Genomic DNA, 60,948 nt, shown 5'->3' with positions numbered 1-60,948 from the left:
GAGATTGGTAATATAATGTATATAAATAATACTATTCCCGCCAAAATAAATAAAAACATTTTTGATTATTATCACGGACTATTATCTTTTTTTATCGCTGAATAGAGTAAAAATAATTAACATTTTTATAAAACATTTTATAAAATGATTAAAAAAATCTTATCCTTTTAAGATTTGACTTCAAACTGATCATCAAAAATGTTATTGAAAAAGAATTTTAATCATTATAATTATATCTTCCTTTATTATGTCAGTACTAATTATAAAAAATGGCAATTTGTTGACTATACATAGAATATCGTGAATTTGTTTACTTACATTTTGGTTAAAAGATAGCAAATATTTTTTTTTTATTCAATTGTTTGATTGCAAAATTTTTCATTATTTTTAGAAAGTTTTAATCTTTCTTTTTCAATTCTTTTTTTCCAAAATGTTTAACACTTTATGGAAAAAGGCTTTGCTACTTGAACTAATGATGAAGTAATTTTAGAAATTTTCGCAGCTTGTCTCATGTTATTTATTGGAATTTTTGGGACGAATGGAAAGCTTGTTTTTATTTATATTGTGTTTTAAAAACTATAATTTTTAGAATTTGTTTTTAGTGGATGTAAAATTTATTGAAGTTAAATATTCTTAATTTCTTTCAGTTTAACCGTAGGGAAATTTGAATTCTTCAATAGAATCGTAGAAGGGGAAGGAGAAAATAAACTTGTTGGACAAAATTAGTTTCCTTCCTTGCTTTTTTAAAATATGACATTCAGTTTAATTCGTTTCGAGAGCGGAAAAGGAAGAACTGATACCTGATTTGCTATTTCATAAATAAATTAACTATACTGAAGCTCGAAATTTATAAAAACCATCGGAACCATCACTTAATGTGTTATTGTTCATCAAACTGGCTGTCAACAACAAATATGCTTCAATAATTCTGACGATGAACATTAATTAGAGCTTCTTTGAAAGAGCCAGCCCTACTTATGTATCGCATAATATTTAGATTGAAATTAAAATGTGTTTAAAAAAGAAACATTCAACCATGCAATAAAGCATTCATTTTAGGGAAACTCAATTTTCCCTTTAAGCAATGGAATCTGGTATTACTGTGTAAGTAGCAGGAGTTGGCTTGCGAGTATCATAGCCCAAAGAATCAGGGATGGCAGTGTATCTTACAGAAGGTGGATCTCTTAATAGCAGGGCCTCTTTAGGAAAATGGACGCATTTGCGAATGCACCAGAATAGACCAAATAGAGCAAATATCGTGATAGATGTGCCGAAGAAGATAACCGATCCGAAAACATTCGTATGTTGATGCCAAGCTGGATCTTTTGCTGTTGAGATGGCAACAATCCCACTTTCTCTTCCACCTGGTCTCCAGTTAACAGCAGATTCATATTTGGTGACCACCGGCTTAGGATATTCAGGAATGCTTCTTTTAGATGTAGTTGATATCTGAGTAGTGGTAGCTGGTGCCGAAATCACTCGAGTTGTCGAAGTGTGATTCATCCCTTGGTTGTCTTTTTCAGGTGTCAAGGTGATATTACCTTCTGGTTTAGGATGTTCAGTTGTTGAAGTAGTGGTCAGTTGAGGTGATGGATCGTGGTTTTCCATTTCATCTTTGGTTGGAAACATTTCAGCTTCAGTCCAGCAGTCAATTTGACTCATGGTGTACTGAGATGTGCAATCAGAGCTCCTCTTTAGAATGCAATATCTTTTACCTTCCTCCCATCCGGTAAGCACGTCACTTAGAGAAGGTAACCTGCTTTCGAATGCACGACTTCCCCTTTGCCATTCACCGCTGCTGAAACCAAACGACCAAAGTTCTTTAATGCCTTTGTCTTCTCTCCACAACCATAAATGATCCGATCCCATTTTCCATGCCAATGATTTGCCTTCACTTGTTTGATCCAAATTTGGCCAAAGATTTGTGGAATTGTTCTGCCCCAAGATCACCCAATCAATAGCAGAGGCATTAGTATACATGACATGATCATAAACACCGAACTTTTCTACCATTATTAATTCATTTTCATACCCAACCCAAGCATTTACAAGACCGTAAGGTGTAGACCAGTTAACATAAGGTACAACTGGCATATCATCCCGGACTGTCCAATGGGCCTCTTCAGGGTCTAGGAGATACAAAGTTTCTCTTAAGGGATCTATAGCAAAGAGAAATCCATACATGCACCAGGTAGCATCTTTGTCCACATAGCCTACATTGACGTCATCTGTATCTCCAAACTGCCAGTGCTGCCATGGCAAGTGAAGGACCAAGGATGCATTTCTTCCGATGACTGCAACATATTTCCGAGGATCAACACAAGCAACTCTCCAAGGGCCAGAAGATGCGCTGTTATTAGGCATTGGTAGAAGTGACCAGGATAGGTTAGTAGCATTGAACCACCACAGGTTGTTGTTTCCAACTCCCCATATGTTCCCTTGGATATCTTTGAAAGCAGATAATGGTCGGAGCTCACATGGTGCCTCCGAATACAAATCATTAGCTGAAGTAGCTGAAAGAAAAAAAAATCGATAAGTCAAAAGAATGGGCATTTTAATTAATAATAGACATTTCGGAAATTTATTTCAGTCAATACTGGAAACTTTAATATCACAGCATTGATAGCAAAACTAGTTGAAGACGCATGGGTACATACAAAAAGTTACGATTGTCAAAAAATATTGATTTTACGAAAAAATAGACTATTATACAAACAATTATTCCCGGTAAGAGCACAATTCCCCCCCCCCCCCAGCAAATTAATATTCGAGGGAAAGGATTTTACAAAACTCAAAAAGCAAGAAATTAACCATTTTGAAAAGGAAGCTTTGTTTTTAAATTTATGTGAATCCATTCTATTAAATACAAATTCATATACAGATTTAACAGACATTTTATTATCGATTTTGAGTTGGAAATTAAGGTTAAACATTAAATATGATCGAGATTTTATTTAAAGGCGGAAAAACGAAAAATTATGAAAAAATGATGTTTTTGAAAATGATTACTATAAAACCAACCGGAAAAGTTTGAGTCATTTATTTCAATCCCTTATATGAAACAATTTTTAAAGCATTTATTTATTTAATACAAAAAATCGTGGGCGTTGTAAGAATATAACTAAAACTTCACTTCTAGAACTAGAACAGCATTTTAGATGTTCATATTAGTTAGTTTACAGAGTAATTTCAAAACACTCGTATCATGTATCAAAATCATGTATAAATTAAATTTCTTTTTATGAATTATTTAAGCTAAATAAGTTGCTGTTATTCTGGATTTTGTGAAATTCTGCTTCTGTAAGGCGTGTGGTTTGCTATTAAAAATTTACTATTACCAAACTCGTAGCACTATAAATTAATACAGCAAAAATAAATTTGTGAAAATGCAGCAGTTGAACTTTTCGATAATGTTTAAAAAATCAATCGAATATCAAGATGTGTGTAAATGTGTTTAATTCTCCTTGGCACAATTGCATCGAATTTAAAAATAATGCAATTCATTGAAGAACAATTTATCTTGCACATACATGCTTGAAATCAAGAAAATGTTAAAATAAAAATGCTTTCAAACACGCCATGTTAAATAAATAAACTTTATATCATGCTTAAAATGTTTTTTAAAGAATTAAATTCTTATCTAGCTTCAAAGATAAATATTCGAAAGAATTGTATTTAATTTAAAATTTTGCTACACATAATCTGGCAGTGCGATAACAGATAATGACTATAATTTACTAAATTTTTGTTATTTGTCTATTGCTCCACAATCTACATCATAATGCGTTTTTCCATTTTCTTTCCTTTGTTCTTTTTGGCTTCATCTTTTTTTATGCTAACGTTAACTCAAAATCCACAGAGGTACTTTTGTACGATTTCCCTAAAACCACTCATTCAAATAGACTGTGTTTTTCCTTTCCTTTTTTGTAAACAGTGAGTCATAAAAAAACTTTAGTAAATTGAAAAAGACGACATATGCACTAATACACATTGCATAAAAAAAAGATTCTCTTTCCCGCCGAAAATAACAAATCATTCTTCCTTCTTCGCTTTTCTTCTTTCTTTTTCCCGTTTTGCTTATTCAGTAAAAATGTAAAGCAGAAATCGGAATTCCAAAAATAAAAAAATAAAGTTAAAAAAAAACTAGATGAACATTCCGGCAACAAATTGTGGTGAAGAAAAAGAAAAAAGAAGGAAAATTGGAACAACCCTATGCCTCAACTGTTTGGAATTTTTTTCGTTTTGTTTTTATGATACTCTGATTTCTTTCGCAGAAAAAGCTCATTTAGAATTTGTCTTTTCACGCTTACGACAAAATGATCTAAGGTAAACAAAATACTTCATGCCAATACATTTTTGTATGCTGCCCAGCATACATAATGCTCATGTCTATTTGGCAAATGCATTTGTAGCGTACAAAACTCATAAGTTTGTTTGATGCAATTTGCTTGAATCGCCTTTTCTTCAGTATTAGATAAATCGCTCGATCTTCCAAAATATTCTTTTTAACATGATAATGCTTATGGTCGGCAATAGAATCTATAGAATATGTATATTGCGGCATGCGTTACGTGACATGCAAAGGAAATATAATCGTTTGAAATTCTCCACAAGGAACACTCGCTGCATATAGAGCAACCACATTTTCTTCGGTTATAAACGTGTATTAAGAAAAGGTTTTTCACAATTCTAATAGATTTTTTAATTAAGATTTAATCAAAGTTTAAATTTTTCTTCTTCTATGATTTAAAAACATATGTACTAAAACCATTTTTAAACTATTTAAAAATTAATTTTAGTGATAACAAACCTCTAACTGATATCTTGCATTATTAGTTTTATTTTCAAGAAATTAATTTCAAGGTTAGGTTGATTTCAATATTAGCTTGATGTTTTATTCGTCGAATTAAAATACTAGTCGGTACATCTTGATTTCCCTGGCGACCGCTATTAAAACGACGCCAAAAATAACGCCAAGCTAGAATTACTTGGATTCAAAATGTGTACGATTGTTCTTAGTTTGGTTTCTTTTGGCAGTTTTTTTTTTTTTACATTATTTGGCAGTCGCCGTGGAAATCAAGTTGCACCCATTAATCTTGAAGCTACGGAAGGTCAAATGAAGTTATGGAATTTGTCAATAATATGTTTGCCATTTTTTGGCAACATTTTGCCATTTTTTTAAATTTTTATTTTTCTACATTCATAACGCTTTCGATATTATTTATTAAATAAATTTAAATAATAAATACATATTTATTTATTAAATAAACTTTTGGTCATTATAAAAATGTAAGTTCTTAGCTGAATTATTCAATAATACTCAAGATAAATTAATTTAGACAGCTGCATTTATTATTCTTAATTACAGTATATTGCATTTTATTCTAATCTGAAAGCTAATTTTCTTCGTTTACATTTCGAGCAAACAGAATTTTGTGCTTAACTTTCGAGACTTTCCAGCCTTAAGGCATATCGCGATTGGAATAGAATTTCAAGTCGATACAATTGTCCTAAAGCTTCATTTGTTCTAAGACAAAGTTAAAGTTTTAACTAGTTAAATATTCACTGAGATAAGTTTTCAGAAGAACAGCCAAAATATAAGGTTCTGCCAGCTAATTAAATAACTAATTTCCCGTTTCATTATCGAGTCTGTTGTTACAACGGGTGTTATTTCAAGTATTTCGTAAAATGTTCATTGAGATTTCTAAAATCGAAGTTGGATTCAACACAATAAAAAAAAATCACCCGAAAAGATACATTACAGCATATACAATAACATTGTTTTAACAACTAAAATTAATTAATAATTATTGTGTAATTATTAGTTCAAGGATAATTAATAATTAGCAACGAAAGAAATTAAGATAGCTTCTTTCACCTCAATCTTTTAGAGAAAAATTTAACAGTTTGTGAAATATTTTTATATATCATTTTATTACTTCTATTTTTTCCTTAAATCAACAGTTGCTCATTGAAATATCATATTTCAAAATTATAGAAATATGAAATTTAAAAGAAGTACCAAAAATACAGCTTGGGAGCATTCTTAAGTTATATATATAAAGATTATTTCACTTCTTATTTTATAGTGTTTTTAATTCTCTTACATTACTAAAGTGTCTTTCAGATTATTAGCTAATAATCGTCTTTGACGACCAGTTGGTTCGTTGGGAATATTGGCTTATATTTAATTTCATTTAAATCATTTAGATATAACGTACTGTATGTCCATGATTCCGTCAAACTGTCAGACATTAAAATCTTAATATTTTAATTGTATTACATATGTTCTATTCATTGTAAAGAGGGACCTTTCTAATGGAAACCTATTTCATTACACCATAGCGTTTTTAAAAACGTTAATGTCCAGTTCATGTATTTTCCAAAGTTTGGGATATTGTAACTTCATTATTTTTATTCGTTTTGTAAAGTAAACAAATGTTAAACACATTTCTTCTTTAATTTTCAGCAATGGATAAAATTCATACGACGAAATATTTGATGAATCAATGAAATGGTTTGAAATTAAGAGCAACAGTTGGAAATTAATTTTAAAACGATGCAAAAATCAGTTTTGTACAGTAATAATTCCGGATTTTATCGCCAGAGAAGCGGACAAATTTTGTCTAATTTTTAATTAATTAAAATCAAAATTTCTAAATTAATTCTAATCAAAATTTCAACAAAATTCTTTGGAGGTACATAGTCTTATCTTTAGAAGTATATATATGCCAATGTAATACCTCTAGGTCAAACAATAGCCTGGCCTATAGAATACCATGACATACACACACACATCTTTATTACAAATAGAGATAGAGATAGTTTTATCAGATAAATTAATAAATCCGCTTGGTGAATATTTTACATTTCTTCTATTTTGTGAATTCCCTTCTTTCTTTCTCGTTCTTAACATATTCATGTAGAGATAAAAACTTTTTTTACAAATTTTATTCAGTGAATTAAGAATTTAATAGAAACATATATGGTTCTTTAAAAAAGATCTCTATCAAGATTCTTGAACGAATTGATATTTTAAGACTGAATTTACCGAAGTTACAGAACAATTATCAGAATCATGTAATTGTTAGGGAACACCAGGTTCAGAATAATGCAATGAACTAAAATGCATAACCCATTATTTCAGAGTACCCTGCTAAGATACGAAACACTTGTTAGTGACCACGATAGCAATGCTCTTCGATATGAGAACTCGTTATCAGAGCAAGAAGACCCGTAAGAACTGAAGCAACCAATTATAATTCTATCATATTTGAGAATCACAGTGCTCGTCAGCTTTGATTAGCTTTTAGGTTTCAGTAGTGATTAATCACTGCATAGCGTTACCGATCATGTGAATTAAAGGCGCGTTGAACATATAATGATGCGCTAATGAGTTAAATTATGAACTGCTTGTTGATCTGTTCATTAACATGCTGCAGTTCATTGCATTTACTTGTCCACAGGGCATTATAAGTGCTATGGTTCACTACAATAATTCGCAGCCAAGCAATGTGATCAGCAGTCGGAAAGTTGTGAATGATGTTTGAACTAGATGATCACCAACCATTCAGCTTTGTTGGAGCATAAATGGTTGCGATGGTAGCTGATTTGAAGCAAGGAAGAATCAATGCAGAAAATTCATAATTTTAATAGCTGATAGCTTCGTCAATTTTTCAGATAACACCATACAACGTTTCCTGTATTTTTATTATGGTATAACGAACAATACCATAATAAATTGAACTTTTGCCCGATTTCCTTTATTTCCTTTTTTGAAACTCTCTTATTTTCCCGTCAGGGGTACTGTAACCTGTCTCAATAAATTCAGCATAATCACTTTACTATATGTTACGTTACTTGCCTACTTGCCTGGTTTTACAAGATGGCTATATATATATATATATATATATATATATATATACTATTGAAATTATAAATATTGAATATACTTCCAATTACAAAGTTCCCTCAAATAAAGTACCAAAATGTATGAAAATACTTTGACTTTTGTAGAAAGGGATAATATAAAAGATGGATTAATTTTTATATGACTCCTATAGGGAAAAAAATGTCAGTTAGTAATATATTTCTTTTTATATCTATCATACCGCTAAAGACTGCTTGTATGGAATAAAAATCGCGAAATCGGTTGTGTGATTGGATCTGGGGAACTTTGTCATATTTTTTGCCGCCTGATTTCCATACAGAAAACATGCAGTAAAATAGAATTTTTGAGATTTTTAACAATATTTTTTGAGACTTTACTCAAAAAGAAAAGAAGGATATCCTGGGAGGGAGGTGATCATTAATGACTTGTTTATAGGTCATGAGCTTTCACAGGAAAAAAAATGGCAAAATTGGATTAATGCGATTTTGATTCTTTAATTTTCCCAATCATTTTAAATATATAGATTACTATAAAGGATGTCCCAAAATTAAGCATGATTTGAATTTGTCATCATTCGTACAGTAAAGTGTTGGCAATCCTATTAAAAACATTTGTCAGCTGGTAGTTTAGAGTTAATAAAAATGGAATATTACACGATAGAAAAACATGTTTTCGTTGTTGAACAATATTTCAAAAATAATGAAAGTCTGACGGTCACAGTTCAAAAATTTAAATTGGTCCCCTAGATCGTGTGATTTAACACCATTGGATTTCTTTTTATGGGGTTATTTGAAATCAAATATCTATGCTCAAAAGCAAGCATGCATTGAAGGAGGAAATTCAACGCTGCATCAACGGAATTCAACTACATTTATGCAAAATGGTAATCGAAAATTTTGACAAAAGAGTGCATATGTGTTAGCAAAGTTAAGGAGGCCATTTGTCCAATGTGTTAATCCATACATAACCCTATCTTGTATACTTTACGTTCAATAAAAATATAACAATTTAAAGGAAAAAAACCGTGTCTTTTTATTTAATTCGAATCTTGCGTTAACACATTGTTCACGTGTAACGCTCCATTTTTATTAACCCTAAACTATCAGCTGACAAATGTTTTTTAAATAGTTTCCAACATTTTACTGCACAAATGGTGGTAAATTCAAATCTTGCGTTCATTTTGGAACACCATATTTGAATAATTCAATGCTATAAATTGAAATTTACAAAGTTTCCAGTTGAATCATTTATGTAATTTATGCACCTTTACTTCAATTGGAAAGCAAGCGGATATTTTCTATTTATGTATGGCTGGATACTGTACAATTGATTCTTTATTTTTAATTATTTCATACATACTATACATATTCTATGAATAAACTATTAATATTTTAATTATTAGCGAAATTAATCATGAAAATATTACCGATATAAACATCACAAAATTATATAATTAAGTCAGCTGTCTCTATGTGACAGACTTTAAAATATATATTGTATAATTATATGCGATCAAAAGTTATTGTTATCTTTAAAAAAATATTTCTCCAATTTAGTTTGAAAAGCAATGCATCCCAAATGATAATCAAAATGTAAATTTTGAAGAAGAGTAATTTTTATATTCGCTGTGGCACAAACATGATTAATTCAGCTTTGAAAGGAAAAACATTCTTAGAGAACACATTCTATTCTTAGAGAACACAAAAGCAGCATAGGAATTCATGAATTTATTATTTATTTTTCTTTAGGTTCTTATTACCAAACATACATTACTGGGTTTAATATATTTTCAATAAGTTACATTACCTAATTTATTATTCGATGAAATTTATCTTGAAAAAAATTTATTTTTCAAAGACAACTTCTTTTGAAAACTTTTGAGATAAGTTTTCTTTAATAAATTTCTTATAAGGATTTTTTCTGTCGCCTTTCTTTTTAATGGCGTTATCAATATTGGTTATCAATATTTCACTTTAAATATAGACGCATTTTTATCCAAAAATTTTTCATCCTTTTTATATTTCTTAGAAACCGCCTTCGTAAAAAAATAATTCTAAGTCAATCATACAAAAAATTTACAAAAGATTTTATGTTAATGATCCTCTCCAAGTATTATATATTAAAAGAATTTAAATTCATCTCGAAATTCAATTTCTTTCCATTTTTTAAACTTTTTATTGGGGAGACTGGTAATAGGGTGCATTGTGTGCGTGTGGGGGGGGGCATTTGTAGAACGTCAAGATATTTTGTTATTCTCTCTTTCAAACCTTCCTCTATTTTCCACTTTAATTCATTCATAAAGTATATCAAAAAGAAACTATGAAAAAAACAAAATTAAAAACTGATAAAGAAAAAAAATTTTAAATAAATTCTGGAAATGAAGTTTTTAAAACTAAAATATGATTTCATGAATTAGATTATTTTCAGCATAAAAACTGAAGGAAAATTTTTGAATTTACATTTGACGAATCTTTTGTGAAAACGTAATTAGCAAGTTCAATCTAAATATGATAAAATTCAAAAATTGAAAATATTTTGAAGTCATCTTTAGATTATTTATTGTAAAATTTCTGAAAATGTGCTCTGTCTTGCCTAGCTTATTTTGCAAGTAAAATTAGATGCATTGTATTCGGGAGATATTTCTTTTAACTTAGACGGAAGCACAGGGCTCAGGAAGAGGTAGTTTAAAGTTTACAGCGAGAAAAAAAGCAATACCTATCCAACGTAGGATTAACCGGTTAAAACCAGACTCCCGCAGCTTATCTTGTTATTTCTTAAATTCGATTATTTCTTAAAATACGAAAGTATTCTTTCCGTGGATTAAAGCCATGAAATACTTCATAAATTTTTTGAAGATAAGATACAAATTTTTCATTTCTTCACTGAAATTATCGATGTATGAAAATCACTATGCCTTAATGATTTAATGTAATTTGATTTAACAATTTATAATAAAATTTAATTTTTAAACTGAGCAAAAATTCAGAAATTTATAATTCATAAAAATTGTTTGGAGCATAAAATGTTGTATCGATCCATTCATATTTCAAGAATGTTAATTAAAGTGACAAAATGAAAAAATAACATAAAGTTAATTTTAATTCTGTTATAAAATTCCTTTAAACTATCGGTAAGAATCACAACTTTACTTTTTTTCAAAACTTTTATGATATATTTCGGATTTTACAAAAAGAAAATAATGCAATCGACAAAAAAATCTTAGACCTTAATCGTCAAATTTTGATTTAAATAAAGAGCATTTTGAAAAAAAAAATGACAAACCTTAGTTTCATGAATATAGTGTGTGAATACGATAACTTAAAACCAGGAAAGGATAGAATGAGGAAATATGATATAAATCAATCCACTTCAGGCAATATTATTTGGCCATTTTTATACCAAAAGTTTGGTCAAAATCGTCAACAGAAAAACCGTCTGTCTACACATTTGTATGTGAATTTATAACTCGAAAACCTAATGAGCGCTTTAAAAGGAAATTCACAGATTATCATTATATCAAAATTGAAGATTTGTATCATATTTTGAATTGATGAATGTCAAATTGATGAACAAGAATTTTGTTAAACTTAACAAGACATTTTTAAGTTTATTCTTCATACTATTCTACATTGCAAAATTAGTAACTCGGCCATTGAGAGATTTTATTCACATAAAATTTTATAATTGATCCACTGTCTATACTTTGTATAATTTTAACTGAAACCTTTGTAAATTTAAACTGAAGCTAAATATATCTTTCGTTTGAATATTAATGTCTGAAACGCATCAATGAAAATAATTCGCTAGAATGCATGTTTTTTAATTACAGAAACTAACTTAAAAAGAAAATTCTAAAGACGTACGGCATAAAAAACACGTAAGAAATACCAAAGAATTATATTAAGTTTCCTAACTTCATAAAAAGTAATTATTGAAACTCACGAATTTAATACCATTTTTAAAAACAATAATGGCAAAAAATGAAAACGATTTTTGATAACGTTAATAAGTTTCAGAACTTTAATTAACACGATATGTTGTCACAGAAGCAAAGTTCTTATTAGCTTGTTCCAAAATCAACTAATTAACAATTCTTTTCGCGATTCGATTGCAATCGGCTGACATTTTTTTCCCCTTAAAGTAACCTACATAAAAATATTTTTAGAAAGAGTTTAATAAAACTCCCTTAAGATTAATTAAAACCAAACCAATAATGATTATTAGGCAGACGATATTTATAGAAATTACCAAAAAAAATTATTCAGTCAGAATTGATTAACGTTTAAGGTCTTTTTTATTTTTTTCCCAAAACTTTTTTCCATTTTGCTAACATTCTTTATTTTTTTTTCTCTGCCATTTCTTTGCATAAGAACATGTTTTTTAAAATTTCTTATATTTTTGTATTCCGTATTTTTGTCATGAAAGTTTGTATGTGGAATTCTTTTCTTGTTATTGTATTTGGAAGAGAATTTTGGGCTTATGAGCACTAAGCAATATATATATATATTTATATAAAAAAAGGGAATAAATAAATAAAGAAGTTAAAGAATCACTGGCAAAGCCTTGTGCCTCCAAGCTGCACCAACCAATAAGGTTCAACTTCAAGTTTAACTTCAATAAAAAAAGCAGAAAAATATGAATTCAAAAATTTATAATGCTTATGACTAAGAATAATCATTTTTTATTTTATTATTAAAATAGTTATGATATAAAATATATGCGAATTAAGTATTTCAAAAATCATGGTGGAATTTCGGATATCGAACATTTTTATATGAAAAAAAATAAGAAAGAGTTCCAATTTGTTAGAATTTACATCCAGTAAAATACCAATAACTTCTTAGTTGTTGAAAAAATTTTATTTTTCGAATAGCCTAGTATTTAATAGTGAAATATATCAAAATTAAGCGATAAAAGCAGCCGATAAAAAGCGCATTAATTAAAGCCTAACGAAATATACATGAAAATAAATAATGAGTTTTTTAATCGTTTGAATACATGGCAAAGAAAATAACTAAATGGTGGAAAAAATTTATCAAAAAGAATAGTTTTCATGTATAAAAATACAACAGAATAGAATATATTACATAAATGTTACTCAAAACTAATTGTATATGACTTCATAAAATATTACATGCTCGCCTGATGACTCAGTAGCGTTTTACTTTTTTGTATTTGAAATAGACAAAGAAAAATATTATAATCAAAAAATTCGACCTCCAGACTTTTACGAATCTCCGCTTAAAGATCTCCTTGAATTCGAAAAACATATTTGTGGAATTTTATTTATCTGTGAACATAATTCAGGAACATTTTGAGCAAGACGGATGGAATTTGATATGTGATTTTTACACTACATTTATAGATTAATTGAATTTTAAACACATTCCATCCCTAGAAAAAAATTTTTTCTATCCGGTTGTGCAAATATAAGTTAGTAGAAAATTGCATCAACGAAGAAAGCTTGATGGATAAAATTTGGTAAGTAGATTTAACATTTAAAGTGTAGAAACGTATCAAATTTGAAACAAAATCCGGCACAATGGTGATCGTCTAACTATCTGTACTTTCACAAGCATGCAAATGCGTAACAACTTAAATAAAAATATGAAATATAGTATGTGATTTTGTGACTACAAAGGTAATTCTGTATCGAATTTTGGTTTCGATTGATTTGAACAAAAAAAAACCCTCATCCGAAATGTATGTTCTGTGTTCTGATACTAACGTATTAATTGGATGCCAGCGATTAATCGTTCAAAAGAAATTGTTGAAGATCGCATTTTAATAAAGTTTTTTTGTAACTACTGTACGCCAATGCCATCAATGCCATACTATATGCAAGTACATTTATTAGAGAATTATGCGAGACAAACCTAAAGAGACTATTCGCCGCACAAGCAACTTAGGGAGTTTCTGGTGTTTTCGGCACAATTTTGAGAAAAAAAAAAGATTTATTTGTTTATTTTCGTTATTTGTTTTATCTTGAATGTTTGCATTTAAATTATGTTTTAAAATAGAAAACATTTGAAAAGACAAGGCTGAGTAAACAATCGCTAACAACTAGTTTGCCTAAATCAGAATAATATAAATCTTGATTTTTCTGTATATGTAACGAAATTAGCAGTTTGGGCCATATTTTTTTATATTGCTGAATATATCTAACAAATCTATGTAATCTCTAGAACAAATGAAACTGAACAAACTAATAAAACTGAATAAACTAAAATGACGTTAAACTGCTAAATAGTTTAAATAATGCTCTGTTTTTACTACCGCAAAGTGATATATTATAAAAATTAATGGTTCTACAACTCTTATTTCGAAAATTCGGGGTATATAATTATAGAGGATACTCTATTGGTTTTAATATCTAACAAATACACATTATGATACAATCCCAATTCATAATTTTTTCAAGCGAAATATGGTAATCCATAAAATTTAAATTACGATTTGCTTTGAGAATACTGGATATCTTCTAAGCAAACTTTTGTTTAGCTTCATTATCCGAAATAACGAACGTTTGAGAAGTATTTCAAAGATTGGAGAACATGTTGCGAACTTGGCAACGGAAGCTGACCGTAATCTTAAATCTAAGCAATGATTATGAATATCGGAAGATAAAACAATAGATGGTTACATTTTTTTCATGAGTGTATTGTCTTCTTGCTTCTACTAAATATTTATTTAGTGATTGAAATTCTGATGTAATCTACATAATTTGTTTGTAAATTTATAAATCATTTTCGATTAATTCACAATTTTTCTAATTCGATATTTGATGCATGATTTTACATTTTATTCACAGAGTTATTGATTCTTGATTTTTCGATGAGATGCACAACTGTCAGGTCAAAAATCATACGTGAAAATATTCGTTATACAACTTGTTCCTTTACACAATTGTTCTTTAACTGATTGTATATTGCATGCAGTGAGTTTCAAAAGTGATGACGCAAACTTCAACGATTGGTACGCCACTGGGGGATGTAAGTCATTCAGTTATCTTTTTGACAGTACATGGAATTGCAAATGGAAAGGAAGACTGCTACAGAAAGCTTTTTTCCAGTGAATTAAGTAAAAATAAAGAAAGCATCAGATGAAATGTACAACATAGGTTTAACGGAATATGCAATTCTAGTAGAAATGCAACATTTACAAGGAAAACAGCTTTACAAATTGTTTGCACTATGATAAACATAATAAGCAGAATGCAGTATTACAAAAAGTTTTAGGTGAATTTTATAAGAACTTAGTGAACTTACACTCTTGAATAATACAAGATTCAAATATTGTTACACATAGCACTGTATTAAAATGTCATGATAATATTATGGTGCGGACAGGTTCATTATTGAATGAAATTTAATTAAGATGGCATAAATAGAAATTTAGATTGAAATCTAGTTTAGAGTACTACTTTACTTCTCCAAGAAAGCCAATAATTCTAAGACACCAAAGTCAGAATTCAAGATGATTGACAATAATTATTTAATAGCATCGTTTATCTGCGAATCATCTTGCTTGGCAACTTGCATTGTTGGTATCTCTCGAAGACAAATGGCACTCTAAACTAGATTTCAAACAAAATATATTTATAATAATTATTTGAAAATATTAGAATTAATAAAGCAAAATCGATCCAGAATAGAACACACGCAAGCCGATTGCATCATTAACGCACTAGCTCATGCATTGAGCATGGGAAAAACTCCAGATACTACGTGGCGAATCGACTCACATTATTGGCCAAATTCAGAAGTTCTCTCGAGGCCAAAAACAATAATGATCGCATGCCATACTTATTCAATGAAAACACTCCTTTTATCGATAATAACAGCAAGGCTTTTTATACGTTCGGAAAACTCCCGAATTTTCTAGAAAAAGAGAGAGAGAGAGAAAAAAAAATGGGAAATGAAATCGCCAAATTTTGGCACCAAAATTCTTGCCAAGAAGTCAAAATACTTTCAGTTTATAAAATTCGTAACAATATATATGTGTTTCATTAATACTTAAGTTGTACTAAATAAGTTCTATGTTTTTTTCGGAGTATTTTTTTCGTTTTTATTCTCTGATAAAATATCCCTTTTGCTACTCTCATCCCTGTATTCTATATCTAAATTGGCTTATTTCTGTAAGTTTATGCATCTTTTGAGTTACCCTGAATAATCTAACGTACTTTTATCGGATTTTGAAGTTTATTCTAGATCTGTATACGCTCTACACGTTGTTATTCATTCTGAAGTCACTTTCTTGATGAAGAGCAGGTGAGAATATAATAATAATATAATATTCCTTAATAGAATAACCTGTTATTTGAGAATATAAAGGCTGTCTCAAAATTACACGAGTTTTGAATTTGTTGAAGCGTTGAATAACAAGTTTATGGTTAGTATTGCCTGATAGTTGATGGTTAATAAAAATGGAGGGTTACACGATAGAACAACGGGTTAACGCAAGATTTGAATTAAATAAAAAAACACCGTTCCTTTCCCCTTCAATTGTTATATTTTAATTGAACGTAAAGTATACATGAAGAGTTATGTATGGAATAACATATAAGGTAAATGATCTCCACGGCTTTGCTGGCAGATACGCACTTTTTTGACGAAATTTTCCATGATCTTTTTGCATAAATGTGGCTGAATTTCTCTGATGCAGCCTTGAATTTCCTCCTTCAATGCACGCTTGCTTCTGTGCTTGTTGGCATAGACCTTTGACTTCAAGTAACTCCATGAAAAAAAATCTGGCGGTGTTAAATCACACGATCTAGGGGGCTAATTTTCAAATTTTCAAACTGTGGCCGGCAGACTTTCATTATTTTTGAAATATTGTTCCACAATTAAAACTTTTTCTATCGTGTAACGTTCTATTTTTACTAATGTTAAACTATCAGCTGTGAAATGTTTTTTTAATTGGGTTTTCAACACTTTACGGTACGAATGATGGCAAATTCAAATCTCGTGTTAATTTTGGGACACATTTAATTTCTTAATAGAATAACAGGCTATTTAACCATTGGATTCGCGGGAATCGCTTGTTGTTCTATTTTCTAACTAAATAATTTTTTCTATACTACATTTAAAAGAGAGCAAGGAAGAGGTAATTTAATTAGAAAGAATCATAAGCGTGAGTCGTGTCAATAAAAATTTTCAATAAAAAGATATTAAGTGTGAAGAAATATACACTCGGAATGCTGCTATTTCCATTGCAGTTGTAGCCCTTTACATTTATGATAAAAATGATTTGTTTCTGTTTACCCGAATTACTCTCAAAGATTGTCTATAAACGGTTCTGTTTATATAACAATTTACCAGCTCATCAGCGTTTACCTATTTTTATTCGCTTTCAAAAACAAAAACAATTTCCTCACAATATTCTTTCAAGTGAAGACACAGAAATTAATATTCATATAATTGAAAACCAAACATTCTTATCTTGTTCCAAAGATATTGAAAGAAAATCAACGAAGCGGCCATTAAAAGACAATAACGTGAGCAAGTTAATGGAACATATGAACTCATTTTCGGAAGACATAATCATATTAATGGTTGCAGCATTTTCTACCTAATCAATTCACTCGCCCAAATTAAGTCCCTTTTGTGGCACTCGGCTACAAGATATTAGAAGGAGTCATTTGCAGCTCCAGAAGCTGATTAAAATGGTCATTACACTAATGGAAAAGGATCTGATAATGCTTATGAAGTGATTCCACTCACTTTTCCATTAAATTAGTTTATTAACTCGATTGTTTTATTCAATGGAAAATCAAATAAATTTTTCCACTGAACTTTTCAAAGCAATAAAACAAATAAACAAAAAAAGATAGCTAAGTAAGCCCAGTTTAGGTGTTATTAAATTCCAGTTTTAAGTAGAGTCGGCCAAAGATCTTCAACAAAGGCGTTGATTTTTTTTTTACTTCATGGTGTATGCTTACTGTGATGCCTTTGGATTTGGTTTGCTTTGAAAGTCTGAAAATGAACAAAAAATACGAATCTCTATTTGTAACTCACAATAACAATTATCTAGTTATAATATAAGCCTTATCAATAGTGTCTTATCTTGTGATGGAATGTTTTAATTATGATCCGTGCAGTGGAAGCAAGAGGATGTAAGTTTTTGGGAACATTTCTTTAATGATCACATTTCACACAAAACAAACACAAACACGCAAGATAAGACAAGACTTTAACGCGCGCACACCTTAACAGAACTCATCTCATTATAATAACAATCGCAATGCACTATGGGATGCGTACCTAATCAGGCATCGCACATCTATTATCCAAAAGAGAAGATGAGTAATGCAAACTGCTACAGTTATAATTATATCACAGATAAATAGAAATCATAATCAACTTCACTAAAATGACTTTAAACGCTGAAACTTGAAAGGGTACATAACCATAATTAACACAATGGGTGAAGGGCAGTTTGATACAATAACTTCTTCTTCGTCTAAATTTTTAAAATTGCTGAGCGTCTGTTCTTTAGATTTTTGAGAATACAATTCATTTTCTAAATAGCTCACAACTGTCAGTGTATATCTGGGAAAACCGCTGTCATCACAATGCGGGTAGAACAGACCAGTTCCTGCCTCTAACCTGGGAAAGCCAATCATTCCCAAAGGATATCCAACTCTTCTGGATGACCTAATCTCTGAGACAAAATTCTTGATTACCCAAGTGTAGGGATTGCAATACCGGACCAAAATTTCAATACCGGTATTCGGTATTTTTTAGACCTTAATACCGGGATACCGGTTTTAATACCGGTATTAGAAAAAGAAAGAAAACGCAGGTGTTTCTTTGTTTTATTTGACAATTTTATTAGAAAGAGTAAATATCACAAAAAATAATTTGTAACTTATAAATTATAACAGTATGTAATCACAAAAAAGTAAAGAAACATCTTATTTATTTAAATCACAAAAAAAGTGTAAATATCACTATTCAGTCTGTGGTACTAATACAAATTTTTGAAATGTGATCTTGAAAAACATAATGCATCCATTGTACTGTCATTAAGCCTGAAAAGTAATTTTGTGTAAAAATGACCAGCTGTCGAAAACGCTCTTTCGGCATCAACGCTAGTTGGTGGTACTGTTAGCAATGCGCGATATACTTTTTCCAAGTATTTACCTCTAAATCCCTCATCTTCAAATAAATCGATTTCTTATGGGATGGTTTTGGATATAGCTGATTTCTGTATTGTATTTTAGTTCGTTGAAGTTTTCTTATTTATCGTTAATTCTAATTTTTGTTCAAGAGACAATTCCTTTTCACTATCGACATTAGGGTTATCATAATATTCGATAACTGAACCGAATTCTTTTGAATGTGGATAGGTTTGTGGCTAAACAATTTTCAGAAAATTTACTATAAACTTAATCAGATTTGAATTGATTATTTTCTTTTATTCTTTTTCATTTTCATTTTTAAAATCCTTATAATTATGTAAATACCATAAGACATTTTCTATTTCGATATGCCTTTCTTCTGTGCGATTTTTCAATATAATATATAATCTTCAGATAGTGATGTGTGCTGTTCTAGTGTGATGTGTGCTGTTAGGAGTAAACGGTTCCAACGTGTTTTAAAATCTAATATTAACATATATTCTGTTTTATTTTCAGTTTGTATGCATTTTAGTAATATGTCATCTTTTATAGGGGAACATTTAAATATCTTAACAATTTTTTGATCTTTATAAATTATAGGAAGCAATTCTTGATGGGTTAATATTTCATCCTCATTAGCAATATCTTCTTCAACAATTACATTGTCATTATCTTCATTGTCAATATCACTCACACTCTTACTCTCTTCAAAGTTGGAATCCGAAGTTTCTATAGCCACAGTATTTGGATTCTTCTGTTCTTCATCTTTTTGGTATAATACATCTATTACTCCTAATTGAATTCCATGAGCATAGCACAATTGCTGATTTGCAAGAATCAACTTTCCAACTTTTTTCATAACTGTTGCTCCATCAGTCATTATGGATACAATTTCTTCTTTCAGGGATAATCCATGTTTCGCTAATTTAGTTTTAAGCAATTAATTAAGCCATTAATTAGTTAATTAATTTCTCCCGTTAGGGAGACATAAAAACAAAAACGTATACTATTTTGCTATGTTGGCGATCCCGGAACATATAGTGGAGACAATTTTAAAAATTTCTAGTAAATACCGAAAAACCGGCATTTAAACTTGTGAATACCGGTATTACAAAATTGTACAAATGGCTCAAAATACCGGTATTCGGTATCCCGGTATACCGGTATTGCACTCCCTACCCAAGTGTGAGCAGTGGGTTGTTCTCTCGCTAACAGTGTCTGCCCATCACTTCAAATTGATCAATCGATCTCTATTCATTTGACATGAATAGGTAGTTTTCCTATGAGATAGCGTATGATAAGATAACCCACTACGTCTTTACTTGTAAATCTTTGCTGATGTAGACCTGGAGATACTACTTCACAAATAAAAAATGGCGTTTCTTTCATTTAATTTCATTGCTCTGTTGCAAGGTTGAAGTGTTATGATAATGAAGTATGGAAATATGGAAAATGGAATATGTTCTCAGTTTGCTTTTTTGGTTATTTGAACAAAGTTAAAAATTGCGAAATCGCTTTATGGATCGAAGTGTTTCAGATTAATGGCAGAATCTCTACTAGATGATCAAACGATCATAATTTTATTTCAGTTTTATTTGATTTTTGTGGCAGTGTTTGAATGTTAAAATTTTTTTGCGTGTGGTACAGATGATAAGCCGAAAAGCTATATTCTTCTGCATATTGCATAGAACAATTGATGTACCAACAAACCATTATAGTTTTATTCACTTCTTGTAGCTAATCTATTGTATCTGTGATCACCTAATAGCTAGTTTTACTTCTTTTTTCAAATGTATAACTCTACATGAGGATTTAATTTATTGTTAGTAAGATAATAATAGAATATTCTTTTAGCTGTATTGCAAGATCTCCACGATGTTATCCGATATTCCGCGTGCCGGCCAATATCGTATAGTAAAGAAATTTTGTGCTTATAGGGTAGTAATTCTGTGTGTGATTGATATCACCATCGAATGACATTGAAAAGGCAGAAGTAGTTTCCTCTTTTATCGTCAAAATCACTATCTTGGAAGGATGAATGAGTTTGTGTAGTCTTACTCTAAATTTTACGTATACTCACACTAGAAATGCAAACTAGTTTCCAAGTAAGTTTTAATAATTATTTCAACTGAAATAAATTTTCAGAATCCTACTATAAGTATAGATACATATGAGTACATATATATCTATGGGGGCTATGTACCTATCTGATAGGGCACAGGAAGAAATTTTTTAAAGCCAATTCTATTCTTTTTCTGAATGGCTTCGAAACTATATATTCCATCAAAAATCGTATTTTTATTGTTAAAAATCGCTTATACTGTGAAATGCACTTCTGTTTCTACAAAAGAGGTCTTTTTTTGTTCAGAAACCAATCTCAGCAATTAACAATGAGTTCAGAACATAGCTATGATTCATCAATGCCCATATCTTCATTTTAGTGATCCTATTCGTCAGATATTAATCCTTGCGATTTTGAAGTCACATGAAAGATTTGATTTACAAGAAACCGAAAGAACTTATTAGCTGCGAAACAGAATAATTGAAAAGGAATTCTATGTACCTTATTAGCTTCTAACTAGATTACGATACTGCATTATCACTGATGTCCTCACTTTGAAATCATTTATCTTCTAAATAAAACTTCCACAAAGCAAGCTACAAAGCTAAACATCATTGATCCTGTGAGCATCTCCAAATGTCACATTCGCAATGAGAATCACAAAATGACCATTCTCTTATGGAATGAGCTGTACCAGAATTCATCAACTGCCTCTTTAACTAAATTATTTCCCCCCACAATTTCTCAAAGTTTAAATAACAAGCATTTCTTTAGTGATTTTCACTTAACAAAATTTCTTACTGGCCACGGTAATTTTAATTACTATCTCAAGAAATTTGGATTATCGGACACTGATCTGCGCTCTTGCAGCATAGGTGGGGTTCAAAATGTCGAAACTTGTTTTTTGACTGGTCCAAACTTTCTGAAGGGAGAAAGGATTTTATTGTGGATCCCGATGCCTGTAATATTAAGTTTCCACCTCCGCTTCCTGTTTTGGTCTACCACAAAATGGCTTTTTTCTCATTCTGTAAATTTATTGCCTTTGCTGCTTCATTTTTTAATTAGTCTTGTTTTTTTTTCCTGTTCTTTTTATTCTTATTTTTATCTGTTTTTTATCTATGTATGTAGTTGTTTCTACTTACTTCTGTAAGCCTTGTGCTGTACTTTGTGGTTCACAAGGATTGACTTATTACTAATAAAAAAATAAAACCTCCACAATATTTTTAATAAAAACTGATCTTCAGCGACTTATTAGTTACTCCAGCTAAAGGTCAAAGATTAATTAAAATATTATACTTATGCTGATGTGGCATAAAAATATAGTGAGTAAGATACAGTTGTTATAATTCATAGCAACTGGTCCATTATAACCATATAACGTGCCAGTTGTTATAATCTGGTTATAAATAGAAAGTTCATTGGAGCCTAAAATTTCTTCGTCTGGCAACAAAATAAGTTGTAATGTAACGAATAGAATCCTTGGAATATTCACAATTATGTGGATTATAAAGCCTTTTACTTTATGATAGTGATATCCATAAATTCACATATCCTGAATTTTAAATTTATATCTCTTTCTAACTGCTTTGTATCAAAATAGTTTATAAAGTTTCATTTTCTGTTTTGTAAAAAATATAAAGATTCAATGCAACAAATAAAAATGCATTATTTATAATACACAATCCATGAGGCTTCTGTATTGCATTGTATAGGGTGTTCATTAATTATTGTCGGAGTTCCCGTACCTCATAACTTTCGAATAAAAAATATTACGCAAAAACCGATTACCTCTTCGTAAATTACAACTCAAAGAATTTTATTAATGATATTAAAGTGTAAAGCTTGCACAATTTGCACTTTGTAGGCCAGTTGTTATAATCTGGTAATATCGCTGATAGCGATAATGTATTCGTAAATTACAACTCAAAGAATTATGAATACGTAAATTACAACTCAAAGAATTACGTATTCGTAAATTGCAACTCAAAGAATTATAAATACGTAAATTACAACTCAAAGAATTATGTATTCGTAAAGTACAACTCAAAGAATTATGAATATGTAAATTACAACTCAAAGAATTATGTATTCGTAAAGTACAACTCAAAGAATCCCCTTCAGCTGAATGCCTACAAAGTGCAAATTGTGCAAGCTTTACACTTTAATATCATTAATAAAATTCTTTGAGTTGTACTTTACGAATACGTAATCGGTTTTTGCGTAATATTTTTTATTCGAAAATTATGTGGTACGGAAACCCCGACAATAATTAATGAACACCCTTTATTATTTACTCGTTTCTCATTTTGGCTTCGAAACCATACCAATTGAATTAGAAAGGTCCATGTGACTAAGTTATTGAAAACTGCCTCATCAATAATGACTTTTACTGCTTCTCTATCCACATAAGCTATTCTTTGCTTAAAATATTAAACAGTCATTCCACGCTTAGAACAAATCCATATGCATGAATCTCCCAACTCTTCTAGCATTTTTACCCAGCCTTCTTCCTTAAAATATACATGAGCTTCAGTATTTTTTAAAAAATAATCTCTATAAATAATAAATCTCTTTCATAATCCAGAACATCCTTCAAACAGTTAACTGCACTTTGCAAGATCTCTTATCATTTACTCTGTAAATTTTAAAACAAAAACATCGAATCATTACTCCAAACTAATATCCTAAGGAAAAAAAAAAAAAGACCCCCCCCCCTACCCCTAGCATCTAAAGATGAAACAATTCTCTCTGCACACTTCCCCAAACTGCATACTCCAACGATTCCACCCTACTCCACGCGTGATAATACTTCCTCCTTAAATATTTCCTGAAGGATGGGGGGTAGGTAGGGTGCGTTCCAGGAGGTAGTGACGTCGGTAACCAAGGCAACGGCTGAGGACCCCGATCCTCCAGGACGAAACTTTGAGGCACAAATAACGTGTTTTGAGCAACACGCGGCGTTACTTCTCCAATCAATAAAATTCCCCCTCTGCCGCAAGAAACAAACGATAGTTATGTGCAGAGGGCGTGTCCGGGATTTTTCCTGGCATTCTCTCCCTCCCTGTCAGAATCTTTTCGGCGGTGGCTTTTCTAGGAAGTGAGTGATGTTGATGGCAGGGGCATACGCTGTGGGAGGCGGCGGTACATGATATTGCAGTAATTTGTCTTCTGGAAGCAGCGGGACTAATTGGTCCCTCAGATGAATGGGTAAGGATTTTTAGGAAGGCGAAGAAAGTGTGATGAGGTAATTACGAGCAATGTCAATGGGTACAGAGGTCATAAAAGAGATGCAAGGAATCGGTCCTTGAATGGGGAGATTAAGAGATACGTTATTGGTAAAATTGGTTTATCCTTTAGAATACTTTTGGGGGGGAAAGGGAAAAGTTACCACTCATAAGGATTTGGGGAATAAGCGAGGAAAGGTTTTCCCTCTTGAAGTTATTGAAAGATAAAAATCTGTAGTATTGGAAAATCACCCGTGGAGATACATTTTATGCGCTTTTATTGGAAACAGAATTTTGGAATCCCCTTTTTATTCATTTCTTCATGTGCGAAATATCTTATATTTGGTATAGTTATGGATTTACGATGAAAATCAACATTTTATCCTTTTTAACCCTCTGACTACCAACGGGACTTAAACATCCCACTAACCTTTTAAAATCAGCTTAAATAAAAGTAGTTTTTTTGGTGGGACCGAGGGTGTATTTGGTCAACATGTCCTAGCCACAAGGATTTAAAAACATTTGAAACAAATCGAATAGATTTGTCTAATACAAAAGCAATTATCTTCAATTTCTACGCGATTGCAGAGAAAAGGATTAAAAAAAATTGGCAATCAAAGGGTAAACACATAAATATAAGAAAATATTTATTTAATATTTTTAATAATATTATTAATAAATAATTTTAATTTCATGTAAGAAGTGTCATTTTCCTCCGTGAATTTAAAAAAATAATAATTTAAAGACTCTATAATATTTTCAACAATGAATTATGAAATATAAGATGAGGCAGGTTATCTTTACCTGGACATTATTTTTGCAAACAGTTGTTGTAGACATAAAATAAGGTATACATTCATGTTATAATATTTTTGAACGTTAAAAAAAACAATTCTAAGAATTACAAAATCTAGCTTTTTAGATGGTCATCCGACATCTGTAGTTATGGTCAGTATAAGGTTACATGTATCCTAAAGAATATAATAAAAAATGACTTCTGTTTTACAAGAATTGATAGAGATATTTCGTCTTAAAATTTAAGTGAGTTCGGTTTATTTATAGCGGCACTGGTATATTAATTTTTATAAACCTTATAATAATAATATATTATTTTTAAATTATTGTTTATTTTTTTTATATCTTTGCTGGTCGTCTATATCCCACTGCTTTATATAGGTTCATGTTAGCCATTTTATGTAGGTTGACCATTCTGCTTCATTGGATGTATTAAATCTAGCATCTTATAAACTGAATCAGCTTAGATTTTATGACGAAATATCCTTATTAATTTCTGTCCAGTATAAATAGAGCTGATTCATTTTATGTGTGGATATGTTACGTGTAGTTTTGGATGTATGACTACAATGGTATTTTAATAAACCCGATTTGTATGCCTATTATATCCCCATTGCTCGTTTGTATGCTATTTCAATTTATTCAGTTCCTCTTTGCCGTTTTTCATTTGTAAAGCATGGATTCTACTTAATTTGACGTATTGAATCTAGCATCGAAATTTTTACAAACTGATTCTGCTCAATTTTATCTGTAGAAGGGTAGGTTAAGATGTTCAACAAAATAAATAATGGAAAAGGAGGCTTCATTCGTTGGAAAATAAGATGAACAGACAGAAAAAAAAAGACAATCGGGAGAGTAGTCCTTACAGACACTAACAATACAAGTGGACAGCTAATGGCTAGTTAGAAAACAGCTCAGCTGAAACAATCAGAGAGCTGGCTCTGATTTCAACATTGCAGGGAAGGAATTGTCCGGAAATGATCGTTTCTCTTTTATAGTTTCCCTTTTATAGGGTATACATTTTTTTTAAAAGTATTTCAGATCTCGACGTTTAATAGAGATATCATTTTAATTTTTGTATTTTGTAGAACCTAAATTTATTTCACGCTAAAATCACTAAACACCAAAGCTGATGATTACTAAACTAATATCATTTAGCATCCAATAAAAATACATTCTCAGGAATTTTAATGTTTAAGGGAATTTTAATGTCGCGTGTTTTCTTAATAGGCTTATATGTCACTTATACCAGCATAGTAAGAAAACAGGACAAAACTGAAAGCTAGTAAGTACCTACCTTTTCTTCAGCTAAAAGAAGCCGGTGGATGTTTTTATACACTATTTATAAGATGGTACATAAGCTATGCCTGTAGCCTATTCCATTTTTGTTTACGGCTTCGGAAATATGCTTTACAGTGAATTTTTTTTAAAAAAATATTTTATTTAATTCGACTAGTTCCACGTTTGCAGTGGTTGAATATTGCAATTCATTTTTCACTCATTTCTTCGTATGATGGAACTTTGAAATTTTGTAGAGTTGAGTATTTTCCATGATGATGTTCTATTTTGATATTTTTAGGATTAAAATAGTTTTTAAAACAAATTAAATTTTGATTCCATATTAGTGGCGCCACCTGACAGTGAGTCTCAGTAACAATCGATCTCCAGTTTATTAAATAAAAATGATTATGACGTTAAAAAATTATCCGCTATTTAATAAACTAATGATAATATGTTTTATAAGATTGATTTTTAATCAAATTTATTCTTTTTGTTTATTGATTGGTACGTATGCTGGAAGATTTTTTTTCTATTTTTGTTTACGGGCTTGTACAATACTGTACAAATTAATTGGAACAAACTCAATTTTTTATAAATTTCTTCATTTCTCGGGAATTTTGTGTCTCAAACCGGTTTCAACTGTATTTTCTTACAAAAAAATGGTGGTTCTTGACTAATATAAACTGGTTTGACGATGTGATCATCACATGTAGAGCATTTTATCATCAGTTGTGTTTCAGTTGCTGCAGGAGGTTGATTGTGTGAATTGTCTAGTTCTAATGCATATTAAAAAATGTTTATATCACTCCCAGAAAAAGGACTAGAATTGGTATCCTCAGTCAGCACACTTCAATAAACGTGAGGGATATTGCTGCAGAAGCTGGAGTTGGAAAATTGAGTGTTTCAAGGATTATTAATCAGAAAATTAAGTTTGGGACAGTTTCTCCCAGCGAAAGAGTAAATGTGGATACAAACGCAATACAACACCTCAGACAGACAAATTTCTTGTAAAAAAAAATAGTAAAATGCACCCTCTCAAAATAAGTACAGATCTTCAGAGAGAATTGTTAGCTACTGGTGTGAGCATTGATTCATCAACAATATGACGAAGGCTTATTGAAGCAGGGGGATGGGTAGGAAACCAGTAAAAAAAAACAACAGTTTTTAACACCCGCAATGAATAGAAGACGTTTTTATTGAGCTAGGAAATATCAATTGTGGACTGTACAAGACTAGAATAAGGTTGTATTCAGCAACAAAACATTTTTTTGTGCAAGGGATTCAATCAACATTTGTCAGACGAAATGCTGGAAAACCCATCAGAAAACAACATCTTAATCAAAAAGTTAAGCATTCTCACAAGCAGATATTTTGGGGTCATTTTACAACTGTAGGATCTGGTAGCTTAGTACCAATTGAAGGGACGATGAATTCTAAAAAAATACATTTCAATACTAGAAGAAAAAATTGTGCATCTTAATCAAATGTTTGCTGGTGTTGTTGGCATCTTTCAACAAGAATTTACTCCAAACCATCATTCCAAGGTGGTAAAGAATTTTTTTCAAGAAAAGGTAGTAACAGTTTCGGATTGGCCGGGTAATTCCCCAGATGTAAACCTCATAAAAAAATTTCTGGAGCATTGTGAAGAAACATGCGAGTAAAACGGATTGTTAAACTAAGAGAAATATGATTGAGAATATCATAAAATTTTGGTTTCATTTTGATGACATCAAAAAAATATGTTATAAATTAGTGGAATCCATGTTAAAATATGTACAGGATCTCATTAAAGCTACAAGAGGACATATTTGCTACCAGATTGCTATACAAGGCATGTAAGTGAACCTATACTAATTAAAAAACAAGGGTGAAACTTTTTGTGTCTTTCCCAATTAAATTGCACAGTGGTGTACATGTACTATTTTCCTAAGAACTTAGATTTTCATTTCGTTTGTAGCACCAATCTATTCGCATCTGATAATCTTTTACATAACATAACAATTTGTCCTATGAATCGTGAAATAATTATTTTTAACTGTGGCTATATAGTAAAATTAGCATTTCAGTCAAACTCGCTTCATCAAATAGATGAGTATTTAGATCTTAAATCTTTTACTATTGAAGCTTATTACTAAAAGACAAAAAATATTTTTCATGTATAATAATTGATAAATTGTTTACCAAAAAGCACATACTTTTTAGTAATCGACAAACCAAACAATAAAACCAAATAAATTGCAAAAAAAAAAAAAAAAAAAAAACCCGCACAGGTGCCCTCATTTTTCAACACATGTTAAAATAAAATTCTTATCACAAAAAAAAAAGGTAGGATAAATATTCCCGATTTTTTTTCCTGCAAATTAAAGTAAACAGATTTATACTTAGCTTACTATGGATAGGTGTCGTTTCCTTAAAAGGAGGGATTAGTCAGCTGCAAGGGACATATTTTTGGAACTTATCTCCCTCAAATAAAAATCTACTTATGAAGAGATAATCCTACGGGAAAACAAAGTCTTTTCAACTAGTGGGTGATGTTATTAAAGAATAGGGTTTTAGCACACCATACATCTGTTGCATAGCCTATTGTTCCAATCTGAGGCTTCGCTTATGTTTACTTTTCCATCCAGTACAATAGACTCCGCTTACCTAACTAAAAACTCCTATTCGTTATCAGAGTTTGTGTATGCAAAGTTTCGAAGTGGTTCTTTATCATTTGTGTAAGCATTTATTATTTTTAATTATGAATGCTTTTTTACTTTACAAAAGACCTTTGTGAACCATAAAACTTCTTAAGGAAAGAATGTGTGCTGTACGTCTCTAAAAAATTTAAATGTTCTTAGGAAAAAGTGGGTCGCTATAGATTCGGGTTCTAGAAACTGCATCGTTATGTTCAAAAATTCGGGATCTCCCCTTCCTTTAGAATTCTTTAATTGTTTAAAGGACTTGCTGTCCAAAGCTACATGCGCCTCGTATGTTGTTTTTCATGTAATTGGATGTTTTCTATTACGAATTTTTTTTCAATTAAGTCTATGAGATACATTTTATCTGGTAAATACTTTGCTTTTGTTTGCTCTAATGCAAAGCCATTCATCATTGTGGTCCTTATTCCGTTTTAGATACTGAGTATAGTGGTAAAAAATAAATTATTTCTGTTTATCTAACTTATTTTTTAAATTTATAAATGACCTATTGATGCATATTTTTACGAAGTTTTAATATTTCCATCCCGCGCAAGAAGTCTCATGGTAAAGAAGATAGTTTTACAGATACGGTAATGACTGCTGATTGAATGTCGAATCATTACACCTGTTATTGGCGACAAAACTAAAGTACCCAGAATATTCGAGAATCTTGTCAAAACTGTATTAGGACAAGAGTTTCACCTTTATATTAGAACATTCAATGTCTTGTTACGGTATCAATAAAAGCAGAACAGCTCATATGAGAGGAATTAGTTGAGTCAAGAGCAGTCGGGAATTGAGTTTAGCGCAAGCGAGTAGATGAGCGAAGTTTCCAACAAGTTAGTTCTCTCGCCTTCATTTAATAGTTATTTTTTTTGCTTATGTTCTGGTGTTTATTGTAAGTTCTAATCTTATAGTCTTTTGGTTGTAATTTGCTACTGTGGACTTTGGACTGTTAGACTTTTTAAAAGTACAACCATAGAAAGGATTCGGAGAATTTCTGTAACAAATTGCGTATCGTTACAAATTTTTTCTGTTACAAATTGTGCACCCATTACAAATTAAAAGCTGGATTGCATTACTTCAGTTACAATAATAAAACTTAATTCAAAAGCAGTTTACGAAAGACCGTAACTCTGATGGTTTTCCCGTTGTATCAGATTTTAACATTTTATACGGATTAATAAAAGATTTCAACGGAAATGAGAATTCTTTTCTTTTCTTATCATGAAAACGATTTCTTATGCGAAATTTACAACAATGATAATTATTTTCATTGATAATTAAATAATCTATCTTTACAGTGCAACTAAATTACGATCATTAATCTCCTCCCCCTAAAAAAACCCTACCCCCCAAAAAAAAATAGAATTGCGTATTTCGGCTAAAGTATCTAAAAGCAATGTGCCCTAAGTGAAATGTACATATATATTTACATATCTCTATCACGTTTACGAAAGGAACACTTTAAGCTTTTCTGCGCGCTCTTAAAATTCATTGAGATCATTAAAAGTGAGACATTTAAGAGGAAATTAATCGGAAAAGCTTTATAGACAATGTTCAATAGTATTTGCAGTATTATTAAATCTTTTATAGACATATATTGTTTCAAATAATATAAAATGCAAGTTTCTTGCAGTAATAATTATTTAAAGGACACCTCAAGCAATATATATCATAAATGTGCCATATATATGTCTTACATCAATATATCTGGAGATCAGGGAGACAGTGGCTACCACAAATAGACTAGTAGACACTGTGGGATTCTTGCGAAAAGGTGTCCAAAGCAAGTGTCAACAGTGTACATTGCGACATCTTGATAAAACGATCAGATAGAAGAATGGGAGCAATACTCTATCGATAGCATAAGACTTCTATTACTAATCATGCGTTATTCTCCTAATATAAAACTGGCATTGATGTTATTTATATCTCTGTAAAGGTGGTATATAATTTCGCATTTAGTTAAGCTCAAAATGTTTGAAATTAAGTGACATTAGGGAAATATTTTAATGATTTCGGTTTAATTTGAAGCTTGATAATATACAAAACTATGCGAAATTTATTCATTACAGTTTGTTGTTCATCATTACAATATTCATTATTTATCATATATAAGCAATTATATATTTAAATCGAACAAAATTGTAAGAAATATACATTTTTTTTTATTATTCACTTTAACGCAAGAAATGCCTTTAAAACGTCTACTCAGTCTACTGGTAATTCAATTTTCAAATTTAATCTATTTCCCGAGGAAAACATTAATAGTGGTCTCTTCAAAACTTTCTCGCATGCTCTGTAATAAATATGTCATGCCAGGGAACGCACTGGCGTACAATAGTTACGAAATATTATCTTTTGGCGCGAATATAACATTTTTTACTGAATCTATCTTGTCATCCTTGATAAGCTATTTGGCGATTAATCCTTGGGATACGTCAATAGTATCCGAAAATCGAATTTGTGTTTTAGACACGTTTTTCTCAACCGATTGGAACAAAAATTTGGCATAAAACTGCACTTATAGTCACACGTCTTCATATTAAATTTGAAACATTTAAGTCATTGCATTTTTGAATTATCACATTTAATTATTTCGGAAAGTACAGATTGGCAGATGATCAACCTGCAGCATTTGGCTCAAAATTTGCGTCTGTCTACACTATACATGTTAAATCTGTGTACCGCATCTTATCTGTCTAGCTCTCTTCGTTTTGTAATTATCTTGTTAATTTATATTCGAACAGCCAGACGGATGGCTTTCTTCTGAACAGATTTTACTCAAAATTTGACAGAAATCGACAAAATTGATTTAAAGATCGTATACCAAATTTCAGCCGTCTAGTAGAAATCGTTTTTGAGTTATCTGTGTCACAGACAGATAGACAAACAGACGGACGGTCATTTTCCGAAAATGTGTTTTTTGAACGCAGGGAGGTCTAAAATGTGGAGATTTATCAAATTCTCGAGTTCGAATTTTGAGTTCGATTTCTATATTGTCTCTATATAGTATATAAAAATAGTGAGTATCTCTGTACTCTCTATTTCTTTATATTGTCTCTATCTATATACTGTACACGAGAAATTAAAAAATTGTAATCGAAGGATTTCCAATAAAGAAAATTAGCTTTATTCAAATATTTTTTTATAATGATAAATTCTTAGTCGGAAGAAAATTAAATGATTTTCTATAAAAAAAAGCAGAAAAGTTATTTATAAATTCATTTGAAATTTTGGCTGAAAAATGTGGTACGAATGACAGATAAGAGTTAATAATTATTTTTAATGTCCTTTCAATAAGCAACAGAGAATTTATATCTCAATCATTTTACACAATTTGACAGATGACATTAATTTAATAACACATATAGATAGTAATTCATTCTAAAGCGTAATATTTGAACTTTTTCGCAAGAATTATGTATAAATGACGATTAAAAATAGCTCACGGCTGTTTGCAGAAAAGTTAAAAATAGGTCGATGTAGGGAAGTTGAAATGATAACCTGTGTGCTCTTATCATTTCAATGACACTCTGTCCTTCAGAACTTTCCTGAACTAGGTCAGATTTATTTAAAACAGAAAAAAGCTTCTATGCACGCAGGTGTATCTAACTAGTTACTTGTATTAAATATACTGAAGATGTTCCGAATAAGTGGCCATTTGAAATTAGTTTTAGATAAAACTAGCTGTTTTTATAAATTAATGGTTACATTGAGGTTTTAATCCATTAGAATAATACGAAAATGCGAGAAATGGACCCATATTACATTTTTTTATTGTATAAAGATAGAAATGTTAATCATTTTTATGATAAAGAAAACGAAAAACAAAATGGCGTCTGCTAAGAATTTATAATTTTATTTAGTGCAATAAAGTTGAAAATTGAAAATAATTTGAGAAATTAAATATATTAGTTTTACACAATATGATACTACTTGAAAATATAGCCATATGGCTACACGGCTTTGAAGTAGTGGCAATACATTGACAAATTGAATTCTTTCTCTTGTATGATGAACAAACAACATAGCATTTACGAGCTTTCCGTGACAAAATTGTTTTTATGGGTATTAGAAGATGTTGACCAGTAAATCTTGATAGCAAAGATGGACGAAATGTAATTTCTTATGTTTCTGATGCTTTATTTTTGTTTTATTTCACTCAATTACTTTTTTCCCGCTAATTTTCATTTGAAAACACGAAATATTCTATCTTTATGAGTAGTTTTGAAAATAACGTAACTATTCAAAAGTATCAGGTCAAAGCAAGGAAATGAATTTTCTAGTAATGTACAAAAAAACTAGCTCGCATATCTACTCATTGGTGATATTGGTTAGGAAAATTTCATGCATATATGTACTTATAATTCTAAATAAAAATTACTAGAATTTAGCTTTGGATAACGAATTTCATCCAGCAAAATATTCTATCGCTTAATGTCACTATGTTATGAAATCGGAGTATGATGTCAATCTAACTCGCTTGTGCATATATCACACACTTCTTTCGAACAGACTTACTGTTTTTTTTTTATTAACTACCCACTACAATTATTGTAATTTTTTTTGCCAAACATTGCTTTTTTTATTGCCCATGTTGTAACATAAGCGTACCACTTTTTTTTCTATTTATCATTTTTTTACAATCACTTTCATTCAACGCTATTCTTATTCGGAGTGGCACTTCAGGTATAAAGGTGAGAAACTTCCGGTATGGTGGTTGGTTCTCGACACCCGAGTGAGTACAGAAATGGTGTGGAGTCGACTACCTCCTACCGATGACGAGACGTGCTTCCCACGGGTAGGGATGTGCTGTAACTAGTGATGGTCCTTAGGACTCAACCTTAGTTCTTGCCAATGCTGTCGCGGTGGTCTTGTTATTCAGATTTTATTGCACTTCTTAAGGCAGATCAAAGTATTATTCAAGTAGTACTTTCAAAGTACTATTACATTGCCTTAATATACTATAATACATTGTGAAATAAAAGTTTCTTTAGCAGGAAATATGTTGTGAATATATAATAATTATCCCCAATCAATTATGTTGTGATTAAAATAATTACACATAATCAATTCCATAAAATTGTTAGAAAAGCATTACTATCATAATCAATAAAAACTGAATTTTTCTGTCTATCAGAATTTCTAACATCCCTTCCTTGCTTGAATTATCCAAACATTCCTTGATAATTATAAACATATCGCTTTCTGACGTTTCTTTAGATTTATAATAATTAGAATAGTTACTAGTTCTATAACATTAATAATTTATTGGTAGATTAATTGTTTATTGGTACAAACTAATACCCCATCAAATGGAGAACAGTCCAATTGAGATCATGCCTGGTAATTCGAATCCGACTTCTCTAAGTGCTCGAAATGCCCAATTAAACGCACTGGTTCTCTTCAGTTTCGTTCTTTGGTGATTTATTAACTCTCTAATGAACGGATTACTTACGGATAAATGGATTAATGAATGGTCAATGAACTAATTCGATAACCGTGTTAGTGTCGCACTGGAGCCATTTGCAACGGGTTTGAACTCGTAGCAGAAATCTCTTTGGGGGTTCAAATTCTGTTCTCAGTTTAGCCCCTTTTTAAGATCTAAGTTTGAATCTTTTAAGACGATAGGCGAAAGAGAGGAGTTTAGTTTTAGGTTTAAATTGATAAAAAACACTGACAAAAACAACAACTCGTGATTTGGATCATTAATAGAAAAGGAAGCATGGTTGGTGAAAGCAGATTTTGACGAAAGAAGTAAATGTAATGGAAAAATTAAAGGTGGGTTCACACGAAGCCAAGTATTGCGCGCAATAGAAGGTTACGCCTACTTCAGGAAAATCACGTGACTGCAACGCGACAATGGCAAATGGTTGTCCCGGACAATTATCCATTGTCCCATCGACGTTGTCTCAACTGTTCACACGTGGACAATACAGGGACAACAGCAGAGACACAACAATTGCGCGCAACTGTTAGCCTCGTGTGAACCCACCTTAACTTAAAAGAAATTATGACGTACCAAAAATCCCATTCTCATCCTATTTCAATCAATCAATCAAAACTTAATGTAACGAAGCAATGATTAAGATGAAAATATGTGAAAATGGCGAACCTAATGCAAAAAATTTTGTAATTTATGACTATACTTTAATGAATAAAATTAGGCATTAATGCAGCATTTTATTTGATTTATGGACTATGATTTAAAAGATGTAAAGAAATAAAGTACTGCATTGGACTAGAATAGTCACAAAAAAAGGTAAGTGATAATTCTAATCGAAATATTCCTATTTAATCTTTTGTGTTGAAATGATGTATTAATTTTTCACATCGAATTATAGAACTTTTGACCATTATAACTATAAGCTAAAAGAGTAAGTGATTTAAATGACAAAAAAAAGGCAGCTGAAATCTCTCAAATATTTTAGATGCCTTTTTAGTTTATATATATATATAGAAGTAATAATGAATGTTCAGATTAAAATGTGCCATCTAATTAAGAGTTTAAATAGATTAGCAGTTCAAGAATTTAAATTAAAATAAAATCTGCAAAGAAGTAAATTAAGACGTTGAAATGTATATTTGTTTTGTTTGTTGTTATATTTCAATTTAAGATAAATTCCGAATTCAGAGAGAAGACATTGGATATTTGTACTAATGGTAAAGTGCATGAACACTAAGTTAGCTATAACAACCCTGTCATAGCCGTATAATTGTACAGGCCAAGTATGAGTACGTGTCCACATCTGTCTGTAAGTTAAAAGTCTTTAAGAATCAAGTTTGTATACAATTAATGTTACATGTATTTTTTGTGTGTGTATATATATGTGTTTTCTGAATACAAAAAATTTAAATGATTTTAAAATGGCTAGTGAAGCTTATGTATTAAATTAGCGGAACTCTTTCTGAATGTATTTGTATACTTTTGCTAGAATGCTAAACTTCATTTATGATGTGATTATTATTTATTTGATAGAAGAGTGCGATATATACTGCTATATATATAACCTACTTTTAGAATACAAAACCAACAACAAAAATTCAATAAATTAACCGAGATATAAAATATTTTTATCACATTTTGTTAAATTTGTTTTGATGGGTTACACAATGATGAACATAATACAACCGTATAAAAATATAGTAACCTTCATAAAATTTCTAGCTAAAAACAAATTTAGTACTTCTCTAACTTTCATGGGTTAGTCTTCAAAATTACATCGTATAAAACGCAAAAACCACGCCATAGCTAAGCATACTCCAGTTTAAGGGCCTTTGTTTTAAAGAGAATTGAAAGGTAAGTTATAAAACTACTGGTTCCATGAAATACAACAATGATGTTCTTTTTATGAAAACTAGCAAAATGCTTCTCCAAGATTTTGAAATAAATTGTAGTAATTCATCCTGAATTTAAGAAATCCTGCTCTATTAAAAAAAGAAAAAAAAATGTCCTAAAATTTCTTAGATAATTGAAGGATCCTTGTACTTAAAGCTATTTAACCCTTTGGATATACATTTTTTTTTTCATTTGGAACACAATTTTTAAACATTTAAAAGCAGCAGATTTTATGCAAAAATTCATTTATTTCATATTATTTATGGTATTGAGATAACTTAAAGCATTTAGTATTACAAAAAAATTGAAACATAAATTCAAAAAAATGCATTACGTTCTGATAATTCAAATGTACCTAAAGGGTTAATAAAATATCTTTTCATTTCTTTTTTTCAATTATTTATTACAATGAAATTTTTACCTCAAATTTATTAACTCATTTTTATGATGAAAATAATTTTGTTGAATTGCTGTCATAAATTTATTAATAAATATTATTCAAAAATAATTTAAATATTTTAAATTCAGAATTCTCGATTGTCGTAAAGGTAAATGCCATTGCAATTTGTGTTTTTAAATTAATCTTTAATTCTGCATTATATTTTGTAAGTTTAATCTTTAGAAATTGCAGTCTATGCTTCAAATTCAGAATTAGGTAATTCTCTGAAAATTGAAGAAAGAAACAAAAAAGCATTGCTATAGAAATATGATACACTCATTGCCCAAAGCAAGAATAATAAGTGATTAATGCAACATTTTATGAATATTTTCATATTACACAAACATTGTTTGTTTTTAATTTTAAGTAACAGTTCAAGTTCACTGCAGGAATTAACAATGAATGAAGTGGTATATAGTTTTAGATTTCTTAAAACTGTAGAATTCTACTCAATTTTTGTTTTAAATATTATTTCATCGTAAAGAAAAACTCGAATTCTCATAAAAAGATATGAATTGCTTTCTAATAAATAAGAATAACATTCAGAGCTATTTTTATCTTCAAAAAGTTTCTTTTTCTACAGCAAAAATTTATTTTTATCGAATGCACTAAGACAAATGTACATAAAATACTTTTTACTATGTTAGGAAGTATTATTTTTTAATAAAATATTCTTATTTAATACTTGGGTAAGTATAAATGCATAAGCGAAATGTTTTGCAAAATAAATTTTCTTTTAAACATAAATAAATAAAGAGAAAAAAGCAGATTAAAATTATTATTTTACCAAACGATTATCACTACTTCGTTAAACAACAAATGACGGAAATAAAAAAATATTGAATTTTCAGACGATTTTTACTTGCTTTTAATGCTGACTTTATTAATGAATCATTTTCCTGGAATAAAAGTTGGCATTAATGTAAAAGACAAGCCGTGATATTTTGCTTTTTATTTCGTTTGTTTCGAAAGCTCAGTTTTTTTTTTAGTACGAGATATTCTAAGATCTCGGAGAATGTTTTGAGAGCGAATATTTCGGTGAAAGAGGATTTTTCTTTAAACCATTGGAAGAAATGGCTTTTTTTCAGCATGTGAAGCCAACAGATGGCTTTCTCTAAAAGTATCCCAACACTTTTTGGAATTTTATTTTACTCCATTTCTCTCACCTTCTAAGCCGAGAAATAGAGAGGCAAACAGCATTTTTGTGCTCGGAGTTTTTTAAAAGAAGAATGCATACTGCTAATGTATAAGTTAAAAATATTGCCGTAAAAATTCTTGGATATTTTTCTCAGTTCAATGCAACTTTACGCTTTTCGATTTTAAGCCTAAATGAAGTATTTTATAGGATTCCGTATTTTTAGATGTTAAGCCTGCAGTAGAATATTATATTAAGAAAGGAAATATGTAGGAAGGAGATAAACATTCAGAATAAAAATGGATAGATATACGAAAAATTTAGAGTGAAGACAGCTTTCAATAAGTCAACAAGGTATTAAATACTTTTAAACTTAATCATTTAATTTGTTAATAAGTCATACAAAAAGCCTTGTAGGTTAAAACATGGAATAACTTAGGAACAAAAATCAAATGAAGAGGAATTTGAATTAGAACTTTTGACAGGGATTTTACTCAACATTAATCAAAAATTGGCCATCGACGTGCGTTTTAGAATTGAATTTCCCGCTACCTTACGGTTGGATGCTAAAGATTTTAATAGCTTTTTTCCAAATGAGATACAAAATAAGGTCTTTTTCCTTTGTAAAATCTTCAGGATGGTAGCATCTTCCAGATGTTGAATCTATGTAAATTCGAAGCAAAATAGCCACATGCACATTCTGCTTATGATAATCAATGTGCGACCACGGGAAGTCACATAGAACGATTATTAAATGCATAAAAAACCTTAAGCTTTCTTTTATATCAAATTCAACGTTTCTTACTTATCGTTATCTAAAGATTATTAGAAATTACAGCCATTTATAATAGGGGAAATATTTTGAATTATATTTTGTATTGTTGGTCCAAATATTTGTATCAAAAAATCAAAGATAAATCAAATATATCAAATATTTTTAATGAGTTCAAAAGATAAAAATGTTGGAAATGCAAAATGAAATATTATAAGTTACATCCCCTCCCCCCATGATTCTATGCTATTTACATTTCTGGCTATTTAAAAAAAACGGAAATGATAATTTGTAAATGCTCCACACCTATGAATTATTTGCTATGCTGAGCCTATAGATAAGGCGCTATTTGCACTTATGGATAAGGTGCTATTTGCAGATTGCTGCAATACTGTGTTTGAAAATGTAATGAACCTACGGATTGTCCACTACTTATAGGCATGCTGCATCATCTATTAAAGTGCTTTTTGGAAGTGCACTGCTCCTTCAGATAGAACATTATTTGAAGTTTTACTGCACTTATGGACTAAAATGTTATTTGTAGATGCATTGTATCCAAGAATAAAAATATTATTTGCGGGATTTCTCAAGCTGAATATGCTTCTGTAGAAATTTGGAGATATCTTTCTTCTGCGTAAAATTATTTGAGATTTTTAAAAGAAAGCTCAGTATTTCTTCTTGAGAGCTTCCAGTGTTTGGTCGGAGATATGCGAATTTTTTGGATTCCATTGAATTTAGTTTTGAGCGCAGAATTTCAGTTCAATTGAATTTATTCACTAGAGAATAAGTATATATCTATTGAACGTTTCAGTGGTAAAATTGAAATTCTTGCTGAGCTATCTAAGCATCAAATTTTCTATCTCGATAAGCTGCACAATCCAAAGAATGTCTTAAAATTTTTTTAAATTATTATCATGTGAGAACATGTTGTTTTAGTTTGGAGGTTTTGAAGCTCGAAATCGCGTAAGAAATGAATTTTGAAGCTCGTAATCGCGTAGGCAATGAATAAAGCATAAATGGCAATTTTCATCATCTTTTAATCGCATATATTTGTTTACCTGCTTTTACCAGTATTGCATTATTATTACGTATGCTTCTTTGAATCGCATATATTTTTATCTACTTTCTTCAGTATTGCATTATTATTATGTATGTTTCTTTGAAAGCGGATGCATTTTTAAAAGGTTGACGAAGAACTATGACATCATAGCTGTTATTTTCATGGATTGTAATTTTTTTCGGAGGAAATTAAATAATTTAATTTTTATAATATGTTAAAAAAACTTCACTCGCTTTTAATAACAGTTTTGATAAAAGTATTTTCTCTTTCCCCTAATGAGGAAATATTTCATTCATTCTTAAGTGGGAAACATTGAAAGATTTGACTCCTGTTCTAAGATTTATCCATTATGAAACTATTTTATGATCTCAGAAATTAGAAAATAGTAATTTATGTTTACAAAAATATGGTTTTCATAAAAATTCTATATAAATTAATATGTTAAAAATTTATTGGTAAATGGTTCATCATTTGGAATCATTGCAATGGAAACGCTGGTTATTTAGTTTCAAAACGTAGCATTCTTTTTTGTGAGAACATGATGTTTTCGTTACGGGGTCTTGAAGATCGGTATCGCGCAGGCAATGGATAAATGGCAATTTTCATTTTCAATTTTTTCTTGTCTGGCAAAAAAGGTTTGGAGGTCTCTTTGGAGCTCTCGTAAACCAGTTTAAACTGGTTAATGGCTTAATTAAAACAAATAATGACTTAAAAATAATAATGTTCTCACATGATAACTTGAAATCTGCAATCGTAGATTTCATTTTTTTGTTGTTGTTGTTTGTGGAAATCCAAAAAGAATAATTTAAAATTGCTTTAACTCCATCTTTAAAAAAATACGAATGTCCATTAAAAATTTGTAGAATTAATTAGTGTTCAAATTTTAACTTGAATGTAAATTGATTAATCGTATACAGTTTCATTTCGAGGTCATTAGCTTTATTTACCAGCTAGAAACGTCATAGGTTCGTACCCAGCAAGCAAGTTAAGTAAATTTGTTTCTTTCTATGTAGATTCGTGACTAATACGTTTAAGAATTTAAATTTCGGCATTTTTGAATGCGTAAATTAAATACTTTATTGCAATTAATAATATTAAATATTTTATTGCAATCAGTAACAAATATTTTATTCGATTGTGTTCTTTCGTTGTCAATTTTCAGGTATCCATAAAATAATTTAATTCTTATCTCCTTCGTCTCCGTATTACTTGTACGTGTTCTAAGTTCTAAAATAATAAATACTTGTATCGAAACCTTAACAGTTCAATTGAAAATAATTTAAATTGAACAGTGTGATATAATGCAATCTAAATAAAGGCATAGCCTGAAAATTCACTTTATTCAAGAACTAGTCGCTTTTGGCGACCAGCTGATTCGCTGTAGATGACCATTTATTTAACATTAGTTAAATCATTTGCATATATCTTCATGTCCATGATTCTGGCAAATTATCAGATATTCAAGACATTCAGACTTGACTCTTTCACGCAGACTTTCTAATAAATGTGCTATAACCCTCCGCTGCATAATGTTGCAGTATTGGGCAAAACAGTGAATGCCTAGCAAGTAATTGGTGAATAACAGTTATGTTACTCTAGGGTTGTAATTTGGAAGCCTTTCTTTCTGACCAATTGAAATCAAAACTTGATACTTAACTACGATTGCAGTCACATAGCACGTGTCGAATTTTATTGATTGAAATCGCATTTATGAGTTAATGCGTTTAGAATCATGTGAAAGGGAGACCGACAGATGGTAAACACTTTGACAGATTGGGTTGCAAATTTCATACGGATCTATATTTTAGATGCCAAATCTGTGTACAAAATTTTATCTATCTAGTTCTTTACGTTTTACTGTTAGAGTTCATTTGTACAGCTGGTAGATAGACTTCTAAATAGATATCGTTGAAAATTTGATAGAAATCTACTAATGCAGTGTAAAACCCATGTACTAAATTTCATACACCTTGCTCAAAGCGCTTCTGAATTATCATGTTCAGAAACAGACAGACATAATTGCAAAAATATTTTTTCGGAATCAGGGTGGTATGAAACATAGAGATTTGTCAATTTTAATTTCGAACTTTTTGATAATTGCAATACTTTCTTTAAGTTTCATATCCGAGAAAGTAAAAATAGTTATGGAGATAAATGTTTGGGCATTTAATTGCAGAATTCTGTTATTTCAACGTTTATTTTTATTTCGTTGCAATTTGCTATTTTTGGTATTTGAAAAAGTAAAAATAACGAGTAAGATTCAAGGAAATGACATTGCTTAGCTAATAGAATGTTTTAAAGTTCATTATTAGAATAAATAATCAGAAAATTTGAATAAAATATAAATCCTGTTCGTTTTTAAAACCTGAATAAAGAAATGTTTATTTGACATTTGCTGATATATTCCTAATTATCTTTTAAATTTTGCAAATGATATATATGATTTTTATAAAATTTATTCTGATTGCAAGTATAAAATTTAATTTTACTACTCTCACTCAGCGTGGCAAAAGCTTCGCGCTGAGTTGCTTTTGATCGAAATTGCTTCTCGCTTGTTTTAGAGAGAAAAATCACACTCCTTTATATAAATGAGAAACGCTCTCAAATCTCCAGAAATAATAATAATAAAAAAAACAAGCCTATCCAAGTAAACTGATTTATTCATCTTTTTTCGTTTGGCATCGAAGATATGTACAATAAACTATCAGAGATAATAAGCAAATTTATTATCTCTGGATTTCTGTGTCACTGATAGAGAAATTTATTTGTTCTAAGCGAGTGAAATTCTGAATTATCAAAAGACTGTATCGGCATTTGAATTATTTCACTCATCTTTTTTTGTTTCATCTTGCTTTTTATCTCAAGCAAAATATCTTTGAAAAAAACAATTTTTTATGGAAATGGAATTATTATGGATGACGCTGAAATCAATAAATAAAATATTCAAACTGATAAGCTTATGAAAAAAAACCCGTCATGGTATAAATATTAGCATGACAATTCTAAGAATAAAAAAAGCATGAATATTTGTATTTTATTGCATAAAAAATTGCTGAAGTGATAAAATAAATATATGCTTATAATGCGAATTACAGAATAAAAAATTACACAGAACTTTAGCTTGGCAATTATAAATAAATACAAAAAAAATCCACTTGGACGTTGTTTTTCAAAAATGCAACCAAGTGTTGCATTCTAGAACACTTAAATGTTAAAACGACTGACATGTATAACGTGTCATTAACGACTGTAAAATGTTTTAAAAGGAAAAAAACTGAGATAAAAAGGAAGAAATATATATCACCGGAAGAAAAAAAAAACATTAGTGAACAAAAGAGCATGTTGAGGAGTTTAACGAGGAGAACCGAGCCATTTCTATCGGTTAAAAAAATCATTTTTTTTGTAGCTAGAGGATGAGATTTTTCTAATATTTTCATTATCTCCCGAGCGGAAAACGGATTTTATTTAAAATGCGAAACGGGGATGCGATAAAAGTAACGATTTTGTTGAAGAATTCAGATTTCGTTTTAATAGATGAGTGGAGTTAAACAGAGCCGGCTATATCAATCAAAGGAGAAAAAAAAATTTTTTTTCATGTTTTAGATATTTTCAGTTTAGACGTTATCGCTTTTGAAAAGATGTGTGTACGAGAAGTTGATGTAGGCTTAGATGGTGTAAAAAAAGTTTAGAAGGCATTTTGGAACAAATTTTGTCGCTGAATATTTTTGCTAGTAATAGTTCATAAAAATACACCGTTGGTATATTGCTGAAATAAATCAAGCTGGATGAAAAGAGAAAACTGAGTTAATGTGCTTTTGTTACTTTTAAATGTAATTCAGAAAGAAAGAATTTTAGAAAAAGTTTAAATTTCATTATATGTGCAATATATATTGTATATTGACGATGCAATGATTGATATACATAATTTGTTCTGTTATAAAGAAGGTTCTTTATAATAACAGGAGCATATTAAGTCGTTTTTTTTATTTTTAGGTCTCCTTTACAAGGATATAAATGATATAACTAAATTATAACATAATATAAATGTATAATAAGTATCTTTCAGTTATAGCTGAATTATGACAATAACACACGCAAAACATGAAAATACTTTTAAATATTTTTTATCATTCAAATGAAACCTCGGTGAATTAAATGTTGAAAGCATCTTTTCATACATTAATTTAAGGAATTTCTAAGAATTTATTCAAATTGTTACAAGAAAGCTGTTTTATATTTCAGCTAACAACTTGTCTATAAATTTATTTCATGAATACTGTTTGTGAAAGAAATGTTCTTAACTTTGCTAGATTGTAATTTGATGTTTCGAATATCCGGAAATAATGAATTGTTTTTTTTAAGTATTAATTTCTGATCTTTGAGCTGGTTTCTTCCGTTAAGTTTTATTTTTTCATATTCATGCTCCATTGACGAAGATTGCTATCTATCTTTTCCTTTACGGTCTTGTTTGAGCTTCTCAAATATAAATTAATTTTAATTTAAAAGTCAAAAATAATTTTGCCATGATTTTTTAAAATTAAATAAATTTATACTTTATTAAAATGCTGCAAGCTACATTCTATTAAACTTCACTATATTTTTACTTACATTTTGTAAAACAATGAATGGAAACTTAATTGAAACAGCATTTTATAATGGAAATAAATTTTTTGCTATTTTTATTATATTAGTCACGAAAAGAAACTTTAAACAATTTTGCATTCTGGTACATCACTTAAAGTAAAAATTTTTTTACATTAATTTGTATTTAGATTAAATAAAAATACCTAGAATTGCAAAATAATCTAATCCTTGATACAAAATCAATGTTATTCAAAACGTAAACATTAAAACATTACATAAAATGATCATGGAGATTAATTTCTGTTAATATTCCGATAGCGACAATGACAAATGAAGGACGAAGTGATGATTGAAAAACCATATTTTTCAATTCAATGCATTCTACAATGCTTTTTCGTCTTATACTTTACATGAATTATTCGAAGAAACAGTGTTGTAATCGACAGAAAATTCGAATTCGGAAATTTAATGAATCACCATTTTTTTAGTTAATTCCTAATCCGAAAAATATATTTTTGGAATTACGTCTGTCTGTCTGTCTGTTAGTGAATACGATAACTCAAAAATGCTTTTCAGCTGCTAGAGGTTAATATTTGATATGGTCATTACATAAAATTTGTAGAGTTTTATCAAAATTCTTTGAAATCTGCTTGTCCTAGTACAAATGAACACGATAATAAAAATGTAAAATGCTAAATAAATTAAATTAAATTTGGTTCACAGATTTAACATCTATAATATAGATCATACAAAATTTTGAATGGAATTTGTCTCTCCGGTTGACCGTTCTATCAGTTTGTACTTTTGTGTGCACGCATACGAGACCATTCAAAAACCTAAAAAATTTTAATAAATTTAGAAAATTTTTTGACACGGCTAGGCAAAGTTTGGAACAATTCAGAAATGTGGAAAACATTCATAGAAAAATTCCGCATAGTTCGGAAAGAAGAAATTCTCTTTACACCAAATGCTGATGGCGGAAACCGTATTGTGATAATAAGCATAACAGTGAAAAGAATTTTCATTGATTAGGGATACATCATTAGATGAAGCAATATCACGTGCAAAAGATCTAGAACTTTTGAAAAATTGATTCTGAAATGTAAATGAATTATGTGATTACCCATAGAATAGAATTTTATATGATCAACTTATCAGAACAGGTTTTCAAACAGTTCAAATCCCTACCAACATCGAATTCTTGATTTCGATGTTGGTAGGGATTGTTGGAAGATTTTTTCAACCTTCCCTTGAAGCTTTATTATGATAATCCGAGTCAAGTTATAACAGTCGGGTATTATTGCGATAAAGGGTTGCTTCACAGGAACCTCCTGACATATTTCCAAAACATCACGTTCTTGCACTTGCATAATAGCTGATTCCCCTGATGTAAATATTTCCAGGGATCAAAAATGTTCTCAATTCAACTATTTTCAAATTCCGAAAAAGTGCAGCGGCAATGGCACAAGATACGAGTTTATAAACTGCCTTCACATCTTTGTTTTAACAACGGCAAATAATGTCTTGTTGTATAAGATAATTACTTCGATAAACAATAAAGAGGTAATATTTGTATTAAATTTTGCATTATTAAGCATGGTATGAAATATTTTGAATATTATTTCAAAGTATTTCAGTAATACTATTTCAGATGTGCGAAAGAGAATAAAGAAAATTATTTTAATATCATTTTTAGAATTTTACATTGTACTAATTAAAATATATTAATTTATTTTTTAAAATTAATAAATAAATAATTTAAATGAAGTTCTATATATGAATTCACATTTTACAGAAATTTATATTTTGAGTTTTTAATAAACATTATTACTTCTGAATAAAAGAATACCACTATAAAACACTTTAAACACATTTTTATGAAATTATTTTGATAAATGCTCTTCTTCAGTATTTCAATAAATACTCTTCTTCTTACATAAAGACAGAAAAGATATTGCTCATATTAAGATAATGAGTCGACCGTATCTTTTTTTTTGTGTTTTAAAATCGGTAGTAATTCATTTCAAGTTTCTTTCTTTCATATACAAAAACGCTCAATTTATAAAATTGACTGGAAAGGAGCGTTCACATAATTAGCTCTCTAAGGGAAATCCAAAAATTCTTAGCAGTTTAAATAAAGTAACCAGTTATTTTGAAAATAAAACAGAAAACCCATGTTAATAATGACAGGTTTAATATTTGAAATGGATGGCTTATTTCTTCCGAAATAGCATTAATTGGATTAAACAAGTCTTTATTTGAGGAAAAAAATTTTATTCTTTAGAGTTTGTGCATTTTCTAAGTAAAGAAAAAACAGTAAATGGTCTTTGAGCAATCATTATATTTTATTTTTTTCAAAAAATCAATTTCCGGGACAAACAAATGTGAATGAATAAGTATCTGATGTTTCCATTCTATGGGAAGATAATTTAAAATGGAATTTTTCATGTTAAATAAAATTACCCATAAATATCAACTACTACTTTTAGAACAGAACATTTTTTTAATGAATTTTATGGAAGGTAATAATTATAATAATCTGGAAGAACTCTTGAAAGTAAGTTATTCTTTTTAAAATAATTGCAAACGATTGTTATCACCAGAAAGAATTATTTCTGTTTAGGATTGTATTATTCTAAAAGAATAATTATTTTGATTTTATGTGCAGTTACAAAAGATTTTACTTGAAAGAGTAAAAATAAATATAAAAATTGCGAACAAATTATGTAACAATGAATTTATCTCATCTATTTATTTCTAAAAATATCAGTATTAGAAGAATTAAAATGATTATTTTTTTGCAAACAGATATTTCATGGACAATGTAATTAATCGTTTATTATTAACTACTAGTCTCCTCAGGTGACAGTCTATTTCGCACAGAATGTTTATTATATTTGATTTCAGATAAATCGTTTAGATATAACTTCATGATATCTCTAAAATGTCAATTATTGGCGCCATATTATTTTAAGTGTCTTATTTAAGCTTTATTTATAGTATGTATCCATCTTTGTTTATCAAACACTCTCATAGATCTGTTGAAAATGTAAATATCAGATAAGTCTATCTCCTAAATTACCAGTTTTTTTATTCATATTCTTTAGTTTTTAATAATGGACGAAAGTCATGTGATTCATTGCATAATGTAGTAATAAATACGGTTTACATTTTAGAGCAACAATGTAATAAACTGCGAATAAATAGGTAAAAATGTGTGTTTTTTTTAAATTGCTGAAATTTAGGAAACATTTGCCCAATTGTAAAGTTTGTAATATTAAAAGACAGCTGTTTTTTTAAATTTCGAATCGGTATAGATTTTTTTTGTCTCGTATTATATTTTTGAAGTTATGACAGGGAAACGTTTAATTTTTTTTAAAAAAATAAAATTTTATTTAAAATTAAATACAACGTTGTGCCTATTTCCTTCCTTAAAAGTATTTATAAGTGAATGTATGGTGTTTGGAATTCAAACGGTCTGACTTGTAAAACGCATGCCCCCCCCTCCACACACACACATTCATCTTTATTATTAGTTGATATAATAAAAGAAAAAAATGATTAATGGGTTAACCATTATAATCCATTTTTATAAAAAAAATAATCAATTACTAAATATTAACTGTGATCATTACTTTTAATAACATTTATTAATTGCGTTGACCCTAGCATATGTATAGTACCAAGATTAAGTAATGTATATATAAAATTTCTGAAAAAATAATGTCAATCAAAAGGTATTGGAAATTTCTATACAAATTATCCACAATTATTACAAAAGATAGAAAAAATGAAACCACCTAGAAAAATTAAATTTATATCAGTCATAATCATGGACTTCAGTTTAAAATTACCGATTACTATTGAATTTTAGACTAAAATGTCCGCAAGCGATTGTCTTTTCTCTTCGTATGTGTGCTTTTCGAGTATAATAACTCAGAATTGAAACAAAATTTTATTCAAGAAAATTGACATATCATTTTATTATTAAAACTGGGCATCGATATCAATTGAGCAAGCAAATTCATAGAAGGTCCAACTTCTGCACGGCTTCTCTTCGTGTGCATGTGAAAATGAAGTCTCAAAAACATATTGCAATACAAACGGAATCTAGTAAGCATTCTTTAGATTAAAATGTTGGCATAGTCAAATAACAGAGGTCCAAAATATTCATATTCATATAGTTTAATGTATTAAGGACCTGAATACAAATATGGGAAATAGTGATAAGTATAGTAGTTATCCTCTGATTATATAATGATAAATATAGGAGAAAATCTTAGGGATAGCAACACTCTCATTGGTTCATTTCACAAAATAATTAAAAATAAACAATTTTCCCATTATAATTTTAAAGGACTGAAATGAAATTTAATTGAATAGAAAAGAATTAATATAACACTAACGTGCTTAAATTAAACATTTCCTTTTTATTCAGGATTTCCTCAACTTAACTGTTGCCATTCCAGTTTACTGAAATTGTCTCTGAGAGATAAAACAAAGTGAAAACGATTTTCTTACCTAAAAATAATAAAAGTTTTGCTACTGCACAATAAAACTTGAATTCCTATTCTTTCTCCTTTCCTTTTCTGGGGCGCAAGGGAAGTGGGTTAATGAGAAATACGACTTTTCTTATCTTGTTTGGAGTTAGCGGGTTTCGCCGCCGCCAACATTTTACAGCAGTGAAACAACATTTACAGAATTCTTACTAACGAGGATTAGACTACTAACAAGGGAAAATGGTGACAATAAAAACGTGTTCCGTGTGAGAAAGAGGTGTTCTGTATTTTATTGTTTTTTACACTGTCTTGTTATTTAGCAAAAAGTCGTTGATAAAGTTTCTTCAAATATTTTATACATATGAACGTTTAGTAGGTGAAAATGCATTTCAAATGCAGAAGAATTTTTCGTTTATTCCTTTTTCCGGTTTTATTGTCATCGTTTCACTTTATTTAATGCGAGAGTAGAATATAATATACTTTAGTATGTTTCTAAAACTAAAATAAACCTCTATTTCTATTTGAATGTATTTTTTTGCTTTCAAACATTTGTAGTTAAATTAATGAGAAATAAGACTGATGGGCGTCAAGACTGCTAAATTTGAATGACAACACAAATATTAGCATTTTATGGAAGTTGATTTAATATTTATTGAGAATTCGATTCGCTGAAAAAATGAACGCGTTTTTTTTATTAAATTGACTTTTTTCAATATGTTCAAGCGTATTTGAGTTTAATCAAATACATTTTAATAAATATTATGTATAGAAATGAATATAAAAGTGCTACAATATCTATAAATTTGATTTTAATCAGATTTTTGAAAATTCTGAGAAGGTGGTTGATTATTTTGAAAATAAGAAATGGAAATTTAAAAAAATGCTGTGATACATTATTAAGTTTAATATTAGGAAATGGCTTTTATAAAAACTGCATTAAGTGGAATAAATAAGCTTTTAATGAAGGATATGTAATTTATTTCTTAATATTATAAGATTTTTTAGATAAAAAATCTAATTTAGCTCTTTATAAATAAATGTTAACTAAAATATATATAAATTGTTTATTTTTAAACTCTATTGGATCAGTTTTAAAAGAACAAAATTTTGTTCCACCTTTCTAATTGAATAAATTTTAATAATATACTTGTTATTTTTTAAAATCAATTAATATATTTTCTAATAATAATAAATTATCAGAGTCAATATTTGAAAATAAATTTAATCTCTCAGACGATTTTATCTTATTAATTAATATATTTTTTCAAGCACGATAAATACAATAAAATAATTAAACAACAAATTCAAAATTACGCAGATCAATTTTTGAAAAACTGTAAAAAAGTTTAATATTAAATATTATATATGTAAATGAACGTAAAAGAAGAAATAATAAGTCTATAAAATTAATTTTAAGCTAAAATATTTTTTGTTTATTTAGAAAATTTTAAATATAACTATAGTCATTTCATCTTATTAAAAGTTTTTGGAAAGATAAGGCAAAATTGAAATATTTCTTACTTTAAAATAATTAAATTCCTTATTTAATTTCATGAGAAAATTTTACCTTTTCCCTTTAACTTTTATCTCAAAAAAGAAAGTAAAATAATGAGAAATACAATTATTCTACTAAAGTTTCACACTTGCCAGTCTTACTGCAATTGTGAAACAACGTTTAAAGAATTCTAAATGAAGATTACAGTAATAACAAAGAAATAATAGCATAAACGTATCACGCGATAAAGCTCTTTTTTCTCTCTTTTTTCCAATGTTTTCTATTTTCTGCAAGTTACACACATTCATGAAAAATGCTATTTATATTTTTATTTTCATATATATGAAGAAAGGACATGATATTTTTAGAAATCTTCCTTTTTTGATTTCCTTAAGTTCGAAAAATATATTTTTGTTATTATGTATCTGCATCTATATCTGTGAACATGAGGAGTAAAAAAAAGAGTCATCAGCTAAATGAATGAAATCTGTTATGTAATCTTTACACCAACTTTGCAGATGTTTACGGAATTTTGAATGAAATTCATTCATAAGAAATCTGTCGGTCCATTTGATTGACAGATACAAATGAACATAACAAAAAAATATAAAGTTTGATAAATGAAATTTGAAATAAAGATTAAACATTTAAAATGTAAATCCATTTCAAAATTTGAATCAATCTTTTTATAAGTTGACCACCTCTGCTTGTTTTTTCGTATGCAAATAATTATCATAAATAAAAAAATGAAATTAATGAAATTTAATTTGTATTTCTATTAAAACTGACATCTTTTTGATGAATTGACATTTCAATTGATTGAAAAAAAAGGCGTTTAAAATGGATTTTTAAAATTTTTATAGCTTTACTACACAGCAAAAATTTTGAAAATAAAAATAGGAACGCTTTTTGCATTTAAAGTCTTGCATAAGGTCCTAGTTTTTACTGGGGGGGGGGGTAACCTATTAGAGACCACATTTAGTGTGTTTGTAAGTAGTTTTGAGGAATCTACTCCATGGGGTTGGTTGTTGCATTGGCTACTCCATCTAATGAAACAGCATTGATTTTCATAAATTTGCTACCTCTGCATGTTTTTTAATTGTTGTCAAAATCGTAGGAAAAAAAGTGCACTAAAATATAAAGCTATTATCATTCACAGATATTGTTTAAAATTTTATCATCGCGGTCTTCAAAATATCAACAAAAAATAAATATATATCAAATTTAAAAAAATAACGGTCAAAAATATTTTTTTAAAATCCTTTTAGAGAATTTTTTTCATGACAGAAGAATATTTGATTGAGCTATAAATGGGTGTACACAATAATTTTAAGCAAGCATTTAAAATGATGCATTTGATTCTACTATAAATTAGATAGTACAACTTAGATTAGCACTTGATTACTGAACTTGGATATAAATTCAACTTAGATTAAATTATATAGCCCAAAAAATTAACATTTGATTAATTTTTTGGCTGTATATCAAATGAATCAAATGCTCATTTTAAGAGTGAATTTGATTGTGTTATAAACGCATGCTATAATGTTAAGCCTGCATTTAAAGTGACGAATTTGTTTGTGCTATAAATTAGATAGCACAACTGAAAATTAGCATTTGATTGTATTATAAATGTACGCTATAATTTTAAGCATGCATTTAAAGTGATGCATTTGATAGTGCTATAAATTAAATAGCCGAACTTAGATTAACACTTAACCTTAAATATAAATGCAACTTAGATTAAATTAGATAGCACAACTTAAAAGTAGCATTTGATTGTGCTGTAAATGCTTACTATAATTTTAAGCATGCATTTCAAGTGATGCACTTAGTTCAAAGTTTATCAGGAAAAAAAGCGCAATCTTGACTTTTTGAAATGAAAAAAATCAATATAAAAATAAACAAATCTTTGGTTTCGCTTTTACGTAGAGAAAAACAGAAGACTGACCTTTCCATTTGTTTTCTTTCTATCTTCTACGGAAAAGCAAGTTAATGAAAAATCCGACAGGTCTAATCGTACTTGCATGGCTTTGCCCCCTTAAATGTTTCGTAACAGTGAAACGACATTTACAAACTTTTTTCGAACGAGCTCAGTAGTTTTAACAAGAGAAACTGGCGAAAGTAAAAAAGATGCTGTAAGGAAAACATTTATCCTGCTAGTTGTTGCCAATAGAATTCTTACAAAAGAGTGTTAAAATACAGTAAGGAAGAATTAGAAGGAAACAAATGTGTTAAGGCAACATTTGCTTTGTAGTTTTAACACCTGCAGAATTCTTTAAACAAGAATTGCATTCAGTAGAAGATTGTTAAAAGTTACAAATAAGTGGGAAAGCATGTAATATATGTATATTTCTGAGCTAATAGATGTGATTTACCAGTACAAAAAAATTAAAATATTCAGGAAACATGTTTTTTTTAAAATTGAGATTTCTTTGTTTATGCAATATCTGTTAATGGAAACTAGTTAAAATTTTTTACATCATTAAAAAATTTTTTTTAAAATAATAATTTAAAATGAATTATTTTCTTTGCAATATATATTTAATTTTAATTCTTATTAATTATTTAAAAGAAAAAAATGCAGCTATCGTTATTTTTTTTTCTGAAAAAATATCCCAATTTATTATTTTTTAGGAATATGACTTGAATGTAATATTTTTTGAAAAAGAAATTGTTGCTTTACGATTATTTAATTTTTTTTAAGGAAATAGAAGAATTAATTATTTGATATTTGCCTTTAATCGTGAAAAAAGTTATTAATAATGTTAATAAAATTAAATAAAAAGCCATCATTAGAAAATAAAAGGAAGAAATACAATGAAACTATTTCTACAGAAAGGAATATTCTTCTTTTGAATTTGAGGTTAAAGAAAATGCAGAAAAACACTATTTACATTTCAACGCGAAAGATATTCCATATTTTAGAATAAAATTATCATTTTTTCGAAATACAGCTTTTTATTCAGACACATATATAATATAAAGGGAGAAATACCTTTCAGAAATTTTATTTCATTCAGAAAACTTTAGACTTTTTCCAGAGAATGTTAATAAATTTCTGCGAAATGCCATTAAAAGGAAATATCTTTTTTTTTTAACATTTCTAAAATAAACAATATTATTAAAGAGAAATAATACCCTTTTTTTAATATTTAAAATTTTAAGATAAATAGGTTTAAACAAATTTAAATATTCTTTTTTATCTTCAACATAATATATTTGAACCATCAGCTTCAAACTCTTATAATAAATAAAACGTAATTTCATAGCAGAATTTCTCATTTTAAAGGCTTTTTTTTTTACTTGGAAACAAAAATACAATGAACTCTCTAGATTAGAACACCAGCAAATTAAAATTAAACGATAGTGATACAAAAGAAGCGAGAATAAATGCTAGTTTAAAAGCATTTGTTTAATCTTTAAACAATAGAATAGAAAACCTTTTTTTATTTACTGAAATATACACCTTTGAAATCAAGCTTTGATTTTTTTCATTATAGAGCAAACCTTTTCCACAGTCTTTTCTATAACAAATTCATTTAAATTTTTTATACAGTTTAAACAAGATTATTTTGGAACAGATTTGTTTTAAAGAGCGCTTAATAAAAGCCTTTCTGAGCTTCCTATTATTGAAAGAGAATCTTTAAAATAATCGTTTGATAAAAAAAAATTACAGTCAAATATAAACTTCATTAAAAACTGAGATTCTTTTCGATTCTGTTGCAGAAAATAATTATTTTCTATTATTTTTAACTGCATTTTTATAACAAATTCACTAAGCAAATGATATGATTTTTTATTTTTTAAAAGTTTCCCACATTTCATGATTGGCAATATTTTATCATTCATTAGCTACATAATTATAATTTTAAAATGAATAATTCCTGCATCTTTAGTAATAAAATAAAACAATTGTTTTCATATTAAAATATCGAAGAAATTATAGTAGAATAAAATAAATTTAATTATAAATTTAAATATTATATTAAAATTTTTATTCTTAAAGTTCTCTGGAAAATTCTCTGAAGTAAATTTTCTACTAAAATTTGAGGTAGACTTTTTATCTTTTCGGATACTTTTCAACTGAGACTAATGGTTTAGGACTGATAAAACAAGAAATATAGGCAGAAATTTTAAAAAATTCTGCTGAAATATTGACTGTTTACTAATAGAGAATTAGTTAAGTAATACTGGAAAAATTTTCTGCCGTTAGTGTAAATTTGATGATGAATCTACTGCTGAAGAAAAAAATCGCAAAACTTTTGATATTCAGTCGCAATGATGAAATCTGAATTTTAGAATTTCATATTAAGAAACTTTTTAACAGATTTTTTTTTTTGCTAATCTTGAGCGATTTTTTTCTGCAGTTATAATAGCGTTTTCTCTTCATTTTTATGTGTCAATTTCATCAAAATAATAATAGCTAGTTATCTCTACTGACAAGCTGATTCTTACTCATCATCTATATATTTAAAATGATTGGCATAATCAGCTTCAATCATAGTGCCGATTTCACTACTTTTTATTTTCTATGAAAAGCATGAAAACTATGCATGACATTTGTCCCACTCCCAACGTTCTGCAGTTTTACAAGAAATCTGAAATGTCAACTTTTTCTATTATCTGTGGGGAGAACAGCTCGACAAAATCCCCAATAATAGTTATTACACCGATTTCGCCATTTTTTTTTATATAGTCCCAAGATTTGTAAATGAGCCGTCAATAATTGTATTCTATCTATCTCTGCATTTTTGGGAAATTTTTTAAAATAAAATTTCTTAATCGCAACATTTTGATTGATTTGGACGATTTTTATCGCTTATTATCGCCTCTATCATTATTTTGCAAATCTAGTTAGTTAATCAAAATGTACAAATATAGTGTGATAACTGTTAATTTATATAACTTTCATGATTATAATATGTTGATAGAATGTGTCACAGCAATGATCAAAATGCATTTCGCATGAAATATAAACAGGTGAAATCTATGAAGTGTTTAGATCCGGAGAGCAGTGCTGCGATAATTTTTTCTCACAGAAAATGCACAACAAAGTAATATTTTTCAGAATTTTTTCAAAAACTGGGGAATAGTGAAATATAAGCGATCACTGATGATATATCTAAGGATCAAGAATTTTTAATTTGAAAAAAAAATTGACAAAATTGGGCTAATACTTTAGAATGAACACTGATTCTTTGGTTTTCCAAAATAGTTTAAATATGTAGAAAATAACAGATATTTTTTGTTAACAGGAATTTTTAATTTTTCTCCATATAGTATATAATTTTTTATTTTTTCCAACGTTATATCCTAAAACTATATTTTCTTTGCTTTTTAAAATCAACTCTCATCTAGCTTTACGATAGACGTTATCTTTCCAATATTCAATGGACCATAGAAAATTATAATAAATGAATATATTACCAATATTTATGTACAAACATGATTACTTTCAGATTCAGATTACTTCAGATATGGCTTAGAAGATCAGGCATTTTTCATATAGTTGGTTTGTGTTTCTGATGCCCGCTTTCAAGAGTGTTGCTGTCCGTGATAGAACGTTCCTTAGAAACTCTCCATTAATCTTCAGGCTTTAGCTTTCTAGCCACTTCTCAAATTCAGGGAAGCGATCAAAACCACATTCTCGATAAAGGGGGGGGGGAGAGAAGGATTGTAGTATGTTATTGTTCAAAAAGTTCTTATCTAAAGAAACGATGGATGCTGGAATGGCGGGCTTGTTTAAGATGGTCGATTAGCATGTCGAAATTGTAACTTTGGAGGACGAAGGCTTATACTTTCCAGCTCCATTTGCGTCTTTTAAGGTGTATGTACACACTTGAAACTTCAAAAATCGCTCAAAATATCGAATATTTTTTTATTGCTTAATAATGTTCTCTGATCCTTAGCTTTCAAACGATACCAAGATGTTGCCAATATTCGGAATATTTCTCGGGTTATAATTATTTTTCTTGAGGTACTTTCACTAAAAACTGCAGTTTTCGTTTTTTTAAAACTCATTTTATGAAGAATAATATTTTTCCACTGTGTTGCTTCATTCAAACAATCATAACTCAACAAGAAATGAACCAAATACAATCATTTATATATCAAAATAATCTGTATGAAATAGTGGATGTTTTGTGCCTCAATCAAAGTTAGATTTATAGAAATAAAATCTTAATAGCTATTTAAAATTTAAAATGACAGAAAAAATCTCGCTTTTTCTAATCATCGTTGATGAAAAAATTGTTAAAAAAACGATATATTTTTAAAACTTGATATAGGCAGACAACATAAAGGCTAATATTAGGCATCAGTTCCAACTAGAATTGCGTGTCTGTACAAATTAGAATTTAAGATATCAAGTTTCAAAAAGTATGCTAATTAGCTCATTAAATATTACATAATGAATTAATAATTAGTATAATATGTTTTTTTCGCACTGAAATGAGTTTAAACGTATATTAATGATCTACTGTGAAAAAACTGGTTTTTTAAAGTTAAAATTTTTAAAAAATCTTCTAGTTTGTACGTACACTTAAAAGACAGCTCAAAGAACTTCCAGATTAAAATGAGAGCTTCAAAATAACATTAAGGCCCATCTCATTTCGCTAGAAGCCACATTCTTTGAAAAAAAAAATTAGAGAATCTGATTCATTCAATATGACATTTCCCTTAATCTACATTATAATTGTGTTGAAATATAATCATGTTTGTGTTTAACTTTAGAAAGAATTTTTTTTTCTAATTTTATCACTTTTTATGAATTATAGGAGATTGAAAAAACTCTTCTTGTAATTTATATTATTAAAAATATAAAACTTAATTTTTGAAAGAAATTATTCCATATTTTCTAAATTGCCTATTTTCCTGCATTAGTTATAAAATGCTTTAAATTCTATATCTGATATTTTATCGATTGAGATGAAATTCTGTAAACAACTAAAGCCTTAAAATTCACAATTATAACAAGATTGGTTCCAACATCATTAAATAATATGCTCTTATTGTTTTTAGACTGAAAATTTCATTAATAATATCCTGTGCTCCAATCATTTCAAGATACGCATTTTCATTTCTTTTATGCGCGATATTATAGTTGTTGGGTCTGTTGAATGTTAATTTTAATAAACTTTTGCAATAAAACAAGAAAAACTATTCAAGCGTAAGAATTAGAGAAAATTTAATGTTTTAATATCAATAGATAATACATTTTTTTGCATTAAAAATTATTATACAATTTATGGACATTAAAACATTCCTGCATTTCTCGAACATAGTAACTAATGCATTGTTATCTTATACTGTAGTTAAATTTACTAAAGCTCATGAACAATTTAAACAAGATTTATGAAAAAATTCGATTTTTGTAATTGATTTTCATAGTTTAATTTTTTAACAATTCACTGGAAATCCGAATTGCGAACTTAGATAATTGTTTTATTTTCATAATAAATAAAATCCAAGTATCGCCTATCATCATTTATCTAAAATGAATTGACATTTAAATGCCTGTAAAATTAAAGTTAATACTAATTTAACACTAAAGGTAAATATCACTTTTTTATCATTTAAGATAAACTGAAATGGAAACTGTTAAGTTTACGTTAGAAATAAAAAAGCATTACTTTTTGAGCAACTATGTTAATACAAATTATTCAAATATATATTAAAATAGTTATTTGACTAACTTCTTTGTAGTTATTTTTTATTACGAAATTAAATTGTGAAAACCCTAATAACATTTTAATATAATTTTTGAAAGAATTATTTCCATATATCCATATGTTGAATAAATTAAACAAGATATTCTAGTTTCGTTAAAAGATTTTAACGATTAGACATTATCGTGAAAAAAAAATTTGTCACTGGTGTAGAAATTTCTAAATCATTTAAAAAATTATTACAAAAATTTCTATTTGTCATAAAGCTTAAATTAAATATTTTTAAAGATGGTAATATTTAGAAATATTATAATGTAAAATATTTCATACAAGATTCCTTTTAAGTATCATATAATGATATATTAAAAATAATATTGTTTAGTACTTAAATATATAAAAACATTTTGAAACTATAGAATATGTTTGATTTGCAATTTTAATTAATATTTATAATTATGATTGTGATAGAGAAACATTTTTGGACAATATAATTTGAAGCGAATAAAAAAATAAATTTTGAATGTTCCTTAAATTTTGATTTTAATAAAGTATAAATTTTTATCAAGCATAATAAGGAACAATTTTTAAAAAATTCATTTTATGAAGTTTTTAAATTTAATATTATTTTTTATTTCTTTATTATTTAGTTTCTATTAATGTGTTTTAGATTGAATAACATAAATATTTACTACACTGTAGTATATTTTGAAATTCTCCTTTTTTAGTTACTTTGAAATTATTCTTTTAGAATTCCTTACGAATATTTTTCATAATTTATGCAATAACGCAAAGAATTATTCAGTAGATATTTCTGAATTTCATCACAAAATTAATTTTTTAATTTTATTCAAATAATTTAAATAATGTAAATAATATTTTATTTTGTTCAATGAATAAATGCATTTCTAAATAAAAAAAAAGTAATCTAAATTTTGTACAGATTTTTGGTTCTAAGAAATCATATTCAGTAAAATATTCTCGACATTCCAAATTTTTAAATAAAAAGCATATTTATATTATTTGCAACCAAATCTGGCCAAGTTTATTTTAGAATTATTCTTTTAAAATTTTTAATTTTTAAATAAAAAGTAGTTTTAAAATTTCGAACACATTAAATCTATCGTTTAATTATAAGCATCTTTCCTAAAAATAATAGATTATTAATTTTTAATCTGCATATTGTAATGAAAAGCTATATCATAGAGCACCTGAAATGCCATATGGTTTAAATAAATAAGCATTTCAGCAGAGTTTCGTTAAGCTACTTGATACAAAACACGACATTACTTGGAATTATTGCAAAAAATGTAGAAATTATATATTTAAAACATCTGTCAATGTTTTTAGCACGTGCATATATCTAGCAAATAAAATGATACACATTTTTTAAAAAATACACTTTTTGTTCAATAAAAAACACATCTATCAAATCCATTGGAAAAAAAACCCTACATTGAAATACTCGGCATTTGAATTACGCACTGGCTTTCATGGCCATCGCGATCGCCAGTATTAATAATTCATAATTTCAACCATATTAATCACTCACCTTGAGTAGTAGAATCAATCGTCGTTGCAATAGACGAATCTACCAGATATGTCAACATGAGAAAATCTATGAGAAAATTTGCAGCCATTCTCACTGGAGCTCCTGAATTTTCTAAAACCCTTACAATGGTTCAGAAAAAAAAATTAAGAAAAAAAAAATAAAAGCTCTTTTGCTGGAGATATGCTGTATTTCGGTTATATAATGCGCAGCTAAAGTTACAGGGACTAGTATACTCAAGCTCTGTTAATAGTGTGAGCTGGCCAGGATTGGGTTTGTAAAACCCTGTTACCGGCTGTCAGAGCCCATGCATTTGGAAAATCGTGGACTGCGATTGGATGAGGATGGTCACATGGTTTCCTCAAAGGGGTCAAGAACAAATCCAATACCGCTGAGGAGTTTCGATTTTCGTGAGCTATGTGGAGAGAAAGGTAAAGTTCCGGGGGGAATTTATGGATAAATTATGAACTGATGTTGGTTTGCTAAAATTAAATGACAGCCGAATACTGCAAATAATAATATGATGTAGGATGGAATTATTACTTTCAGTGATGTTATAAGTTTTATTGAATTCAAAGATTTATGTGGATACATTTGTGCAATTAAAAACACTTCAATAAACACTTTCCACGAAATAATTATTTTTTACTTAATATTCCAGGAAAAATTCAATATATTGCATTGTCCTGCGATTATTGTTGCCTTTACCCTTCTTTGCATGATTTTTTTTCTGAAATATATCGAGGTGAATAATTCATGTTCTAAATTAAAAGAAAAATGTTTAAAAAATTGTAGTTTAAATATATAATATAAAATAATAAAAAAACAGTATGATGAAAATATCCATCATCAGGCAAATCTGCATGTTAAGCTCGGTGCAAAATAAATAAAAATATATATATTTGTTTTATTTTTATTCCTGATGATAGTTAACAAATAATTCTTATTTAGACACAAATTAATTTCATATTTTACTGCATGAAATTGTAGAATACCCTTTGCATTTAGGGTATTTACACCGGAAAAACCCATCTACTTTTGGCAACCTTCAACGTCCCTCACTTCTAAATTTCTCTACAAAAATAATATAAAAAAACGTATAGTAAAAAAAACATTTTTGTCATACATTAGAAGTGAAATATAATTGCATAGTGTTGTAAATTTCTGTCACATGGTTTTGGGAAGAATATTTGGGGTATTCGATATAAATTGCACAGAATATAACAGGAAAACAAAAACATTTTCTCACTCATTATCGCTTTTATTAGCAAAAAAAAAAAAAGCAGATTAGTTATAAAAAATATTCAAGAAATAGCACGTTTCTTCTAACTACAACAAACAGCGGAA

The 60,948-nt window shown here is 28.9% G+C and overlaps 1 protein-coding gene across 1 annotated transcript; it reads right to left on the bottom strand.

The window, feature by feature from the left end:
- Positions 1-255: 255 nt before the first annotated feature.
- Positions 256-59,782, bottom strand: LOC129981614 (uncharacterized). Its single transcript, XM_056092526.1, has 2 exons — positions 59,605-59,782; positions 256-2,513 (listed from the first exon to the last, which is right to left on the bottom strand). The coding sequence occupies exons 1-2, from the start codon at positions 59,690-59,692 to the stop codon at positions 1,078-1,080; spliced, it is 1,524 nt and encodes a 507-aa protein (XP_055948501.1). The 5' UTR covers positions 59,693-59,782; the 3' UTR covers positions 256-1,077.
- Positions 59,783-60,948: the final 1,166 nt, after the last annotated feature.

This window comes from Argiope bruennichi, chromosome 8 (assembly GCF_947563725.1).
Source record: "Argiope bruennichi chromosome 8, qqArgBrue1.1, whole genome shotgun sequence".
NCBI lineage: Eukaryota > Metazoa > Arthropoda > Arachnida > Araneae > Araneidae > Argiope > Argiope bruennichi.
Note: the sequence above shows the minus strand (reverse complement) of the source record. Positions and strands in the feature narration are given on the sequence as shown.

Coding starts and splice junctions, on each gene's coding strand:
- LOC129981614 (XM_056092526.1), bottom strand. CDS start 59,692: ATGGCTGCAAATTTTCTCATAGATTTTCTCATGTTGACATATCTGGTA. Junction 2,514..59,604: donor GATTGATTCTACTACTCAAG/GTGAGTGATTAA, acceptor TTTTTCTTTCAG/CTACTTCAGCTAATGATTTG.